This window comes from Rhipicephalus sanguineus, chromosome 3 (genome assembly GCF_013339695.2).
Source record: "Rhipicephalus sanguineus isolate Rsan-2018 chromosome 3, BIME_Rsan_1.4, whole genome shotgun sequence".
Lineage (NCBI taxonomy): Eukaryota > Metazoa > Arthropoda > Arachnida > Ixodida > Ixodidae > Rhipicephalus > Rhipicephalus sanguineus.
The window spans coordinates 32,624,782-32,696,870 of NC_051178.1; the positions used below are offsets into that span (position 1 = coordinate 32,624,782).

The window sequence follows — 72,089 nt, forward strand, 5'->3', positions numbered from 1 at the left end:
TTCCTTTATCTCAAGACGCTGATCTTTCATAACAATGATAGTTTATTCATTTTTGTTTTAATTTTCACTATTTTTGGCCTAATCGAAAAATTGTAAAATGCTGCATGTTTAGCGCTTTTTAGAAAAAGCACATATTTCTTCAGGACTAACATATTCACATCGCGGGCTCTACAGGTTCCTATAATAAATGATAAAAATACTGCCGGGGCGAATGAAGCAGAAACATTGTCACAATATTGTGTCAAAGTTGGAAAAAATGTCATTGTGGCTCATATTGCGGCTTCATTTTCGCAGTGTAGCGGTCAAAGTAAAAATATCACTTATACATCGTTTTGTAGCATGTTTTGTTGGTATTATAGACAGAAAGTTTGAAAAGAGTAGGTTTTGTTTTAAGCGAGAAAAAAGTTTTCTAACCTAATAACCGCAAGGGTTCTAGGAAGTTTGCCTTTGCCTCGCCTTCACTGCATAGTAGGTCAGCGCAATATTCCAGCGGGGGCTTTTTGGCAGCGGATAATGCAAATCATAGAACTGCTTGTCACTTGTTTTAGTAATACTGCTGTATAAAACGTCAAAAACGGCAGTAGGGCTTAAATCGTGGTAAGTTATCTTTTCTCTTGGACCATCAAAGGGCAGGCAATATTCAACCGATTCATAGTTCGAAGGGGTAGAATTATAATGTAGTCGATGGCCTGCAGGACAGTTTTGGGGCGTCGTCTTTGGCTTCCGATTATTAAGATACATGGTCTTACGTAATAATTAACGGCATAATTAAAGTATACTTTGCTAAAGTTGTTTTTATGATGTTTCAGGTATAGGTCGATTCGTGATCGCTTACCAGTGGTTTGCATGATGAAATTATGTATCCTAGGTGTACATGTTCGATATGATTCGATATCGTGCCCATAACTGACACCTCATTCGCCATTTCTGGATGCGATTTAACACTTTCATCCCCCTCTTTCTTAATGGTCCGAACGTGCTCAAAATGTCAAGAGCCCGTCCGGTAATGGTCACGCGCTTTTAATTTTCAGCACTCTAGAGCTGTAATTATAGGTTACAGCTATAATTGCAGAAAGAGGACTCTCCTGGGGAGTTGGAGTGGAAAGATTCTGGTTTCGTTAAATTACATTTCGAGCCTATGCTCAAAACATCTGATGATAAAATTTCCAGTGCGGAATAATAATAATATCGGGGTTTTTTACGAGCCAAAACCGCTATATGATTATGACGCACGCCGTAGTGGAAGGCTCCGGAAATTTTCACCATCAGGTGTTCTTTAATGTGCGCTGACATCGCACAGTGCCCGGGCCACTAGCATTCTGCCTCCATCGAAATGCGACCGCCGCAGCCGGGATCGAACCAGCGACCTTCGGGTCAGCAGCCGAGCGCCCTAACCGCTACACCACTGCGGCGGACAAATTTACAGTGCGTCGCAATCATGCGCTGCACCCAATGAGCTTCCGACATAGTAGAGAGTTTTATTGCTGGGTTCCCGCGAGCGTGGGGGCGCGCGGTTCCTTGCGCTCATTTGTATTCTCCGTGGATGCGGCTGGGAGTACAAAGGAACGCAAGAGCGTGCGTACGCAGGTGGCTTGGGGTCCCCAGCACTAAAACTCTTTACTGTCTTTCGTTTCCATGCCAGCGCTCGTCATAGTCTGGATCCGCCCAACGGAAGACGCATCCCGCGACTACAGAAACGAGTCTCAAGTTTTCGCATTTCCCTTATGTCTAAAATTCAGGGTTGCCGTTGGTGGCTATTTGGCGCCAAATTGGCTACTTTTCGACCCTGTCCGGCGAGAAAATTTTCAGGTTGGCGCCATGGCTACTTTCTGCCGACTTTGAACTTCTATTTTCGCACATTTACTGGCCATTTCTCCGTTTTATTTGCAGATAAAACAGTAAGCAAATTTAAAGAATAACCGCTGTTTGCAAGCTTTTCTGACTCGTTGGCCTATGCGTGCACATGTCTTTCTCCCGCAAGCGGGCTCTCCTTGAAAAGACGGAGGCACACGCGCATGTAAGGATACGCGTTGCTATATAGCACACTCGTGACGCCACATTATAATACACAGCCTGTCACAGCGATATCCGCAACAAAATGAAGTTAGACTGTTCATTTTCGATCAGATTTCGCTGCTTGAACCTGGACTAATATTACTGTAACTGTACCAATTTCGCTCTACCTCTTTAAGAAAAAACAGTTTAACGTTTAATGTCCCTGCTGAGTTGTAGGCCCAATAATATTTTTGCAAGAACTATATCTATTGTAGAGAAAATGCATGCACGCGCGCTGAAAGTGTAATAATTTAATAATTTATTTGAACCTTACCTGAGACTTGGAGACCAAGTAAGAGGGAAAAACATTGTGCTCGTTATACTCCGTTTTTGCTTATTTAAAACCATATTATTTACCGTTGAATACTAAAACCCTATACATATTATCACTTTTGCGTATTATTTGGCTACAAATCTGTCGCTAAAATAAATGGCATGGCTACATTGGCTAGATTTAGCTTGATTTTTGGGTCCTTTTCAAGTTGCAGCCCTGGTAGAATCATTCATGTCGGCTTCATATGTTGTCCCAGGGAGAGCTTTAATTCTACCACTACGAACTCTTTGGCGAAGACCTCGTAAAAAAATGTTATTATGGATTTGTCATCTACAGCCTGTACAATACATTCATAAATGCGCTCGAAGTGCGCTTGAACATGGGCACCCCCGGTACGACGGAATATAAGCTATTCTGTAGTCGGCGTTCGAGTTCAGCTGGGCGCAAAAATACCCAATTTACCCAAAGACATTGATCCGCTTCATAACGGTGGGTGGCAGTTAATGCGGAATCGCCAGTTCCTTATCGACTGCCTCCGACAAAAACGTTCTGGCAGAGCGTGGGACATGTCGGATGGTTTTTGTTTTTTTTATAATGCTCAGCGTGGCTAGTAGCGCGCCATGTTTACTACAGATAATTTTGATGGCGCCCTCAACCCGATGCGCGTGTTTACATAAAATGTGCAGAGTGTACCAGAGAGGTTCAAGTGGCCTTTATGTAACTTGTGCAGTTTACTACTATCTTGGAGTCAGGCAGGTAAGTGCGTGATAAGGTCGTAAATTTAATGTTTAGCAATAAAATAAAAAACACGGTCCCAGTAAAAAAATGATAAGGCATACGCGAGATCCTGCACAGAAGATTCTTATCGCCCACTTACGATCCGTAATGATGCGCGAACATAGACGTATTATCACCAGAGGTGCGAAGTGAGTTTATGCAACACCTTTCCTCCGCGGCCCACTTTATTCACGATGCGGCCACATACACAGCGGAATTTATTTTGCCGGTGGTGGAGGAGATGGGGCAGGAGGAGGGAGTGGTGATGGCTCACGGCGTCTGTAAACCGCCAGTCAGCAACAAGACTGTTAGATCATATCACGCAATTAAGCCGGCCGCACGCCTCGCGACAAGGCGCTCTTATACTTTTATACAGACGATGGGTGATAACTGCGGGTTCAAGGAGGCATATCAGGCATCGGTGCAATAACATGGACTCCCTTCGTTATGTCTACGAAACGGAGAAAAGCTGGGTAGGAGAGGGGAAACGATAAGCGCGTGTGTCCAATCGTATATACCTTGCAACGTCAGGCCTTCACGGGAGGCATTACGACACCGCTTGCTCTATAAAAGCTTACGTGCACTTCCAACGAGCACAGTTGGCAGCGGCAGCGACAAGCCAATATCGCATAAAAGGTAAGCCATGATTCATGTCAACATAGTGCACTTCTTTCTAGCACTCACAATGCTCATTCTTGAGGGGGCTTCGTAAGGTTTCCTACGTTGTCCTTACTTTTCTACGTAAGCTGAACATAGGAACCTTCCGTTGGTGTTATTCAGGAATGTACACTTTCTGTGTGGAAAAAGCTGGTGTCAATCCAAGCTTCATCACTGCATACAACTCAAAAGTTCAGGCCCAGCTCTCTATTTTCTGTAGCGTACGATCTTGGAAACGCTTGGAATTAAATCTAAACATAGCAAATATTTAGCCGAAGAAGGCGGTTACGTAAAGATATAGGAGTGCGCGTGCAGCATTGTATGTATGATACATCCATGAGAAGTGAGGCGAAAGTTGCCTTTCGGTGCATGGTTGCGTCTTGGATGGACAAAACTCCGAATGGCTGAATCGGTTGTCGAGGATACAGAAATGACAGTCAATATCTACAAGTATACTCATATGACAGGTTCGTGACTCATGTACTTTGCATTAACTGCATACCTACGGCTAGGAAATTGATAGCAATTATTGATATGAAAGTGTACAACTCCCCTTAGAACGCATAAATAGTTGTTGAATTCAAATCGCTTGTTCACTCCCAATTGCCATCAAGGCCAAACCGGGCACAAATTGTCCAGGATCGAGTGCAATCTTCATTTAGGATACGGACTATTGCGATACATAATGAGATCGATAATTGCGCTTGCATAACATATTCAAACAAGAAATTTCTCTTAAAGGGACCGACAACCAATTTGTAAGGTACCTAGTAATGCTTGCTGTTGGGCTAGTTGGTGCATGTCTGGAATCAATAGTCAATTTCGCTCCAAAGTCACGACCACACTGAGATACGAAGAAACACGAAGACAGGACGGGCGCTCACTTGCAACTGTTTATTGCTTGAGGAATGCAGGCTAATATAAATCCACTTCTCGCCAACGCATGCGCAACGTGCCCGATCCTTCTTGTACCCAATCACACTGCAGGCCACGTTCTAGAGAGCACACTTCCGACTCGTGCAAATTGACTGAAGTTTCGCTTACACATTTGCTGCCCTGTTTCTGTATGAAAAAACGCCTCCAAAACTTCCCGTGCTACCTTGTTTTTGCTTTTTCCCAAGATTCGAATCTCCGTGAAGCGTCGCGTGCACCCACATGATATCACATGCGCGCTTAAATGCGCACCGTCCGTATTTCTTACAATGAGAGCATGTTGGTATGGTACCTGTTTCCTTTCGTGGAACGGAAAGCTTCAGAGTGCCCAATCGCAGAACGGTAACGCGGAAAACACCGTGAAAGATTTTATTTTTTTCACCTGTGGCGACTATGAAGTTGTACACGCAACATATGCTAGAAACTGTGGGTGCCGAAAGTTCGTGTTTGTGTGCTGCGGTTTCCTTCGTATGTGTGCACTCCGCGCGCATGCGGCGCCGCCTGACATGTTCCACTATAATTGCCGCGAATGCAGCGCTTATTCGCATTGTGCAACTCGTTTTACCTCGTCAGCAACACAGAATATAGTGGGGTTGGATAGTATTAAACATCCTCTAATTTTGAGCAGTAATTATGGTTTGCATGAAAACTTCGGACTACATACAGTAAAGTGAACGATAACCTAACAGAACACGATGCTCTGAGAGTTGGCTCATTGCCTTAAGATAAAAGCACAGCACAAAAAAAAAGACAGGACAAGAAGACCGGATGGCCGCTCCCTACCAACTGATTTATTACGAAAGAACTGAGACAGTCAGCACGTCACAAGCGCTCCTGCGCACACAACAAAAAGCGAATCCATCCAAAGATCTGCTACAGAATTTCAGCAAAGCAGCTGAAATTCACTCCCCCGCAAACACACTGACGTCGCCTTCACTCCACAGGTCACTTTCTTTTCCTATTACCGATTGTCTTTTAAGCGCGACGCAAGCTGTCGAAGCTGTGTGCGCACATCTCAGGAGAGGCTAAAACGAAGGCGACCTGTCAAATCAAGCTTACTAGGCGTTATGTTGATTGTGCGGTGGAGGTTGTACATGAATTGCCATTGACCTGAGGTAAATCATATACAGCAGAACCTCGCTAATACGTTTTTAACGGGACCGTAAAACAAAACAAAAAATACGTAAGAGCCAGAGACGTAAAAGCCAAGAAACGAGAAAAACTGTTTTATTAGGGTACTGGCGAGAAGAGCAAAATTTTAAGCGCGGAGCAATTTAGCGGCTCGGGCTGTCGTATGCAGTCATTGCTTGGCGTACGCTCGCGCTTGGCGCACGCTCGCGCCAAGGAGAAGTCTTCTCCCTCTTGTGCTTCTAGCACCTTGATGATGATATTAGGTGCAGAGCACTTTAGGGGCCCGGGCTGTCGTATGTTGTCGTATGCTCTCGTCTCTTGGCGCACGCAGGCAATACCTTTGTATAAATATAGAAAGAAAGAGGGAACAAGCGAGAAATAGAAAGAAAGAGATAAAATAGAAATAAATAGAAATAAAGAGAGAAAAAGACAGGAAGAACTAGAAAATAAACAAAGAAAGAAAGAGAAAACCGAAGAGGAATAAAGAACGCTGCCCATCTCCACACTTCCTTCAGGCTGGGCACCACTAGTGCGAAGCTGCCTTCATTTTACTTCAAACCTTTCGCTTGAAGAAATCGTGCAGCGCCGCCTGGCGCATTTTATCGCGCCCGAACAGTATGAGGCGTCTCCGAAGCACCTGCAGTGCCATGTGGCTTTCGACGTCGTCACTGCGCGCAAAGCTCCGCAAGAAATCCAGCGCTTTTGTGGCCCCGAAAAGCATTTTCTACAATATCGATAGCGATGAGTTTACCCCGGCACGGCGCCCACACAAACAGCATTATTTCAGGCAGCAAAAGCTAATCTCGAAGTCCGTACTGTTTGTTGAATACATCGAAATCAATTTCTACCACCCAAAGACGTTTAGACGCTATGCTTAGATGAAAAAAATTCGGCAGATCCCACGTACCGTCGGAATCGATGCTATGCGAAGCATGCGTGGGAAAGTGACTGTGGCGTAATTTTTCACATTAAGTAAAACGTAACGGAATGTCGCTAGAGAAATGCGCAAATGGTATACACACACACATATATGTGGAAGAGTCACACATTTGTTATATAACCAGTTGTTTACAGTTGCGCAACGATGCAACCAGCATCATGAGTGTTACCAACGGGAAGCTGATAACGGGAAGCTGATATGTAGTGCTTATATTTTTCAATATTGGATAGCACGGATTCGAACAGGACAAAGAAGGAACACAGATACACAGGACAGGCGCTACGCGCAACTAAGCTTTCTTCAGAAAAATTTGTCTAGACACATACACAGCCCAGTGGCACGCGCAGGCGCCCTGCACGTACGTTACATTCACAGTTACAGTTGTAACACTTGCGTTTCAGTTGTTATGCTTATGACGAACAACGCACGCACGTTTCTCGAACTCGTGTGCATGTGTGGAAGGGGTTTTTGACAGTTCTTGAACAGGGCCATCATCACCGTGAGCAGTGTTCACCAGCAGCTGGACACAACTTGTTATCGAATCCGTCCATGATCGCGGCTACGAGGGGTCTAATACCCTTGTTACACAGGCAGCCTAAACCGCGGTTACGCTAACCGCGGTTACGTTAACCGCGGTTCGCTGATGTTACACGGCACACGAAACCGCGGTTATGCCGCTAACCGCGGTTTTAAGAAACCGAGCTTGGCAACCTCGGTTAGGCAGATAACCGAGAAAATGGCGGCGCCCACCACCGATGAGTGCATGCCGGCGAGCGCGCGTGAAAAACGAACGAACTGGACGACACGGACCACGGAAAGCCTGATAAGGTTGTGGGAAAATCATTTGCGTGATCTGCGGAGCACGTCACGCAATGCAAAGGTGCACGCGGCAATTATACGTTTGAAGAACATTATGCAAGAAATAAGCGGCATATTTGTAAACAGAACGCCGCTCTGTTGATTAGTGCGTCAGTTAGTTTGTTCTACGCCAGATAGCTAGGACACTTCATTGAGTCCACCCGTTGCAAAGGGTACTTGGCCACATTATCTATCTATCTATCTATCTATCTATCTATCTATCTATCTATCTATCTATCTATCTATCTATCTATCTATCTATCTATCTATCTATCTATCTATCTATCTATCTATCTATCTATCTATCTATCTATCTATCTATCTATCTATCTATCTATCTATCTATCTATCTAGGATGCTTTCGCGCTGTGTAACATCGGCGAACCGTGGTTGGCGCTAACCGCGGTTCAACGCGGTCAACCGTGGTTGGTCGTAACCGCGCTTGCTTTGCCTGTGTAACATGGGTATAAGTATAGTGAAGTGCAATGTATAGTACAGCTGGTGAAAATCGCGGATGCCTCTTACGAAGAAATGATCAATGATGCCTCCTCTCCTGGCCCTGTCAACGAGGTCTTGTGATGCCCTGTTTACATCCAAGCCGTCTTTCATGCAGTGTAAGAAGCAGGTGTTGTTGGGTTTTGATAAATCATTGTTCAAGTCACCGACAATGATGAGGGACATGGTCCGCTCGTCAGAGTTTTGTAGGAAGCAATGACCCCGATTTTTGCGCAATCCACGTGGTCCACATTGGGGACCACGTGAACGAGTGGATGTTAGTCGAGCGTCTTCCAGGGCTGTTCTCTCTTCAGCTCCCTCAATTTCATTGCGTCCGCCGCGGTGGTGTAGCGGTTACGGTGCTCGATTGATGAGCCGAAGGTCGCGGGTTCGATCCCGGCAGTGGCGGTTGCATTTCGATGGAGGCGAAATGATGAAGACCCGTGTGCTATGCGGTGTCAGTGCACGTTGAAGAACACTGCTTAAATACTGGCTAAAGGTGGCTATCAATTTCTTCGCGTGTCAATGTGTATGTTCGCGGTTACTGTGTTGATTGAGACTCCGTATCACCTGTGGCACATACCCGCATAGCATAACATGAAGTCTGGTATTGGGGTATGTGCCACACGTGACTGAGAGAAAGGGTTTCATGACGTACGCGACAGGTGTTTTGCGTTGTTGATGTCATGACCAGTGAATCGCGTTGTTCATACATTGATCCTCCCAATTTTGGTATATTACAACCTATGGAGACGACCGGAAGAAAGCCCGGACGTAGGCGGCTAGATAGATAGATAGATAGATAGATACGTAGATAGAAACGGCCAAATTGCCTGAGGTTCGCTAAGAATTGATTCGCATTTAAAATAAATATCTCGGAGGTCGCGTTTCTGTTGGCGGGACTTAAAAAATGCACCGTAGATGTCGCCCTCGCCAATCTTGGCGGCCAATTCGATCGTCGAGCCACCAAGCGGACCAAACCAAGTCACATGGAAAGTAAACATGGCCGCCTGGGCAGTCTTGGAGGGCCGGTTCGCAATGAACAATGCGGGAATGGTCCCACAGTTGTGACGTAACAGCAGAGTTCCGAGTGCATTCGATTCTATGGGAGCTCTACCGGGGCCAGCCGAATGCGACGTAACAGCCGGGAAAACGCAGTACCCGGGAACGTGAGAGAGGGGATTTATATCGGCCCAGCGGGCAGCTGTGTCATCCAACGAGCCTGTGAACGTGAGTTGACGCTCACTAACTATCAGGGCGCGCATATTCCTGCGCACTGTGCGGTGTGTAACCAAGGTAAATGTAACTGGTAGCGAAGATTCCATAAAAGCCCATGCGTTCAGAAAATCGCGGCTCATCATGCAGCTGCTCATGGGGCTTAGCGCCATCTGTGTGAGGAGGAAACACTTCCGGCGGAATAAAAAACAAAAGGGATGTGACGCAACATTATGTATTTTTAGACTGGGGTCGTGTTTCTTGTGCACAGCTGAGGATACGGGCCGTGGTATTCCATCGGTGTCACCGCTGTTGCGACTTGGGTAGCGTAGCCGTTGGGACCACGAGTGGGAGTCGTGCCCGGAGCATTAATCAGAACGAGTTGAAGAGAGAAAAAACTTTGTGTACACGTATTTACATCGTTCGATCTCAGTGAACAGGCTTTGCGCTCCTCGGTGCGCCGGATTAAAGTGGAAGGTTGGGGTCCACGCCCTCTTTCTCCTCTCTACGCGGTGGTGAGGATTCCACCAATCCTACAGCCCTGGCAGGAGCATAGTGAAGAGCACGCCTGTGCATCCCAAGGTCAATGGGCAGTTGATTGCAGTTGGTGATGGGCACCTGGGATCAGGCCCTTTTTGGGGAATCAGCCTGCTCCTTGAAGACGCACCTGGGTCAGACAGGTGACATAGCACGGCGTCGGAGAATCGACACCACAGGTGCGCGGAGCGCCATTGTTTCTCCCCTCCATCCCGTTCAGGAATGCTGCCCCGGAATGTCTCAGTCGCTGAAAAGCTCGAGAGAACGACGGCTGGCGTCATGATGACTAAGGGGCGCGATAAAACGGCACACAACGAAAAGAAGTAGACGAGTTCGTTGTGTGCCGTTTTCTCGCGCCCTTCAGTCATCATGAAGAAATACCAACTCGCCCAACTTTTTTACCTGGCTGGCCTCAGCTGACGGGACGGCAGGGCGAAGACTCCACGATTTTCAGTATCCTTCGCTGTTCGAAGGTCGGTGGCAATGTGAAATTTCTGCTGCGCCACAACAGTATTCAGGTGACGTCATTTTGCTGGCACTAGCGCGAAAATTGATATCGAAATTGTTTTCGTAGGCCCCTGATCGCTAAGCACTCGCGCTCAGGCGAGCCGGCGATAGTCCATGACGAGGGCGCTTCAAGTCAACGCCACCTTAGGGTGCCTTGATGCCCGCGCGCTCCGCTGAGGGTGAGGACAGGCGCGTCGTCTGCTACAAAGGCCGCCATGGGCACCGTGCATACGTTAGGAGCCGCCACAGTCGCGCGCTGCCTCCAGCGCCAAAGCGGCCACGGCAGCAGATCTGGCGGGATAAGGGAGCACACAACGCAGGCGGCGGCAAGCCACTGCGCCGTGCTTTGGTGCTTCGCTTGAGGTGTTTCCTTTCCCGTTTGCTTCCAAAAGACGTCAAATTGTTAGCAGCTGTCCGAGAACGCAGCGTTAGCGCGGGTGCTTCTTTTCGCCAGACCTCGTGTATCCTCAGGCGAACGCAGCAACATTAAATGCATGAGCTGGCGTAAGACAACGGAGGTGACGAGCCCGTTGAGCGAAACTGCGCACGTATAACGCGGGCCGCCTCGCTCACTAAACAATCACAGCTTATCACCCTCGGGCTAACGCGGCAGCGAACTCAGCAGCAGCTTGAAACTGGCGATACCAGCAATTGCATTGTCACGGCCACTGAATGAAAAAACGCTTTCCATCGAACGGCCATGGCGCTGCATTCACTGCGCCGACTTAATCAGTGCAGCCGAGTTCGTCGTCGTGGCTCGTGTTTTGCTGCCATGGCACTGAAAAGCGTGTCAGTCATTATTACGTTTGGATTCAGAGAGCTACGTGATATAGTTTCGTCCGAGGAGCTAATCTGAAGAAGGGCAGGGACCTCCTCGAAGCGGGGCACGTTCACGGCGTCGTGGAAGGGGTGTTGCTCGGCAGATCAACAATCACGGGCAAATGCAACCCCAGAAAAAAAAAATCTATTTAGAAAATTCACTTGTGTCGTCGAACGAGTGCGATCCACCGTTCACGCCGATTCCGTTCATATTCTCTAAATGGAAACCGGTAAAAACGCGTGCCCGGAGAATTCCTGTAGGTGTTATTGCACCCAACAACGCAGCCATTATTCCTGGAGTTCGGCATTCCTACGAACAGCGGAACCGGCACAAAACGAACTGCCCGCGAAAATACCTCGCGCCGTCACAGCGGGAGCGTGGAGCGAGCAGGGGTGCAATCGCGGAGCGATGTTGTATGCTATATTATTCTTATCGTCCACCACCTGCGGCTGACTGATCGCGTCGATAACGCGGACGTACCGTCGCTCTGGTCACTAGCCAAGCGCGAGAAGCACGAAAAGTGTAGTCATCGTAAAAGGCATAGTTCCTCGACTTCACCCCATTGCGAGCACGTCAGAGCATCCCGCCAAATCTGCGCTTCTTGCCGCTAGGGACGCCGAGCGGAGTTACGTCTGCACGGAGCCTATTGCGAATCCCGCTGCAGCTCGGCGGCATGCGAAACGCGCTACACAAAGCGCTTGCGGTGCGTGGATACGTTCGGAAATAAGTGCACGCTAGTGAGCTTTCTCTTTTTCTTTTCTTTTTTGAAGCTTGTGTAGCTTTTATTGCTGTTGTTGCCTAAATGTTTATTAAGTAAGCATGCAATTCATGTAAGCTGACGGCTTGTGCATGTGTTATGCGCTAGAGGTAGACGTAGACTCTGTTATGTTGAAACCGAATCCTCTTCCTTACGCTGGAAACGACAAAATATAAAGCCTTATTTAATTTTCTCGTAAGCTCTGCATTCCAAATATACAAATGATTGTTTAAAGTATTTGTATACATGTCAGCAGCAGCAGCAGTATATGTATCTGAACACACACAATTTAGTGTTGCGAAGCTACCTAAGCGCGATTAAGGTGGCTCATTTTGCTAAGTTTGCAAACAATTTACTCGTTTGTTATAAATTGCATCATACATATTGTACACAGAATAAAGGGCCGAGGGGAAGTATGGTGCGAATATCCTGCTAAAAAGAAATGAAAGCTTCTTTATTATTACTATTGCTGACATTTCTTGCTCACAATCTGTAGCCGCTACTGTATCGGCACTCGAGTTGCACCTTGAGTTCTTATCAAAACGATGAATACGTTCTTGAGTAGTATGCCGTAAAACTTTGCATGCGCGCAGTATCAGTGCGTTTTTCCTTCTTTTTGTATCTGCAGTTTCTTTTTCTGTATCTGCAGGTTTTCTCGCATGCCCAATTGCATGCGCATATTATTGTTTCCAATACTGTTTTATACTTTGTGCGGCAGATGCACGGCGTCAGTTATTTGTCTATTTTATTAATAATAATATCTGGGGTTTTACTTGTCAGAACCATGATATGATTATGAGGCACGCTGTAGTGGAGGGCTCCATGAATTTTGATCATCAGGTGTTCTTTAACTTGCACTGACATCGCACAGTACACGGGCCTCTAGCATTTCGCCTCCACCTAAATGCGACAGCCGCGGCCGGGATCGAACCCGTGACTTTCGGGTCAGCAGCCGAGCTCCGTCACCACTATATACCACCGTTGCGGACGTATTTTTAAGACGAAAGCCTTAAATGCCTCATCAAACGCGAAATTTGACCGTCGGCGTCCCGCGTGTACGGCGTCAGCGTACCACGACATCGGGGACGAGGGATACAAAAAATCATCGTCACGTGATGATGTCACCATATGACGTCATCATGACTTCACAAATTTTGGCGTGACGACATATGATGCCGTTATCACATGACATCGGAGCTTGGTCAAAAGTGGGCAGATCACGGAGGCAGTGCAAAACCAGGTGAGGTGCCTCCGATCTTGGAGGCAATGCAAAACCGCGCTGGGTGCGCAAGAAACTGAAGAAGAAGAAGAAGGCTTTCGCCTTCGAGTCGTCTTAAGCGAACGCATAAGAGGCCCTTTGTGAGTTTTTATTTCATTAACAGGTTTTCCATGACGTACTCATTGTACAACTTGACTTTGTTTCTCGTATTTTTTTTACTGACATAGCGTGTCTACTGTACACAATGCTTCCCCGTCTTCTTGTTGTTTTCATGCGCCTTCTTTCTATAGACGCTTCGCGAGAACTGTTTGTATGCGCATTCCTGTATGAGCCTTCAGGTCTTACATTATTAATAAATAAATAAATAAATAAATAAATAATGCTTGCTCAAAGAAATAAAATACTGAATGTGTGTGTTTTGTGTGTGCGTTAATATCCAGTGTACAGGCCATTTATTTGTGCGCATTAATGCTGCGCTGACAGAAGCAATTACACAGATAAAACGCAAATTACACAGTAAAACACAACTGTCACTAGTCGCTTCACGGTGATCGTAAATGATTAAAAAAACAGGAACTGCGTAATTATTTAAGACAGGACGAAAATGTAACCTTGAAACACAGAAACAGGGAAGGATAAAAACATGTAACTGCACACATACATACATGGGCATCACACCAGTACAGAAGGCGTACTTGACACGGAAAGGAATATAAAGAACAAGAACCCGCCGTGGTTTTAGTTATGGTGCTTGACTGGTGACCCGAAGGTTGCGGGATCGAATCCTGGCCGCAGCGGCCCCATTTCGATGGAGGTGAAATGACAGAGGCCCGCGTACTTAGATTTAGGTGTACGTTAAAGAACAACAGATGGTCAAAATTTCGGGAGCCTTCCACTATATACGGCGCCTCTCATAATCATATCGGGGTTCTGGGGACGTAAATTCTCACAAATAATTATTAGGAAAAAAGAAGCATCCGATCTGCAGACAAACACGCATAATATATTCCATCATACATTTCAAATCACAAAAATAGCGAAAGCAAAAATCAAAGGCAGATACAGGACCAACCAAGTGCAGTAAAGAATGTTTGCGAAGAAAAATACAGGATTCATGCACACGTGAACCAATGCATTTTAAGCATGTAGCTGATATCAGTGTGTCCATTTATTACGCAAGGTTAACACCGGCAGAAGTTATCCTTGCATGTGCATTCGAAATACCGGCCGGAAACTTACGCTGCAAGTGCATAATGTGTTCTGCGGATGCCGCTTGTCACGTTTGATTTTTACTGTCCAAATAAACCTCGTATCTTCTAAAACGATACAGCTCCCAACGTTCCTAGAATGATTGGTGCACTGCGGCACGCAACACCCGACCATGGTGACGGTAGCGAGCGCATAAAACTGGTAGGAAACGGCCACCGACCTAACAACAGCACGCGCGCCACATACAAGTGACCGGGCGGGGGATTCAAAATGGCGGCCACGCTGCCGCCAAGGCCGAGGAGGCGGCAACTGCCCTTTCAAAAGCTGACATCACTCTAAGCGGGGGCGTGCGCATCGAGGCACTCTACGCCAGCTAAACTAATATCGCCTCATGACTAGACAGTGGTGTTTAAGTGTATATACTGCCGTTTAATTCGCCCTGGGGTTACCAAGAAACTTGCGACTTTTATTCGGCATTCATGGCATCTTCCTCAGATGAATTAAAGCAAGCAGCATCGTACCTTTCATATTTGCAGCGTGGCTTATTTGCTTCGCACAGTTCTTCAGTTGTAACAAGAAGTGATGCCCAGTCACGCCAGAATTATGACAGTTTTGTTTTATACAATCGTCACAACAACACAGTTTTATTACACTGCAGACAATGAGCACCAAGTGTTGTAAAAAGCACAAAGAGTGCGCGGACACTACGTGCACTATGTTTTGCCTTATGATCCGATAAATTACCGTTACGTGTAACGTGTACAGGCATGCGAATTGTAGCGCGATAGATAGCATGGCGATCTGCTCACCGATAGCAGGAAAAATAGTAGGCACTGCGTGTTAACGAAGGAAACCGGGCCGCAGGAATACTGGTTCACGAAAATCCAGCGAGCACAGTATTCCGAACCGTTGCCTCTGTTCCTTATCTAGAAGACATGGGTCGCCAGGCGTACGTGCGTTGCTACTGCATCGTTGCACAGAACATCGTTTTCACGGGTACCGAGGCAAGCGCTCGGCGTCGAATGTTATCCGCATCGTCCCTTTGCCCGTTGGACACCGTCCTGAACACGTTCACCAACGATAAAATGCACCTCACGATTGCTCGCACAGCAAAAATTAAATTCTCACCACAATCGCATGCAAGTGCGGAACATCAAAACACATGAGGAGGCGTTTCGTCGCAGACGAACTTTACCAGCACGCCTTTCCATACTCTGCAAGAGCTGCACTGAACAATAACGACGTGCACCTCTTGTCAGAGGGCGCTAAGAAAACGGTTTATCGAAATAATTAGATGCTGTCATAAAATGATTAAAATCTTTTCACATTGATCCTACATAACATTGTTTGGGAAGTAAATGTTTCATTTGTACAACATTAAGATAGCTTCGCCCTCGAATAAAGCTTGGTTTTTCGCTATTAGTGTTCGTTCCCTCCACACCTAGTCGCTCTTCATTCGCCGCACCCATAACTCCCCTTGCTGATGTCCCTGGCAATAGGTTCTGAACCGCTTTTCGCCTGAAGCTTCGTGACCTATTTGGATCCACCTTAGTGTGGCTGTGTGCCCTCATTTTCTGGATTGAAGATGCTGGGGCGCAGCAGAGAAACACTTGCATGCGAGCTTTTGGAGGCGTTTTACCGCGAAAATGAAGGGCGCAGATTGCGTCAGTCAGACGTCAGTCTGTTTGCGGGCGAGTGAATTTCAGCTGTTTTGCTGCAATCTGTAGCAGATCTTTGGACGGATTCGCTTTTTCATGTGTGCGCAGGCACGCGTGTGATGTACTGACTCTATATTTCGCACAATTTTTTGGAAAAAATGAGGTGGCAGTGAGAGCCCGCCACGTCTTCTTGCCTCTCTTATCCTGTTTTTTTTTTCTCTTTTTTGCGCCCTGCCTTTATTTCAAAAAAGTGAACTACTTCATAATCCAGCTTCAAGGCTCTTCGGTTAGGCTGCGCGACATCCTGGTTTTTGTGACTTTTAGGCATGATATAAAAATGTTAATCCTACTCAGACTACGAAAAGGATGCTTGAATATGTCACCATAATTCGCGGTTTGCGCCAATAACTAATCACACATTCAGACCAATTGTCTGTCCCTTTAAAACTTAATTATGGTATCGGTGTTATAAAAATCAAGCAGCCAAAAAAATGTACATACCTCGGTGTGAAGGAGGAAAATTAACTCTTATTCTGAGCCAGCGCAGCGTGCGCCCAAGGTGTGCGGCCTCCGTATTCCAGGCAATCGGGGATATCCCCAATTCAAAAGGCCACATTGATAGTATTTTCGGAGCTGCCCAACGTAAACTTCGCCTTTTCAAAAGAAAGCTATCAGTTGGGGCCCCAAGCGTGAGATTCAAAGCGCACAGGAGGATGATACGCCCAGCCTTGGAATAAGCGAGTGTTATTTGAGATCCTCGCTAACAACCAAATCAGTAAACTGTAGCGCTTCAAGAAATTGGCAGTAAGACTGGTTTGCTCCTCTTATCAACGAGCGCAATCCGCAACGGCCCTGCAAACAGGGGCAAGCATACAAACTCTAAATATTAGGAGGAAAACTATCCGCTTAAAGTTTATTCATTAAGTTTCAAGCGGTAAACTTAATTTGGACTCTTCCTCATAGCTGCTCCCACCTGGAATAAGTTCTCGTCGCACCAATCATTGCCTTTTTTTCCCTATAACTCACGATTTCGCGTGTGCGAATTACACACTTCTCGCTCGCACAAGAGTTCAGTGTAATAGCCTTGGAACGGAAGTTTGCAGTGGCATTGACAGCATAGCTTCCTTTTGAACAAAATTTCAAGTTGTGTTGTTCATATTTTAAAATTATACTTGCTTGTAATTTTATTTCTGCTCTCGTGATATTTTCCATTACACGGTGACAGACGTCACTTCTTTCTACAAGAAAACCCCACCCTGTAACAGCCCCTACGGGCTTATAGCGTTATCAATAAATAAATAACTTGCGATCTAGACTGCAACTCCTGTCAGTCTTATTAATGCCTACGCTCTTTACTAGAGTGTATTGAAAAACAATAAAAATAAGAAAGTAAAGACAGTTCGATAAAAATCCGGAAAGCCGGTTTATAAGCCAGTCTACTGTCAAACTGGCATATTCAAAGTGATATTGTAATTAGTAGCCCCTACAGCTGTTATACTTCTAAGTGTTTTAGATGGTACGCAGGCGATAACTATTCGCACTTAATATTCCCTACTGAAAATCAAATAAATATTATCTTTAAAAAGGCGCTTCTATTAACATTTAAAGCGTAAGAGACAAATTACCTGACTACTTTCGATCGACTCATGGGACCGGCGCTAGAACTCATCCAAACCCGATGAGTGTTTTGGATCCTGCTTAAAGTGCCATAATCCATTCTAAAGATACGCGATCGATTCGGATCGGACAAGGCCTTCATCAAAAGTAACCTTGTAACAACAGTAGAACACACATGACACGTAAACATATACGTGAGCACTCAGTAACGTTTCTACATATTCTCTCTTTTACTAGGACAAGATGGTGAAGTTCCCGCTGGCTTTTTTCCTCGTCGTCGCCATTGCATGCGGTAAGGTTGTCAGACTATTATGAAGCATTTTCGCATACTGGCACACCAACATTGTGATCGGCTTTGTTTATACTGCGGCTCATAAGGAATTCAACTTAGAACTCGAACATAAATAGGCCTTAATATCTGCTTCTCACTGCTAGAACAGCACACGATAAGCCTGGACTGAATAGCGCATTTCTATGGCTACATGAAAATCACGCTCCAACAACAACTGTGGCCAACGAAGAATTCTTGCGACGGGGGTGTCGCTGGAGCCAGCGTTTCGAGAAGCGGGCTTGCCTCCTAAAAGAGGCAGCTGCCCACAGCGCGTGAACGTGTATGCTTCGTGCACTCTCCTGAAGCCGCAAAGGTGGAGCACTTCGAAAGCTAGCCTTACCCCTATCGGGAAAATGAGGGCGAGCGAAGATTTGGTTCTGTCTACAGAATTACGCAATGCTCTCTCCTAACTTTTTCCTGCCTCCATGCCGGCAAGGTGTACCTTCACTCACGTATTTAGCAGCGCAACACTTGTGTGGCTGCAGGCAAAAGCGACGGTCGTGCGTGAAACAAGGAAATGCACTAATGGCAGGCAACAATCAAAGGTAGGAACGTCAAATGACAAATGACCTGGATAAAAGAGCGGATTTCCATATCAGAAACACCTCACCGCCGACAAGCCCACGATCGAGATAGCAGCACTTAGCGGAAAACGGCGCACACAATACGCATGAGACCGGCGCACTTTCGAGGGACTATTTGCGTACACCCACGTGTCTGTGTACTTGCCGGTGCCGGGTATTTTGCTAATTATGCAACCGCCGCAATCTGCAACTCGTAGACGGTTGGCTTCAAACGAGGGGGCGGCAGCATAAAAGACAGGGGCGGCACGTAAGCTGCCGTGCCGAATGAAAGCGGAAACACATCAATAAAAGAACCAAAATAAGGAAGAGTATTTTTTTGTTGTTGTTGCCGCTACAAGGCATGAATGTCACAAGTGATCAGCAGCTAAAAATAATAATTTCACGGAGATCAGGACGGTTAGAAATTTCTAGACAAAAGCCTTAAGTCTCACTGGTTTTCTTTGTGTACTTACCATATCGAACTGATTCAAGAACTCACTTTGAGACGTTTAAAACTATTGCCTGCGGTGTAATAAAGTTCTCAATACAATGCGACTCTCTATATTTTCTCTCTCGGGGACCCGAACTTTGACAGAAGTAGGTAAAGTTTGAGATATTGAAATGCTGTGCCACTGTTTCGGCAGTTTCATCGCCGTGTCCGCGCGATGCCCATTCAATCTAATATTACCAGGCTCTCCTCTTTCACCAATATTCTCCTTCTGACCAAGTGAAAACTCGGGCGGGTAGATAACGCTTGAACTTATTCAGGTAAAAATAGATTGCGTATGATAGACGTTCACTTCCCGTGCATTTGATTGTAACGTCATTCTGAAGGTGTTTGCCAGTCTTACATCTCGGTCTTGAACCAGCTGTTATATTGGCAGTAGAGTGAGAGTTTGCTTTTGCATGCACTAACATGTCTTTAAAATTTCTGTCCCAGTGAGAAACGGCCCTTGGTACGTCGGGAAGAGCTTTTAAAGTTGCTCGTTGCTTGCTAACATTGGAACATATTTGCGGAGGGTATTATTTCTTTGGGAGTGCATTTGTGTATTTCGTATAAGCGCTAGCGGCTGGTTGGGCTGGGCTACGGGGGCTCTTCTAGCTAGTGCTGATTTCATATCTAATTTGCACGCTTAGTTGTAGCCTTGTCTATGTCTAGGTATTCTCAAACGCAGCCATGCGCCCTGCCCCATAAGAAATTTAGCGAACGAGTACGCGCTAAGCAAAAATGTCACTGTGTTTAAAAGCTGTTTGCCCATTAAGGAATTCTTGTTTTTTTTAAGGTGAAAACCTTAGATGCCTCATCAAACGCGAAAAGTGGCCGTCGGCGTCGGCAGCGTCAACAAGAGTGATGAAAAAAATCACGTGATGGCATCGCCGTGTGACGTCATCGTCACGTCACATGTCGAAGAAATGTGTTACGTCATCGTGACGTCATGTCATGTCACCTTATTACGTCATCAAATGAGCTCGTCGCTTTGCCATAGGTGGGCTGATCCAGGAGGCGCGTGAGGTGCAGAAAGCGTGCAATGCCTCCCATCCCGGAGGCAGTGCAAAACCACGCCAGGTGCAGGAACCTTTCGGTGGCGGGGAAATCAATGCAATCGATCGAGAATAAAGACGAAGAGGAAGATGGATTTCGCCTTCGAGTCGTCTTAGGCGAATGCATGACTCGAAGGTGCGGGGCATTCCGCTAAGTCCCTGTGAGCGTTTGCTACGGCAGGTGCAGGCGAGGCGTATAAGAAGCATCTGTAGAGACGACGGTGACGGCTTTCACTACTTAAGCAACCTAGAGAAAACATTGGTTGACAGAAATTACCCGCACGACCCACTAAACAAGGCCTACATCAAATCGATCAAGTAAATTAGAAAATCAGCACTAGCTGGAAGAAACCCTAAAGCGCAGCCCAATCAACCGCTAGCATTTATAACGAAGTACTAAAATGCTCTCCCAAACATCAATAAGTATAATGCAATGTTGCAAGCAGCGAGCGACTTTGAAAGCTTTTCCCGACGTACTAAGGGCAGTTTGTCACTGTAATAGAAACTTTAAAGACACATTGTGCATGCAAAAATAAACTCTCACTCTGCAGCCAATAAAGCAGCCGGTTCTCGTCCCAGGTGTAAGACTTGCAAACACATTGAAAATGACATTATAGTTAAAACAGTGGAAGTGATTACGCGCATCATATCAAATTTAGTTTTACCAGCCTAGGTATGTACATGCTCGGTAGTTCACTTTGTCACGAACCGCTCACTGGCTAAACAGGGCAGCCTTATAATGTTAGAATAAGTGCGCATCGGGCCGGCATGACGATGAAATTACCGAAAGCAGTGCACAAAATTTTAATGCGGCAGGTCACGACTTCGCTGAGCTCGAGCTTAATACACTTCAGTCAACACGGCTGGTTCCCGAGCGAAAGAAAACAATGGACTCATATCTTATTCACAAGTTTAGTACACTCCAGCCAGTAGGTATAAACGTTTCAAACGGAGCTCTTGAATCTATCCGACGTAGCAGCTACAAAATAAAAGCTAATAAGTCTTACGCCTTTGATCTAAAAAATCTTGATTATTCTGATGGCTAAAATTATAATTTTTAGACGCTCCTCACTTGTCACATTCATGAGTAGAGGCCAGATTTCTAGGCACTAAAAAGCACGTTTTAGGCGACAAAAATAAACACGGAAAACAACGTTTTAGGCCTCCAATATTGTAAATGTAGGCACAATAAATTTTTACATAAATGCAAATAACTTCAAAGGAAGACGTGCGTGACCTCTATTTCCGACAGGAAAACAAGAGAGAGAAGAAATAGTAGAGAAGGAAAGGCAGGGAGGTTAACCAGTATAGGACAACCGGTTTGCTACCCTACACATGGGGACAGGGCGGGGTAGATTTAAAGATGGAGAGGAAAGAGAGAGAGAGAGAAAGATAGAAAGATAGCACATGACACAGCACACATAGAATCAGTCGGTCACTCTTGCGTGACAGTTGGTCACTTTTGCGTGGTACGCGACATTTCTGCCACAGTCGCTTGGCCAAGTTCGTCGCTCTCAAAAACCTCAGCAGTGCCTTCGTCGCCTTCAGTTGTGATGTCTTCTGTTGACAACATGCAAGTATTGTTTGAACAGACATTTGTCTACTGTCAAGGCGCGCTAGAACGGACGCCAATGACTGTCTCTGAGCATTATATACCGGACAGTCGCACAGGACGTGGTGTAGCGTCTCCTCGCAACGACAGGCATCGCAGAGAGCGTTGTCGGCCATTCCAATTCGAAAGGAATAGGATTTCGTAAATGCCACCCCAAGCCACAAGCGATAAAGCAGTGTGGCCTCTCTTCGGCGGAGTCCAGTTGGCATACAGATATGCATCAAAGAGGACAGGTGGCGTTGACGATTAGTCCGGTTGGTTTGGCTGCTTGGTGGGCACCATAGAGCGAGCGTGATCTCCTGTGCAAGGCCTCGAAGACTGCTGGCAGCGTCAGACCTTGAAAGTGGGATGGTATCTTCCTGTGTGCTTTCATGAGCTGCCCGAGCGGCATTATCGGCCTGTTCGTTCCCTATGACGCTGCAGTGACTTGGCAGCCATTGAAACGTCACGTGGTGCCCTTTCTCATATGAAGTGTGGAGAAGACCTCGAATTTCAATTACGAGTTGTTCGTATGGCCCGCGACGCAGAGAATATAACACAGATTGTAGGGCTGCCTTTGAGTCGCTGAAGATAGACCAATGCTGAGGTGGTTCCCGATTAACCAAACAAAGTGCAGCGCGCAGAGCAGCTAGTTCCGCAGCTGTCGACGTCGTGCAGCCTACCTGTGCGGTACTTTGATTTTCCAGTGACTCTGTAGGCAGACAGAAATTGGCACCCTCTTCCTTTTCCTCAATAACCACTTCATCATCATCCTCGAATGATTGAAACGTCACTCGCACGATTCGTAACAGCGCTTTGCTGACAAAAGATAGAGGCCCTATTTTAATGTATCGCCAACTTCAGATAGCTCAGTTATACAAGGGCACATCGCGAGCCCGCGCGGCCTCCCGCGTACAGTGTTATGGGACTCATGCACTACAAGAAACACTGACCAACGCTATATGCTAGTAAAACAGGGTGAGCTTCCACTGAATATATCAGACGATAATATTTAACTAACCTACGTGGCTACAGAAAGCCTCGCGAAGCTGATAGTATGTGTACGCTGTGGGCTAGCATTGAAAGCGCGAGTTGCCACGTATTTTCACGAAAACTTCGCGTCTCGCAAGAACGAATCAGATTCCTCGTGTCACGGAGGGCCCGGTTTGTTCACTGATGCAGGGAACATGCAAAGTCGTAGTGTTCCTTTCTTGCCAACGCGTTACCACTGAGGCTAGCACAGCCGAACAAGGGAGCAACTGCGTAGTGCTGCCATTTTGTCGTCTACTAACCCTCCTCGAGAGGACGCTCCTGAATTCCGCTTGGCGGCGCGACAGTGTATAGGCATTGCGAATATATACCGGTTACTCTGTGTATGGTTGTCCGTAGCGAAAGCGGTACATATGTTTAGTGTTGCTGTGTTGTGTACGATTGTGCGCGCGTACATCCACTCTGTGTAGGTCACGTAAGCTTCAAACATTCTCAGTTTACATGTTCACTGTAAGATTGTAGGAAACTCACGGCGGTTCCCTTTTTAACACGAAAGTGTTTTATGCCGGGGTCCACCAAGACTTCAGTGACGTATTTCCGTCACGGAAACGACGTCGAAAATTGTACACAATCAGATGGCAAAGAAAAAAACTTCCATGAACGGGCATCGAACCGACGACCGCTCGGTCCACAACAACAGATGCCGGGCGCACTATCCACTGCGCCACGGTCACAGACTCTAGAGGCTGTACAAACGTGCTTTTTTATATCTACCACTATCCCGGTCGGCGGGGTGGTGTTGCCTTCTGGGAGCGGCAAAGTAAAGTAATTCATCGTTACTGTGGCTTCCACGATTAGTACCTGCAACGCGTTACATGTTCGTCCCATTCGGCGCGTTTTCAATAGAAGTGCAATTTTGTCAACGCCTTAACATACGGCGAGGTGGCGACCTTAACACAAGCGTCGTAAAAGCGTCGGCCTCGCTCACAGCATCATGCTAATGCTCTGCGACGCGGGCCTGCCTCACCTGGCTGTAACACCGCGTTCCCCGCTCACGTGCTCGCCCCGAGAAAAATCGCTGGCGGGCTACCGGGGCGGCACGACGCGCTTTGCGTTTCGCTCTAGTCCGGCGCTTGGTGTTCAATCACATTTTAACATGCCGCGGGATGGCGACCAAGTTCTGCGTCCAATATGCGACACTCTTCTGGCTATTACAACTCGTTCTCTGATTACGCTTTCACCGCCAACTACTACGGCTACCACAAGGGTTTGTTTAATCGTTGAACACGGACGTTAGTTGTCGGCATGGAGATGTACCACCAAGCATCAAAGTGGGGGCATCGACGTTAAACGGTGCTATAGCTGCCAGACATCAATATACACTGTGCAAACTCTCTTGTATCAATATACAGTAAACATTTAGTTACTTCTATAAGGGCACGTTTTACTTTCGTGTTATTCCGATTCCTATGACGGAGGGATCAACCATGTTTTTTTAGCGTTAGTCCTAGCTGCAAGATTGATTCTGCTCTTGGAGGGAGTTTGCGCACTCTAGCTCATCCAGCATTGGAAAACTCTGCGATGGAGTAGCGCAACTCCTGCTGAGAGTGTATGTTCTCTATTTCAGAACAGTCGCTTTACTCTTGCGAGTGAACATGTTTATACCCCGGTCAGACTGGCAAATTGAGTGTCACTTTGAGCGAGTGCACTGACGGCCCGCAACGTCCCTTTGGCGGCACGCTGCTACATGAGAAAGGGAGGTGTACTTTGTAAATGATGGTAATGGCGATGTGTACTTAAGTAGCACAACAGATATTTGTTGTTGCAGGCAATGTTTCATACGTAATAATTTGTTGCAGCTGTAGGCAGCCATTAAAATAAACTTCACGTACAAACTCGGCGGCTGCGGCCATTGTACGGCGTGTGCTGGGCATGCCCCTGGCGGTCGTGGCTGTAAACTGCCTGAGAGCGAGAATAGCAGAGCAGTTGTTTGTGGTATAATACGTTTTAATGCGTAAGAATATTCCCAATAACGAAAACGATAGATGAAACAATGCTATGAACTGCGCTACGAATAATACCATATTTATTTTCCAGTCACTGCTACCAAGGCTACACACTCCGTCGCAGCGAAGTGAGTTTGGTGAACGCACTCGCCGGCAAGCGCGCTTCGCAGCGAGTGTCACTAAGCGTTCCTGCACTCTTAGAAGAAAGGGCATCGGGGCACTCCCTTTGTGAGAGTTTTGGCTTGTCCCGCTGGGCACTCCCTTTTCCGGGGTGAAACAACTCCCTCTAGACAGGGAGTGATTCAACGCCTCCTCATGGAGTACAGCACTCCGTCTGCGATAGAGTGAAAGCACTCCTCCGAGGGAGTAAAGCTATCACGTTGAAACAGCTTTGAAATAAAATTAATCGAGCACAGAAAATGGCACATTCATACGCGCACACATTCACGCAACCAAAACACGTAGAGCGCTCGCAACCGAAACGCATACATTAGAGGATTTTAGTCTGTCCGGCACCGGAATACCGGGTGTGAACTGCGCATACGCACGCCCGGTAAACATGGCCGCGCCGCTGAAAGCGATTGCCGTCCACCTCGAATCTATCAAGTGGTCGTCGCGCGCTCTGTCGCTCGTTATCTCCGAACTGATGCTTTTATTTGCTTTAGGTTCACGTCCTGAAGCTTCGACAGCAAGGTATTCGTGTCGATTCGGCACCGTTTTCGAGAGCCATACTCAAATAATCAACGATGCAGGCTTAGCGAGCGACAATCCCGGAATCTCGAAGGTCATACATTATGTATCGGTTAGTTGTTTTTATCCTCCATAGATGGCGCAACTTGACGTGGCGGCAGCTACGGCACACAAAGCGGCTGCGAAAAAGAAAAATTTGGCACTCGAACAACGTTTCACGGAATAATTTCTGCAATGCTTATCTCTAGGGGTAATCAGAAAATGGACATCAATGTAAACACGCACATATGACAACACATACAAATCGCACACGACACAGGAATCGAACTCATGACCACAAGCACCGAAAGCAGACACTCTAACTACTACGCCACAGAGCCACCGCGTGCTTGGTTGACTTTTCACGGCCTTATATAATTACCAAGTGGTTTGCAACGAGAGGGCGGAGCTTGCTACTTCTTTTTTTGCATCATCGGCGTGTGTTTGCGCGTGGATTAGGTTAGTAAATAGTTAGCGCGGCGCCATGAACTCACGAAGGCCACCGTTAGCACCTTCAGCTCCGACTTCTGTTCGTCGTTTGTCGAGCCGCAAGAGAAATGATAAACGTGTGTTTTTTGTGTGTTCACCATACATCGTGGATGTCTCGCTCGCCCAAAAATTTGCCCATACCGGCGTGAAAAGTACCTTTAGATAGCGAAACTCACGTATGTGTATTCTACGAGCGTGTGCTGTGGGAGCAGTTTTAGTTATTTTTGCCGCAAGCTGCAAGTGTCGGCAGTGCGTTCTCAGCTGTTCGAAGACCATCATATGTCGCATATTTTTGTTACATACGTCGATGTCAGAGTTCCAAGGGTATTTTAGCGTACACCTATACAAGCATGTGCATTTATTGCGCGTGTAGGTGCTGTTGCGATCTGCACGCAGGGTCAGCGGCACCTCTGAGCAGTTAGACGAATATTTGCGTGATGAGCACTTACGCGCGTTGAAGCACGACATACAGTGCTTCTGAATTAGTCATAGTCAGTATTTATTTGCTTTTATACTCGGAGACTAGCTACCTTTTACTAAGCAACCCTTACTCTTCTGTATCACGCCGTCGTTCAAATGTATGTCGAAGGCGTCCACCAAGGTTAAGCACGATGTCCATTAATTCGCGAGTGACATGCCTCCCTTAAAATAGAAAAGATAATACTGTTGCGCCTCTGTATTGCGAACGTCCGCGTGTAGTTGGCACTACTCCTGAAGAGATTGTGCAGTACCTATTAAAAAAAAAGGCATTATTGTATGCCTCAGTGAAACAGCTGTTCTTCAGAAAATAAGGTGTCATTTTAATTAGAATATTTTTGTCACGGTAGGACACAACTTGACTTTTTCGTCATTCAGGATTACACATAGCACGAACATGAGTGCAGCAGATAAATAAAAACTGAAAAAAGTGGGTGCCATGTGCACCCCTACTACCTCGTGTACCTGTAGTTGATTCCAAATCTACAAATTATGCGACCATTGATAAATGATCAACCCATCAATGTTCGATCACAGTTGATCTGTTTCCGTTTACTGCCTGTCGCTTATTTGCACGATGTTTTGTAAGAATCATTAAACCCATCTGGTAACGCAAGCATTATCTATAGCATGCAGTGGTTCTAAAGCGGGGGGGGGGGGGGGGTCAGCGAAGCCATTTCTGGGGGTCCGCGAAACGCATCTTCGAACAAAAAAGAAAATACGCCTTTTTTGAAGAAACAATATGTCCAATGACAGCGGCCCCCACTATTTTTTGTTTTGCTTCACCGCATAACGGTTATGCATTGCGGCAGAGCTGACTTATGCTTTCCATGAGATGGCTGTAAAGCTTTTACTGCAATTTTCTACCACATGTGCTTTTCCAGGCTTGCATATTTGAAGAGAAAGCGTAGCGAGAAACAGCTGAAATGTGGCGGCAGATCGCACAACTTAGTGACAAGCTGTTGAGATTGAATTGGCGTGGCACTTTAGTTTGACCATTCTTTGCCACGGAGAAACGCAAGGCACCTGTTTCACGCTGCATGTTGTGCTAATTTATAAGCCCTCACCCCCCCCCTCCTTACTTCTCACTGCAAGGGGTCCCTCATCACTTCCACCAGTCCACAAGGGGTCTCCAAAACATCCATGGCTGAGAACCAGGACCTATATATCAGAGCCTGAACAATTTCTTTTACATGTACAAGGACTTTTTTGTTTGAATGCATTACAAATTCTTAAAACTTCAAATGATACAATAAATGCTGGTTGTAGCACTTTATTAGAATCAAAACAATAACATTCACAATGTCAATGTAAATTATACATTTTCATCTACCACAGAACCTATGCTCATTATTGAAGAGATGAAACAACATACACAATGCAACCTGAGCACTAATTCACAGCAGTAAAATATTATGAAAGTATAGTTCGAAAATTCATCACAAAGCAAGACACATACACTTCGAAATGCCAGTATGCAAGTACAATCCAAAGAGATGGCATGCACAGCAGTGGCGTAGCCAGGGGGGCACACCACCGGGCATCCCCCCCCCCCCTCGAAATGTTTTTTTGCTATGGCATACAGAGCCCAAAATGACAACTGAACACATCTGCCTGCCCGGCTCCCACTTCAAATCAAGGAGACGACCCCCCCCCCCCCCCCCCGAAAAAAATTTCTGCCTATGCCTCTGATGCACAGAGAACTAGGTGTCTGCTTACACATGAAGGCAACTCGATAAGTAATGAAGGCTTGCAACAATTAGGCATGGTGGTGTACCATTTTTCTTATATATAGCATTAGTTTGCCCTCAGGCATGAAAACATGTTACGCATGATTGTGCAGTTCAATGTTTTGTATAAAGACCTGTGGTGTCGACCATAGATCCATCTGCCAAGGTTTGTAAACACAGTCGCCTTTATTCACATATTTTTAAGAAATAATGTAAATTTATAAAGTTAAGCTTGGGAACATGGCATTATTTCGCAACCCTATTCACCCGCATTATTATGCATAAATAGTAGACCAATGGTTACAATATTTACATGCCCGCTAGTGTCATGAAATGCGACCGGAAAATTGGTTCCTCGTCACCTTCAACAGCTCAATTTATGGCTCATGCAGAAGTGCCACATTGAAAATGAATCCGCGAATACCGTGACAGGAAAGTTACCTCGGAGTTAGGCAATAACATGCTTTGAATTAAAAATTGCCCATCAATACTGGTGGTGGCTTGGCACATTAGAGCCAAGGACTGGACATGCCATGAGGTTGAATAAAAATTGACCAGGGAATAAATAACGGCTGTAAAACAGTAAAGAACCATGCTTAGTAAGTTAAATGAGTTTACATTCAGCATCTTTTCAAGCCATGTAAAATTTTCAAATGCATACTGTTATTGGAAAGTTTGGACTCAGCACCGTGCATAACACAGTGCAGCAGTCCAAGTGCTGACAATCCTAAATACTGAGAGATGTACAAGATCATCAGTATAGTATACTGTAAGGCACAGGAGTGTTCACAGAAGAGACCGTCTTGTAGACAAACAGGTGGGCCAGGACTGTTGCTGCTTTGCCAAAAGTGTTCAGTCTTCCTGAAAAAGATATCAAGCAAAGAAGTCTTAAGCTTTCTGCATCCATACAAAATACCCACTTGTCTTCTCTTACTGCAGACTTTTCCAAAAAAAACAGAAAAATACAAAATTAAGAAGCTGCCAAGTATTTTCTTGTGAGATATGCAGAGTGTGCAGCACACTTTCATTCTTGTAATATCTAGAAAGACGCAGCATTATAATACAGAAAGACGAGGCTCAATTGCTTGTCCATGTTTTGCTGCCATGTTTTTATACACCTAGCAAAAGAACAAGGTACAATAGCTAGTGTGCAGTGTTGCTTGTTGTTTTGTGGAGGCAACTCCTATTACAAAAATAATTCATTTATCCTCAAAACTTAGTGCAAGTTCTCCCAAATAAATTATTTAAAATCCTAGGCTAGACGGGACAAATATAGATATATAGTACTTATGAGGCATGCCACAGTGGACAGCCTCAATTTTTTAATTTACATTTAAACATAAAGCTCTGTTTATGCCAAAGCAACATCTAGATGTTGTCTTTCTCACAGCACTTCGGACTAAACCAGCTGTGCACATAGCACCTGCCTGTAAGCACTGCACCATCCTGCTTCTGCCAACTATAAAATGCGTGCATACTGAAAATTTTATATGCTGCTTACTGCTTGCTGTTACCTTAAATCTCCCCTAGCCAACACAAACTAGACAAGCAATTAATATAACTATCAAGTGGAAATGAATGTAAAAATTTTCCTAACAGTGATAACCTAAATCACAAGGCGTATGCAGCCTATCCTTTGTTAGTCCTGTTGTGACTCACAACAGGACTAACATTTGTGTCGCAAATTGTGAATGGTTTTGAAACTACCAAACACAAAAATAAAGTTAAACACCATAATAACAATGCGCTAGTGAGCTTCAATGTATATCGATGTATATGCCACTTCATTGTTAAGGTAATGCATCACAATACTGACTGTTTGAAGCAAAACGGGAATGTGAACTAGTTGGCGGGTAATAGGCGAGGTTCAAGTTTAGGCAATAAAGCTTTCAGTTGTGAGTAAGCGCTCTTGATGTGCACTTTCTTGTCCTTGTCTTCTTAGCACTGCCGTTATATAAGTACTGATCACTTCGCCAGGAACACTATGAATCCCTCACAATACAGTCAATATCATGCTACAGGTGTCTATTATCGAGGCACTCCACTGTAAATTAAATATAGTGTTATAGGCATGACAGAGTGCAGGTGCAGATTCTGCATACTGTATCGGATGACTGAGATAAGAGCTACCATGACATTGGACTCAATATAGTGATACTCTCAATGTTTCCAATGTATCAATGACTTGCTTCATTAAACACAGGTATGCATTGCACAATTCAGAAATGGATTCTATTTGATCACTCTCTCCTAACGAGATTACTGCTACCAACCCAGGTTCTGTGAAGCATCCAGATGAGCTTCAAGAGTTCTTATCAAGCTGCTGGTGTCCACAGCTGCATAGCGTTGCATGTGCCATCTTGAGCACCATCTGCAAAGAAAAACAAAATGTACAGATTTTTTGCAGTGACTATTTCATGCTGCACTAAACAGCTGTAAAGCACACCAATACCTGATTCAGATAACCGGCATAAATTCAGTTAGACGTCCATGCATGTAACAATCTTTTAACTCTAAATTTATTATCCTAATGCACTCGAACACCAAGAACTAATTCAGTACATAATACAAAACTGGCAGTGTAGATTAAGCGTTTTTTTTTAATCTCAGGAAAAACGATTCCAGAGCTTTTTTATTGCTGCTCCCGTTTGATGTTAGCATTGAAAGTGCTGCTGTGCTTCTTACGCAAAAGTGAGCTTAGAGACAGACTTTACGAGGCATCATACTCTTCTTTCCTGCTTTGTTCTTTTTCTGTAAAGTTTCTTTTGTATTATCCTTTATTCCTCGTACCCTCTTCCTTTGCATAGCATGGCCAGCCAGTTTGAGAAGTGGCTAACCTGCCTGTCTTCCCATCTATTTCTTTCTTTCCTTCCTTCATTTTAAGTCTTGCAGCATTTACAAATATACACATCAAGTTCAGTAGTGTAGTGTTGCCAACTGCACAAACATTCATAACCTACAGCCAACCTACAGCCAACCACAAATTTCACTGCCTGTGCGAGACTAGAAAGCAAATACTTGTGGTTTCAAGTTCACCCCACACCTACCATTTCGTCAAAAACACAGCATTTGAGTTTCTGATAAATTAAGTTGTTTGCCGTGTATCATGCTAATGAAAGAGCTCAAAACAAAGCATGATACAGCAGCAAGGAGTAGGTGCACAACAGCACATCCTTTGAGAATTTGCGATAGAGTCATCTGGTGACCTGCGGGCCATTGTCTACTGCTTCTGGTGCTGCACTAAACACAATATTCACATTCATCAAGAAGCATGAAGGTAGGAAGCTTACATATGACTTAAAGAAGTAAACCATAAGAAATGACGAAAGGTGTTCTGTTCTTGCTGAACATTAGTTTTTTTTTAACTGTGATAATGTTTAATGGCTGCTTAGCCTTGCTTCAAAGCTTCATAATAGTCTTATGAGAGTCACATTTTTTTAATTATTGTCCCTCTGCCATCAGTATTGCATTGAGCTGACTTGCACTGATGTGACTGAATAAGCCTGGCACAACTCGCACATCTTCAACTCGATGAGAATATCCACATGAAATTCAGGAAAGTTCAAGATGTCACTAATTATGTCACAAAATTGTCACGGATTAAGTGACAATATCGTAAAATGCACGTGCTTCACCATAAACGCTGTCACTTAGCAGACAACTTTCACATAATATGGCCATAATCATATCTCTGCAGCATAATTTATTCGTTCTAGTCCAACCTAATGACGTTATTACCCTATATATGGTATGCTGTTTCTTTTTTTGTCTTAGAGACGAACAAAGTGCGCAATGCAAGATTGTTATCGAAAAGTATTCCCACTTACTAATATTAGGGAGATTTGGAATAGCGTACGCCAGGCCCGTAGCCACAGGGGAAGGGGGGGAGCGAAATTCTGATGGAGGGGGGTGTTTTACCGAAAATGAATTATGAAAATAGGTGTTTTTCTAAAAAAGTGAAGGGCGCGACGAAGGGCTCCTGAAGTTTCGCCCATCTGTTTTCTTTAACGTGCACTGACATCGCAGAGTACACAGGCGTTTAGCGTTTCGCCTCCACCGAAATGCTACCGCCGCGGCCGAGATCGAAGCCGCGACTTTCGGGTCGGCAGCGAGCACCGCAACCATCGTACAACCGAGGCTGACAACTACAATAACTATATCAACTGAAAACAAAAGTTAGCCTTAATACACACATGACGGAGTGATAACCGCGGCCTCTCGCTTGTTTATATTTTCTGAAAGCACGCTGCCGCATTCATGCTTTATGTCAAGCAAAGAAATTGTATAGCACAAATTGTCTTCATTGAGGCGTACCCGCTCTTCGATAGACTGGCCGTGCGAAGCGTGTGCCTTCACAAAAGCTTTTTAAACGCGCATCAGGCATCACACGTATGTGCGCCTAATGCTTTTCCATTCTGCTTTTTATTGTACTTTCCACGCGACACACTGTGCAGCACTACACACGTGAGCGACACGAAACTGAGAACACAGAAGCACCACTTACCGTTCGCATTTCCGACTGTGCCTAACCAGGTGCTGGCCGAACACGAATACACGAAGGTGCAAGCACGCTTGAGTCTTCAGACCATCATGAAACCAACACGAACACGCTCACAGTACGCGATGTTGCACTGCCGTCGCTAAATGCCGTTCACGTCCAGCGTTGAGATCAGAGTCGCGCACACACAGGACACGGGCACGCACAGCCGGCACAGCTGAGCAATTCGGAAACTTCGATCACCGGGCTGACCGGGCAACGGGAGAAAATGGCGAAGGCAGCGACGGGCGACGGCGAGACTTCGACTTGAGCACGCACGCTTCTCCTCTCCTGGTGCGCGCGCGCGTGTGTGTGTGTGTGTGTGTGTGTGTGTGTGTGTCTGTTTTTTTTATTTTGTCTTTCCTCGCTCGCGCCTGCGTGCCTGCGTCGTAAGGTTGCGTTATCGTGTTGCTCTCGGCGGCTCATGTAACAGCCCTCCCGTTTAGCGGCTGCTTGAAGGAAGTCGCGTTTATATATATCTTTTTTTTTTTTGGACGCGATAGCGTCAAAGAGCTCGTCTCGCAGAAATTCCGGTGTCGGCGGCGTCGGCGTCATTGGTTCTGAGCGAAAAAGCCGCGTTGGTTGGTCGTGAGCGAAAAGTCGAGGTAGATGCAAAGAGAGAGAGGGCGTTTGCACTTTGGCTTTCCTTGCGGCACTGTGTATACGTCTCCATCGAGAAGCGCAGGCAAGCTAGCGATTGAGAAGGCGATAGTGTGTGTGTGTGTGTGTGTGTGTGTGTGTGTGTGTGTGTGTGTGTGTGTGCGCGCGCGCGCGACCATGCGTGTGTACGAATACCGCTGTCGCGTTTTAAAGGCGAAACTAAAGGTCCCCCCCCCCTTTTTTTCTTCTTTTTTTTTCTCGTGCTTTCTGTCCACAGCATTTTATTGCGTACGCTGCGGCGTGCCGCCTCTAGACAGTTAATAACTAGGACCTGACTCAGAGTGTGCGTACGTGTGAGTATAATCGCGTACATTTATGATCGCAGATTCTTTGTGCATGTCAGCGGTTTTCGTTGCGATAAGTTGACGAGGAATCTATCGCCGTCACTTCATCGATTGAGCTACTGCCAAAGATATTAGACTGCACGAAATTTTCTTTACAGCTCGTTATATTTGGAGAGTTGCAAGACTAAAACAAGCTCTGAAACAAGCTTTTATATGGCAAGAGAGTAAAACAACCTTTTACTCTCTCGTGGGATGCGGGAGTGAAACAGGCACTTTACTCTCTTTCGCCAGGAGGAGTGAAAGGCCTTTTCACTCCTCCTGGCCAAAAGAGAGTAAAGCGCCTCCCTGAGAGAGAGTATAATGAGATCTGTGGGAGTAACACAGCTCTATAACTCTCACTGCAGGAGTTTCAGTTTTTAGAGTGTGTGTAACAGCGTACGAATGACACTAGCGGCGGAGTGCACTCCCTCACAGTGCACTTAAGTTGCTACGCGTGGCAAGGGTATTACTCTCGGTCAGCCATAGTAGGAGGACTCTGCCGAGAGATTGTGCCTCCTTTGTGTAGCAGAGAGTTCCCAGCATTCCTGAAAAGGGAGTGAAATATGGGACAAGCGTTTACTCCCGTGAAGGGAGTTGCTAACACTCTTGCCGCTGTGAGTGATCTCAGCAGCAGCCCGTTAATGCTTTGCATGCAAAGCGATTGGATTATAGTTTAATACCTCCGAATCGTTATCACTCACGAGCTCGCTGTTTTGCAGCTGTCCTGTGCCGTGCGGATGATGACTCACTGGGTATACAGCGCCTCACCAAGCCATTCACCGAACTTCTAAAACCGGCGGAGGGCATTCTTCCGTCAGGAGCTGGAGAACAATTGCTAAGCCAACTGAACGGAAAGAAAGAAGAAAGCTCGTCACCATCGAAAGAAGACTCTCCAAGTGAATCCGAATAGGAAAGAAGCATCAGGTTGACACGCCTCGCAATAAAATTCGCAGTGGCTCTTGGTTGAACTTTTTGTACCCGATTTTTTCATCATGAGATCTCTCATTTAACATATTTCCGATCAATTATTTTGGACATCTTCAAGCCAAACAAAGTCTGCTTCTTATCAAGCTATCTATATGAAAGACCATCGTTTGGCTAAGAGTAAATAACTACAATATTGTTAAAACGGGCGGTGGCCTTACAGACAGCCAATAGTAATTACGGCTTAAGATAATTTAGCCAACCTGGCGAACATTCAAGTACCATATGGCGACACTAGTCAACATTTGCAGTAAATGAACATTAACGGTCTTCAGCAATGATTTCGTGACATTTAGCCAGCAATAGGCGTTATTAAGCCAATGCAAGCCGAGTATATTCAATGTTAACCAAAGAGAATAAATACAGCAGTCACTTCTCACTGCCTAAAAGTCGCGAAGCTAAAAGATTTACAGGGGAGCGGTTAAGCTTTCCCTTATGCCAGGTGGCGACACCAGCAAACTATCATCATCATGAACCGGCCCGCGCTCTCTTCGTCCTCTTCTTCACCTGCTTCGCTCCCAGAACACGTGCACTTTGTCCGGCGTGGTGTGCAATAACCCTGATGCGATATAAAGAAAGATATAGACAGAAAGAGGAAAACAGAGAGAAAGAAAGGGAAGAAAGAGAGAAAAAGAAGGCCAGACAAGGAGAACAGAGACATAAAGAAAGAGAGAGAGAGAAATAGAGAGAAAGAGAGGCAAAAAAAGATAGAAAAGGATAGAAAGACAGAGCAAGAAAAAGAAAAAAGTCACAGTTTCGCCGCAAGGGCGATACAATGAATGCGATAGCAAGAAACTAATGCTATACGAAGTGAGGCTCGCCAATGGATACTCTCAGTTTGACCAGCGCTTCTGTTGCAAAGGCGGCCGAAGCAGCGAAGGAAACTAACGTGCTTCAAGTGTCGAGCAGTGACACTTGGTAGTTCGCGCTCATCTTCTGTTTGTTCGTTTAGCGGCGTCCCTTGAGCTCGAGTGACTTTCATATGCTCCATAACATGAGCGCGGACATCACGGTGAAAGCTCAAAACACCCCTCTTCCCCTCACCACGAGAAAACCGCGCGAGCAGACAGTGGAACGGCAAGGTTCTTCCTGCGTAATATAAGAAGAAGCGAGCGAGCTCGCCGACTTTTAAATACGCCCGTCGCGCTCCTAGCGCCATCTCGCTGGTAATGAAGAAACGCTTATAAGCGCCTGCCGTCTCTGAGTCCGTTCAGCGGTAAAGGGTGTGTATATAATGCTCGCCGTTAGCTGCGTGGAGGATCCGCGTTTCGTGGCGTATTGGTTAGCGCCACTCGCTGCGGAACAAGAGGTCCCTCGTTCGATTCCGCGATTCGGAAGCATTTTTCTGAATTATTTTTCTTTGGGGCGTTTACATATATATACATACTTATACATATATGGTGCGTGACGGCGGTGACGGCGACGGCAAAATTCAGCCGAGACTGTCCATATAATTGCTATCGCAATAAAAGAGAGAACGAGAGAGAAAAAACAGACGCAAGAAAAAAGATAGAAAAAAAGCGACAGCAAGCACAGCCATGTGTAGTATAATATAGCAAGGGGCGGGAAAGGGAAGTGAGGGTGAGGAGGAGGGAAACGCCACCAGCTCCGCTGCTTCCTCAGTCTTCGGGGCACTTCTGCGTAGTGCCTCGTCTTTCTTTTTTTTTCGATTGAGCACCATGCGTCTCTTTGCCACGACATGGGTCGTCTTGTCTGGCTTGCAGCATGCGCTTGCTTTTTCGGGCTAGACCTTGAGGCGCTATTGGAGCAGCGTGGGTATTTTTCCCGCATTCTAGGTCTCGTGACATTTCAGTGGAACAGTTGTGTGCAGTTGGGCTTGTCGAATTTCTGTGGCACATACCTGCGTTAGAGACAACGTGCCTATGGAGATACGTTTTGCCTCGCCATATGCAGCTTCGCTGTAATAGTGTTTGGGATCTACAAACCTCTACAAGGTTACCATGCATGTGTTGTGCAAATTCAGTACTGAAGCATTCTAGTTTCTCCTGTCCATTTCCCCTTACAATACAGCATCACATCTATTTCTTTAGTACCACGTTTTTCAATACTGTTCCTCGTTCTGCAATAGCTTGTCACATCGATAACGCTCCACAATGACAAATGTGGCGGTTTGGGCGTGTTCGTATGACACGATCAATAAATTCTCAGCGCACAAAGAGACGAGGACAAAGAACACGTATGACGTAAGTTAGCGCCTGTGTGTCATACGTGTTCTTTGTCCTGGTCAGTATGTGCGCTTAGAATTTATTTGTCCACAGTGACACTTTCGATGGCTCTTCCACAGAAGATATGGCCTCGTACAGTGATTTTACTGTCGCATCAGGGCGCCGGCTGAAGAGCAACTTCAGGGGGACATCGCCTACTGATCGATGGGCACCGAAAAAGGCGAGTAGCTTGAGGTCTTATACAATCTCGTATGAGTCGACATCGATGACAAACAACTTGAACTCTCTGAACAGGCGAAGCCTGTCGGACTATTTTGAATTTCTTGCCGCTCGCCAAGCTGCAGAAATACGCATTAACGCTCGAAGGAACATCCTGTTTGCGGAAACCACTACGAAGGCTATACTGGACACACTGAATGCGATTGTACAGTTGGGCAACATTCCGGTTCGTGGAATCTCCGAGTATGAAAGGGAAACGACAGCAGGAGTTATCTACGATGTGGACGAAGGGATAATATACTCCAGCCTTCAAAAATGGCTGTCATCAGTCGCGTCTCTCAGGACTATATTTAATAAAGTTCCACCATCCATCCATTTGCCCCCGTTCTTGGTTTTCATTTCTTTGGATGGTTCCAGTGTGTGAAAGTAGTGTTTCAGTCGGCGACGCTGCCTATGAATGTAAAGGTTGGGTATGTGAGCCATTCCGAGCGTCCTTACGCACCGAGGCCTCAACAGTACCATAAATGCCTGAAATTCGGGCACGTCAGTGCAGTTTCCAAGGGTGCAGTAGCCTCCAAGCATTGCGGTGGGCTTCATGATGGTGATAACTGCAACGCGGCTGCGAAATGTCCAAAATGCTCGGTCGCACACGACGCAACGTGAAGTGAAAGTCCCAAAATGGGGAATAAAATACTTATTCTGAAGAGGATGGTTCTAGACGATTCCACTCTTAGAGAAGCTACAAGGGCTGTGCGGCGCCGTAGATGTCGTTCACGACTCCGACGCACACGAAGGAGCAATGCTCATCGCGCAGAATAATCATCACGCAAAGCCGAGCCTTCACCACCTTCTTCCCTCCTTTTGCCGTCGAGAAAGGGCGATACGCATGCTTCAGCACATTTACAGTTTGCGCAAGTGCAAGGCAACCAGTCATTGACCCTGCATACGTCGAAGGTCCAGTGGCCTTCGCTACCATAAAGAACCGCGTGTTGGGCCCCTTGTTATAGTACTGCTCCACGTAATGAAGAAACCCAAACGGCGGGTAATGCAGGCGTCATGTCCGTGCTTAAAAATTTGATGGGTTGTATGTTCAAGATCCTAGGCGGCCTAAACACCCCCGCTCCAAATGCTGCAGTACAGCTATTTGATATTCTAAAGTCACATCTAGTGGTTCTTCAATAAGCGAATATGGCATTTATATACACAGAACGCATGCGCTAGTCGCTTGTTACACAATGGAATACTCGAAGTCTATGTGGCCGTCTGTCGGATTTCATACAACGGGTTTTTATGTACCAATTATCAGCTATTGTTATCTGCGAGCCAAACATGGGTTTAACTTTTCGTATCTCTGGTACAGCCAGATTTCGTCTCGAGGCGATCAAAGTACAAGCAAAGTACTAGTTTGTATACACCGCGATCTGACGTGCTTAAGACAGGACATCGGGTCCCATAATGGCGACAATTACGTGAGCCTGACTATAGCACATAAAAGGCAGACGTTCTCAGTAATCGGCGAATACATCTACCCAAGCGGGAAGACCGACTGCTCCCACCTGAGGACCGTGCTGCAAGCCGCACAGAGCCCACGCATTGTGATTGGTGACTTCAATGCACATCATCCCTTCTGTCGTAGCACTGCAATGAATTGTCGTGGCAGATATTTGGCCAAGTAAGTGTGCTCAACGACGCGTCACCTGCATTTATTCGTGATACTTCTTACAGCAGCTGTCTTGGCTTTGCGCTTGCATCCAGGAGCCTTCTTTCTGCTGCATGTTGGCCGACGGGTTTGGATACTCGAGGCAGTAATCATCTTTCAACCTACGTTCAGTTTAAATGGTTTCACCGCTTTGCTTCGCGGTACATCCATCAGAGAGACTGGACATTGTTCAAGACAGCTGTCAAAAGCGGCGGTCAGCACACGGCTGTACCATCCGAAGTAGAGGGAATCATTGCTTCTTCCCTGCATTAACAGGTTCACCTACCGATGCAGAGATCAGCAACCCACTCCTAATACGAGGTCTTTCGTGCTATCCGTCGCCGCCCATAACGACGATACAGAAGAACGAAATTGCCGTCAGACCTTTCCGCCTGTCGCCGAGCTCAACAACACGTCATTGGATATCTCGACAAGATTGAGAGGCTGCGGTGGAGGACATTCTGCGGGACCATTCCGAGCCGTTGCTCTACATCAAAGTCGGAGAGAAAGCCAGTGGCTACTGCAGCCTTATTGCCACGTGCGTATCGTTCAGCGGTTTATCGCGCGATAAGGGCTGTCGTTTTTCCTTGCGTTTTTCATACTCGCTCAGGGTAGCTGTCCTAAATGATGACGTGCACGTCTTATCGAATTCCGCAATAGACGGTAGGTGGGCGGTGAATGGTCTCATGCCACTGCCTTAAAAACGAGCTGCGGGGAGTGAACAGGATTCATTCTTTCTTTTTTCTTGTAGACGGTCGCTCGCCACAACAGGCACGCTTGCGGCGAAGCCGTTGAGCGATCTTTGTTTTTCGTTGAGGGGGGCACAAGTTCGCTCCGAATAAAGTAGTACGTTTTCTTGTTCCTGTGTCGTCCGTCGACTTCACGTACTTGCCGTACGTGACATATCTGGTGGAGGTGCTGGGTATGTTCCAGTCTGCGTCCTCAAGCCTTGATCAGAATTCAAGCAGCGACGAAGAAACGCCGAGAAGAAGTCGCCGAAACAAGGGACTGCCTCCAGAGTACGGACTGCTGCCGGAGAAGACCCACGAAAAGCCGGGCACCGTAACAGCTGCAATGAATCAGCCGTCAGCACCAGCTACCTTTCTTCTGCAGCAGCCACGAGAACCTCCGACTTTCCATGGTGCGCCGTGCGACGACCCGGAGGACTGGCTTGAGAAGTTCGAGCGTGTGGCAACGCAGAACCAGTGGAATGAAGAATCCAAGCTGCGTCACGTATATTTCGCTCTACAGAGGTCTGCGCGCACTTGGTATGAAAACCAAGAGTCCTCATTCACGTCGTGGGACGTATTCAAGAGCAGCCTCCTGCGCACGTTCACTAGCATCGGAGAGAGCTGAAGTGCTACTTAAGTCGAGGGTCCAGCACCAAAACGAAAGTGTGACAATATTTGTCGAAGAGATGAAGCGTCTCTTTAACAGGGCGGATCCCGCAATGCCAGAGGAGAAAAAGCTCAGATATCTGCTCCGAGGCGTAAAAGAGGACATTTTTTCTGGGCTGATGCGAAACCCGCCGAACAACGTTGAGGACTTTGTTACAGAGGCTGCAAACATCGAAAAGACGCTCGATATGCGTAGAAGACAGTACGGACGCCCCGCACAAGTTTCTTCAATTTCTGCCTCAGAATGCGATGCATTAAATGCGGGTAGTCTTCGAGACACCATCCGGGCGGTTGTGCAAGAGGAGCTTAGGAAGTTGTTCCCGGCATCGCAGCCACAGGTCGCAGCGCTAAGCGATGTGATTAGGCAACAAGGCCAGGAAGTCATTCTTGAAGCTGCTCCGGCTTTGCCTAAACCTGAGCTTCCTTGCAACATGACTGCGCCACAGCTATCCTACGCGTCGGTACTGCGTAACCAGGCGCAATCATCTCGGCCGCACTTCTCAGTGCCACTGCTTCCCCAGCCGCCCACCCACCCTGTTAGTTACCAACGGCCTCCCCCGAGAAAGCATGAAGTCTGGAGGACATCCGACAACCGTCCACTCTGTTTCCATTGTGGCGAAGCCGGCCACGTGTACCGCCGCTGCTTCTACCGTGACCTAGGCCTTCGAGGGTTTCCCATCGACGCCGCACGGCCCCGGCAAGGTCAGAGGCCTCGTGAAGTTGAAGAATACCTCTCTCGAGGTGAAGACAGGCCGTACTCGGCACTATAAGGGCTTCTGGACTGACACTAAAGAGAGAAAAATGCCGATTCGCTTACCAAGAGCTCGCGTTCCTCGGCCATATTATCAGTGGCGCAGGCGTTCTCCCAGACCCGGACAAGACTGCTGCTATTCGCCACTTCCCGCAGCCCCGCGACAAGAAAGGCGTGCGAAGTTTCTTGGGGCTTTGTGCCTACTACAGGCGCTTTGTTAAAGGCTTCTCTGAACTCGCCGAGCCGCTCACACGCCTTACAAAAGATGATGTCCCGTTCGAATGGCAAGAATCGCAGCAAAAAGCATTTCATGAGCTTCAACGTCGCCTACAAGAACCACCTGTTCTTGCGCACTTCGATGATAACGCCGAAACCGCGATTCACACTGATGCCAGCAGTACTGGCCTGGGCGCTGTCCTTGTGCAAAAAGAGAACGGCCAAGAACGGGTGATCGCTTATGCCAGCCGTTCCTTATCGAAAGCAGAAGTAAACTATTCTACAACCGAGAGGGAATGCCTGGCAATAGTGTGGGCCACATCCAAATTTCGACCGTACATCTACGGCAGACCTTTCAGCATCGTCACGGATCACCACTCGCTTTGTTGGTTAACGAACATCAAAGACCCGGCAGGCCGTCTCGCTAGATGGAGCTTACGCCTGCAAGAGTTTGACATGACCGTCGTACACAAGAATGGTAGAAAACATTCCGATGCGGACTCTCTGTCACGTGCCCCCATAAATCAGCCTTCGTCTAGCGATGACGACTGGAATTTTCTCTGAGCAGTAACAAGTTCAAGCTTCGCAACAGAACAGCATAATGATCAAGAATTACACGGCATCATCGAGTATCTTGAAGGACGAAGAGGAGACGTCCCGCGAATTTTCAAACGCAATGCCTCAACTTTCTGCTTGCACAGCGGTCTTCTGGTGAAGAAGGACTTCAAATCTACCAGCACAGCGTACCTACTCGTCGTGCCATCCTCCTTGAGGTCGGAAATTCTAGGGGCCTGTCATGACAAGCCTGTATCCGGGCACCTTGGCGTAACATGGACCCTGTTACGGATTCGTGAAAAATACTACTGGCCTCGCCTGGCAGCAGACATTTCTCGCTACGTACGAACGTGTCGGCAATGTCAGCGTCGAAAAACACCCCCCACCAAACTAGCTGGGTTCCTACATCCAATAGCACCTGCTACAAGGCCATTTCAACAGATCGGAATGAACTTCCTTGGATCATTCCCGACGTCATCGACAGGAAATAAGTGGATCTTAGTAGCAACAGATTATATGACGCGCTACGCAGAAACACAAGCACTTGTAAGAGCCACCGCCCAAGAAGCTGCCAGATTTTTCATTAATAACATCGTTCTGCGTCATGGTGCTCCAGAGGTGATCATTACTGACAGAGGAACCGCCTTCTGCAGTGACCTTATGCAAGCGATATTGCAGTATAGCCAGACCAGTCACCGCAGAACGACCGCATACCATCCACAGTCTAACGGCCTCACAGAGCGGCTCAACAAGACAATGGCAGACATGCTGTCAATGTACGTAGACGTTGAGCACAAGACATGGGACCAAGTGCTGCCCTATGTAACGTTTTCCTACAACACGGCGTTGCAAGAGACCACACGAATGAGCCCGTTTAGTCTTGTATATGGGCGAACACCTACAACAACACTTGATGCCATGTTGCCGCACGTAAACGACAGTGACGTGAATCCTGACGTAGCTCAATATTTGTATCGTGCCGAAGAGGCTCGCCAACTCGCCCGCGTACGGCTAAAGAGGCAGCAAGAACTAGATGTCCAACACTACAACCTTCGACGACGGCAACAAGAGTACACTCCTGGTGACCTTGTGTGGCTGTGGACGCCTATTCGCCGGCGTGGACTAAGCGAAAAGCTCTTATTACGCTACTTTGGCCCATACAAGGTCCTACGTCGTCTCAGTGAGGTGAACTATGAGATCGTTCCCGAAGGAGCGTTGCAGTGGCAGCGGCGTCGTGCGCGACCTGAGGTAGTTCACGTCGTGAGACTGAAACCTTTCTACGAGCGGTAGACAACCGATTTAATTTTGTGCCGTATTTATGTGCTGAACTTGAAGTGCGCGTACGCAAACACTAAGCTGTATTCATGTTTTGACTGCATTTTTTGCACTGTCCTTTATTTCTCTCTGTGTGCTTTCTTATTTGTTCGCATCGAGGCGATGCTGTCTTTTCAGGGGGGGGCAGTGCCACGTGCGTATCGTTCAGCGGTTTATCGCGCGATAAGGGCTGTCGCTTTTCCTTGCGTTTTTCATACTCGCTCAGGGTAGCTGTCCTAAATGATGACGTGCACGTCTTATCGAATTCCGCGATAGACGGTAGGTGGGCGGTGAATGGTCTCATGCCACAACCTTAAAAACGAGCTGCGGGGAGTGAACAGGATTCATTCTTTCTTTTTTCTTGTAGACGGTCGCTCGCCACAACAGGCACGCTTGCGGCGAAGCCGTTGAGTGATCTTTGTTTTTCGTTGAGGGGGGCACAAGTTCGCTCCGAATAAAGTAGTACGTTTTCTTGTTCCTGTGTCGTCCGTCGACTTCACGTACTTGCCGTACGTGACATTATCGCGGTGGCCGCTGATGCTGTTATTGAGTTTCTTGCCACCATTCCACCCGAATCGTCGGAAGAGAGCCTCGATGTACATGTTACAAAGCATGAGCTTGACGCTACAATTTCAGTTTTCCGACACTCATCGGCACCAGGACCTGACGGAATCCCGTACGCTGCACTCCGACATGCTCTGCACTCCTATGCTCTTGTGTCGCGTCCCAATGGACAACGAATATCCTGACGACGTCCGAAGAAGAGCCGAACGTCCACGTCCCAGAACGGTGGTTCACGGGGCGTGCAGCGAACGTCGCGTTTTGGATGTCCAAAAAAGGCCTTCCGACAGACGTCCGAAGAATATAGCACGTGGACGTTTTCAATAATCCAGGTGTGGATATCATGGGGACGTCGACAGGAGATTGTAGGATTGGGCGTGTTGGTACAACATGATTATGAGTGCAAAACAGCGCAGCCGACAGGAGGGGACAGAAGAGGACACATAAATTACAGGAGATAACAGGAGATGGCCGCACGGACATTTCAAAGCTGTTAGGATGCAAGCCGCAACACGCTAGTTCATCTGGCAATGCTTGAAACTGATTTTGCAACATATGGAAACCGCCGCTAATTTTTCTCTTTCGGAAAATATGTGGTGGAGGAAATAAACCGATATATATATATATATATATATATATATATATATATATATATATATATATATTAATGTAGCATTCACTCCTCAAATGTGCTTGCATACTCTTTGTTAGCATTGTCAGCAGCTACAGCATAGCGAGCGTCTATTTTGCGAAAGTTCGTAACGCCTACTTCGAGACATTTTTGAGACATTTTTTCTGAAAGTACGAGTGCACAACGATTATCTCAATGGTTCTTCGAATGTTTTCTAGAGAACGGCCAATATACAAAAACGGCATGTCAAAAGAGCGGTTGCCGTCAGTTTTACTCAAACAAATGACGCCAGACAATCAAACCCCCAAAATAATTGGTTTCACAACGATGCCTCTAGCAGCACGCTCGCACAGCAGCGACTGACAACAGGAGCAAAACCGGCAAAACGCAGGCACGCACGCAGCGCACCTGGCGCACCATGCAATCAGCTTCGGTGGCAAAAATGTTCAAACGTGTCCTTCGCCATCGTGCACCGGCAATCGCGGAGGCGCCGTTGGCGTCGTCGCGTCGTTTTGCGCTGGCAGCAGCTCGGCGGTCATCGTTTCGCATTTTGTGTAGCATTGCCAGCTTTCCTATACGGTTCACTGGCTGTTATCTGGCATTAATTAACTCTGCTCACGCTATTTGGCGTATATTTTCCATCAGTGTTTAACAAGCTCTACGGTGTGTTTTCGCCGACAGTTCGTTAAAACAATGGCCGGACCTGCTCGCCACCTTCGTTGCAGCTAGCAAGCAGCTATTCGGACAACGTACGTCTTTCGGTAAGCAAAATTAGAGAGTTTGAGAATTGGGGACCCAAGACGCTGGGCCCCGAAGCTGCGTTGGGTGGGCTGCTGTTGCGTTGGGTATAATCATAGACAGAGACCTTCGTTGGAGCCCGCATGTGTCAGGAAAAAATCTGAGCTCTCATCACTAGTGCTAAAACAGCTATTTCTGATTCTTTTACATGAGAAGTACGCTGATCATGTGCATGTTTATACCGATGGGTCAACTACCCTCCAGTGTTCGTCCGCAGCAGCGGTCGTCCCAGCGAAAGCTATCAGCGTCAGTTTCAAGACAGACCACCCAACGACATCGACAGTAGCAGAACTTGCCGCTCTTCGCGCTGCACTTTGTGTAGTCAACCGCGAACAGCCTCAACGATGGTCAATCTTCTGCGACTTGAAGGCAGCTCTGCAATCTTTGCTATCAGCCCTGCGACACAGACCATACGAGCAGTTGGTCTTCGAGGTTAGATATCTCCTCCATACATCGTTAGAGAAAGGACACCACGTGACATTTCAGTGGCTGCCAAGTCACTGCGGCCTGATAGGCAATGAACACGCCGACAATGCTGCTCGATGAGCTCTTCAAGGTGACCCGCTCGAGACAATACCCCTATCAAGAACCCATGCTGCTAGCCAACTTCCAGTGGCTGCACAAGAAATGACTTCCTCCAGTTGTAATACAGCAAGCAGACTGCACAACCACCACCGCCATTGCCCGACCAATTTGCGTCTTCAGACACCTACGGGACTACGCCGAAATGATGCCACTCTGCTTTGCCGTTTATGGCTACGAGTGGCTTTCACAAAGTAATTCTGCTTTCGAATCCAAATGGCTGACAACCCGTTTTGTGACAACTGTGGTAGCGAGGAGACACTACAGCACATCTTCTGCGACTATCCTCGCTACAATGTGCAGAAAAAATCCCTCGCAGTCGCTCTTGCTCGCATAGATCCCAGACCGACGACGGAAGAAACCATTCTGGAATGTCGTCCTGAGAGGTCATCGCGGGTGAAGGCGACGAAGGCAGTGCTCAACTTCTTGAAGGCATCCGACCTGCACCGGCGGCTATAAACTAACGACGTTAGCATGCCTGTGAGATGTGTGCGACTTTTTGTGCGTGCGTGTTCTCCTTCTCTCTCTCTCTCTATCTTTATATCTCTCCCATGTCTTCCCCCAGTGTAGGGTAGCATACCGGTCCTTCTAGACTGGTTAACATCCCTGCCTTTCCTTTCTCTCCTCCTCCTTCCTGCTGTTGCGTTCGGAGGAGCAGCAGAGTTTGAGAACTGGGTCAAACGCAAGCTGCGCTGGGTCAAACGCACAGGGCGCCACACGTGGTGAAATTAAAATCATGCGAGATGCGAGCCATGCGAAGTCGTGGCCCGCACGGCGTCTGCGTAGTCTCGCGGCGACTCGAGACGCCTTGGGGACCCACGCTAGTTTTCGATTTTTGGGTCTACAGCCAACGCGAGCGCAAGGGCCCAAGAGTGGCTTGGGCCATGCGCATGCGCTCTGGCGGCTCGCAAGCTCCTTGGGGCCCCAATTCTCAAACTCTCTATTTAGTGCGCCAGACTATTCGTCAATCCGCTGGAACTCTTTAGCTGTCTCGTGATTAAGACGTTAAATATGGCAGTTTTTTGCTGGTGGTTGAATATTGGTCGAACGCCAAACTAGATATGCAGGACGCGCCGGTGCGAATCGTACGCCAGACTCACCCGCCCTATTCCGGGTCGGTCATCTTCTTCTTCCGCGGGTTACAGCTCGTGTGTTGGTGTGTGTGTGCGTGCGAACGAGCGCTTAATTGCCTACAACCATGCCGGCCTGTCGTTGACAAATAGTGCACGATTCTAAAATAGGTGCCTCGCTTTGTGAGTACAGTTATGACTGTCGTTCATAAATACATGACAGCATTTGTGCACATCTGTAATTGTAAATCTGTCTTTAGAATGACTTGATGCTCTATTATTTGTTGTAAATTATACCTAGCTTGTTTCTTCTTGTATGCAGCTTTTCTTCACCGCTGTTTGTACAAGCCATGAGCACCGAGACCACGCCAGCTTGTGTGGAAGCCAGCGCAGTTTCTTTAACGGGACCTGGAGTGCATTCATGCTGAACTTGAATTTATGCTGCTGCCGCGGCAATCAGCTTCACCTTGTGCGGTCACCTTCTGCCTTATTTTATGCCACATTCGGTTGCGCTTTATTCATTATAAAGCCGCTTTTACAAGGTCATTGGATAGTTTATTGCTTCTGATAAGCATGATTATTTGTGCGCCATACACTAAAAGTCATTTATAGAGTACGTGCTCATCCTCTGCATGTTCCGATTTATTATTTCTTCAGTAGTAAACCAATGTGAATTCTACATGGAAATTGGATATAAGTGGTGTGTAGAAGAAAAGTAAGGACACAAAGAAGCGCTTGTTTGTGTCCTTACTTTTCTTGTCTGCGTCTCTATTTTTGAGCTCTATTTACAATGGGCCCATTGGTGCTCCGCTGGATATAGTGAGGCTTTTGGTCATTATCACGTCCAGAGCTGGACTTTCTGTGGATTTTTGCGCACCTTCAGGATATCATATGATATCCTGAAGGTCCAGAGGTGGATTTTCTGTGGATATTTGATATCCTGAAGGTGCCCAAAACCCACAGAAATCCAGCTCTGGACGTGATAATGAGGAAAAGCCTCACCATATCCAACATATGATGTACACTGGACGTTGGGTCATTCCACGGACGTTTTCTGGACGTCGGGTAAGATTTTTACTGAATTTGCATGCGTCCAAGCTCGTCCCAATATCCGATTTTGACGTCCGGTGGAATTAACTCGGTTGTTTAATTCCTTTGCGCCATATAGTCCTGCGGACATGCCGTTGGACGTCCCACAGGATTTCTCTTGCATCCGCCGGATGTACGTGATGTCCAGAAAAGTGGTCCGATAGACGTCCCAAAGTTATTGGTTGCCCAGTGGGACTATAACACCTCGTGGGAGTCGAGAATGTCCCAGCTAATTGGAAGTGCAGTCGTATTATTGCGTTGATTAAACCGGGGAAGTGTCCTCATGCATTTCCTCCTAGAGGCCAATGAACTTAGCCAGCTGCGTCAGCAAAGTAATGGAAAGGGTGGTACTGCCTAGATTAGAATGGCTTCTGGAGACTAATAATTGTTTTTCTGCATTTATAAACGGCTTTAGAAGAGTCCGATCTGCCAATGACGGTGCGGTCGATTACATCTCCGATGCTGAAGAGGGAAGAAGCCAACACAGATTAGTGGTGGCCGTATTCCTTGAAATTACATGGGCATGTCATATCGTGCTGCATTATGTGATCCTTCACACACTGAAGATTTAGGCATCGGTGGATGACTGTACGCCTGGATTATTAGTTAGCTTAGTGGCCGAACCATTTACGTGAGCACAAGCAACGGATACACCAATCGATATAATATTCGCCGTGGTGTTCCCGAAAAGGGAGTTCTCAGCGTGATGATGTTCATTGTTACGATAATTGGACCAGCAACAAAACTTCCCAGCACGGTAAAGGTCAGCGCTTATGCGGATAACCTATGCATATGGGCATCCGGAGCTGCTCGTTCGCAATTTCGTGCTCGACTACAACGTACAGTGCCGATCACAGCCAAGTATCTACGGCGTCAGGGTCTCAGTCTTTCAATTTAAAAATGCACAGTGTTTGCATTCACATGCAAACATATGTAAAGATAGCCGATAATTATTGATGGAACAGCGATACCTGCTGTAATGTACCAGAAGTTCCGTGGGGCAATCGTGGACAAGGATCTATCGTGGTCGAGACAGGTCGCAGCACTGAAATCATAATTGAAAAGCTTTGTTCTCGCTCTTCGGACTGTGGCCCGTCAGAATCTCCACTTCCATTGTACAATGCTCAATTCGAAGGATATACGCGATCCGACAGCATCGGCGCATCAGCCTTCAAGTTGCCGCAAGTCGACGATCGTGACCACCCTCTACTTGACCAGCCATTCATCGACAACTGCGGGACCGTGAAGTCATTCACCAGAAAAAGTATAAAGCCAGTGCCCGAGGATCGTCTCTTCAGTAGGCTAGGATGCAGCAGCAACAGCACGATGCTTAATCGTTGCTTGTTTTTCATGCAGGTATGTTACCTTTCCACTGCTGAATGCATTCGATCCGATGATCGCTTTCCGCTGCTGCTTCCTTGCCCACGTAGACTTGCATTTTTACGCTTCCACGTGTTATATTGCAAACGTCGTCTCGTTCTGAACGGTGATGTGGAACTAAATCCGGGGCCTCTGAATGAGTCGGTGAATACTAGTAAAGGCGATACTTCTGGTAATAGACCTGTAACCCGAAATGCATTTGGTTCCAATGCTCTCGACGAGGATACTCATGCACCCTCTACTTCCGTGCCTATTGACACTGGCGCCTTATCTATCTCTGAAATGTTATCTAAACGTCTGGAGGGGCAAACTAAGCTAGCTCATGATATTGCCGACATCAAGTCATTTCAACAGACGGTCGCCTGCCGTTTTGATGATTTAGAATAACGTGTTATTTAAACGGGCTCCCAAATCTAATAAGCACAATTCTGTAAGTGACTTACGTACTGAAATCAATTGCTTAACTTCTAAGATTAACGAACCGGTCTTAAAGAAGAATGACGTAGAAAGGGCAAAATAATCTGATAATACACGCTATTTCAGAAGATCCGAATGAAAACGCTAGCACGCTGTTGTACAGCGTTACTTCTGTATTCACTAATAGCCCGAAATTACCTGCCCTCCAATCGAGCGCGTCCACAGGCTTGGTAAATCACGTACTGGCTGCACACGACACATTATTCTGAAGCTTTCGAACTTGGGGAAAAATCTATTGTTCTAAAAAATCCATCTAAACTCAAGGGTTCAAACATGTTTATTACAGAAGACTTCTCTTCACGGATTAGACATATCCGGAAAAGAATTTGGGAGGCATCACTTCCTTTTCGCAACGATAGCTCTATGGTGAAGCTAAAATACGATCACGCGTTCGTTGACAAGGTTTGTTACAAGTGAGACGACGCCTCAAACACACTAGTGAAATTCTCAGATCAACCCCGTGGCCCTCGTTCTTCTCTCCCCACGTCCTCAAATCCCTCTTCATCCACTCCTTCACCTCATTACAACCGTCAGGAACACCTTGTTGTTCTAAACGTCCATGCTCGTTGCATAGTTAAGAAACTTCCAGACATACTGTCCCTTGTTGCAACTCATTCCTCTCATGTTGTTGGCATCACTGAGTCTTGGCTGCACAGTAACGTTTACTATTCTGAGTTTACTCCGCCCGGTTTTATTGCCTTGCGTATTGACAGGGCACATGTCATTGGTGGTGGCGTCGCTCTGCTTATCCGCTCAGATATCCGCTTCTCGGTGTTTCCATCACCTCCAGAGACTGAATCCTTGTGGTGTAAGATTTATCTAAATAATCAATGTATTGTACATAGTGTTATATATCGCCCACCTGGATCCTCCCTTGATGTTCTTCATGCTCTTTCCAATTTGATGTGCGATCTTAGTATACCTAGCTTCATCAAGGTTTATCTCTATGGGTGATTTTAATACTCCTGACATCGATTGGGGCCTTCCCTGACTGTAACGGGTCGCGATGCTGCTGTTATGAATTAATAAATATTTTTTTTCTCTTTTGGGCTAACTCAAGTCGTTTCATGTGCGACTAGGTTTAGTTATATTCTGGACTTAGTTTTCCTAAGCACAGATTTAGCTGATAACAACTTTTCTTGCGAGGTAATTGACGGATTATCAGACCATAACGGTGTCTCGTTATCACTTTGTTGTCCCACGTCCAAATCGCCCCATATATTTACTAGCTTCCCTGATTTCACTCGCGCGGATCACAATTTCATTACTGATATTCTAGCTGGTCATTTTGATACGTTTTGTGCACTTTCTGACAGGCAGGATATAAATTACCTCGGTAATCACGTTGAGGATCTTGTTAAGTCGTGCGTCCGCATATTTGTGCCACTTAAGACAAAGAAAAGCAATACTAATCTCCCTTGGATAACTCGTGACATCATACATTTATCCTGCCGTGTCCATCGACTTAGGCGCTCCAGAAAAATTAACGATCCCTTTAACCTAGACAGATTTCAGAGGGCGAAAAGTAAACTTAACTCCAGGATGGAAGCGGTGAAAGATTTCTTTTTTCGCGTTCAGTTGCCAAGCATGTTAAGCACGAACCCACGGAAATAGTGGTATTCGATTTTGCGTCACGATGCCTCACCTTCTTCTTTCAGAATTGATAATGATGTTATCAGTGACTCGCCAGCAATATCGAATGCTTTTCCAGTCTGTGTTCGTTTCTGACAACAACTCCATTCCTTCTCTGACATGGGCATAGCTCGTTCTGAACCAATCAGTGATATTGAAACAAGGAGTGAAGGTATTGTGAACCTTATCTTAAAGTGAAATGTAAAAAATGCACTGGCCCTGCCGGGATACACAATGCATTCTTAGTTCGCTACTCCCTGTGGTCATGCAGATATCTGACGGTCATATTCAATAAGTCGTTATCTTCTGGCACTGTTCCATCCTCATGGAAGATAGCAAAGGTACTCCCTCTTTACAAATCTGGCAACAAGCAGTCTCTATTGAATTATAGACCGATATCATTGACTTCTCAATCATGCAAGATGTTAGAACATATCATTCATAAACACATTATGCTCTTCTTGGAATCGCACCAACTACTATCTAACAGGCAGCATGGGTTTAGGCGTGGTTTCAGTACTACAACACAATTACTCGAATTCACGATGATATTTTTTTTTGAACCTTGATCTTGGCAACCAGGTTGACGCTCCATTTATTTACTTCTCAAAGGCCTTCGATACAGTACTGTATTCTAAACTCCTTGCTAAACTCGATGTCATATTAAACAATCCCCAATTGGTTAGCTGGATATCTAGCTCTTTATTGCCATAGCAATTATATGGAGAGTCTCGGCTGGTTTTTTCCGTCGCCGTCGCCGCCGTCATGCTGCGTATATGTATAAATGTGTATATAAATATAAAAGTCCCAAAGAAAAATATTCCGAAAAAACCTTCCGAAGCGCGGAATCGAACCAGCGACTTCTCTATCCTCAGCGCGTGGCTCTAACCACTATGCCACAAAGCGCAGATCGTCCAGGTGGCTAACGGCGAGCGTTATATACACACCCTTAGCGCAGTACTCACGGACGGCAGGCGCTTATAAGCGTTTCTTCATTACCAGCGAGATAGCGATAGGAGCGCGACGGGCTCACTTAAAGGCGTCGGCCAGCTCACCCCGCTCCTGCGAACGCCGTTTCTCTTCGCCCTACATGGCTTGGTCGCATTCGTGCGCTCATCCGAGGAAAGAAGGGAGAGGGCGGGGGGGGGGTGGAAGGAGCGGGGGGTTGTCTGTGATGTGCTGTCCCCGCGATGTCCGCGCTGAAGTCAGAGAGCGTACGAAGGTCCCTTCGCTCGCTGCAGCGGCCGCGTTTGCGAAAGGAGCGCGCTGTTCAAACAGAAATTAGTAACAACTGTGACAGTTAGTTCGCGCTCGTCCTGTGTGTACCTGTTCGTTCGTTTCGTGCGTCCTGCTTTATGTTTGACCAGTGCGCTTCAAGTGTCGAGCTGTGACGCATGACGCGCTCGTCCTATGTGTGTTCTTTTCGTGCGTCCTTTGCGCTTGAGCGACGTTCTGGAAATTTTGTCATCCCGGTCTCAGTTTCTTACAGGTCAACCAAGTCTACTGCCATTGATGTAACATCTGGAGTGCTCCAAGTGTGGAGTGTTCTTGGGCCTCTAATTTTCCTAATTTACATAAATGATTTTCCTGTTTGCAACTCGTCTTCCATCCGTTTTTATGCCGATGATTGCGTTTTATACGAGGTCATTAAAACACACGCTGACCATTACCTGTTGCAGGAGCATTTGCTGGTTTTTGCAATTGGTGCAGGGCCTGGAAAACGAACATTAGCTTTAAAAAACCGTACATATGTTTTTTTTGTAATAAATCTCCTTCTGGTTTTCATTACTCTTTCGATAAGCGTGCAGTAAATAGGGTTTTTGATTGTAAGTATCTAGGGGTCATCTTTACTCATAATATTGCCACGCCCACTTCTTGTTTTATCTTGCTGTATTCGGGTTTGACCAGCAAGGACGGTTATCAACGCTCGACGCTGTCCGCGCCGCAGTTTTCGAGAAGCTTCGCGATTGTAGTAGATCGTTTTGTTAAGATTGCGCGCAGGACGCGAATAGTCTAGATTATTCCAGAGCTTGCGCGACCACCAGTGATAAGACTGGAAAGTTCGATCGCGTCCCAGTCGTGAGCAGTTCTTCGTCGACCGACGCTCTGTTCGCCGCTATCGGGGTACAGTGTGTATTGCTGTAGACTGACTTTTCGTTTCCCGGCCACAAGTTCGGCCAAATAAAAGGTTTCATCTTGAATACGCCGACTGCTACGTTCGTCGACGTCACGACCCCGTGACAATATGACATGGTCCAAGCACATTGACTATGTATGTAACAAAGCATTAAAAAAACTAGGCTATCTACGTCGTACTCTCTAAATCTCCGAAGGAAACTAAGCTTCTTTTATTTAAATCACTCATTCGCCCAATAGTAGACTACGCATCTGTCGTTTGGAACCCGTACAAGCAGTGCGAGATTAATAGGATAGAAGCAATTCAGAAAACAACGGTAAGATTCATATGTCATCGCTATGATCGTGACTTTTCGCCCTCTTCTACTGTTTCTTGACTGAACTTAAATTCTTGCATAGTATCGTGACGTCTTCAGTTAAACTATCAAATGACAAGGACTACATAAACTTTGCACCTCAGTCAACGACAAGAAGCTATCACAACTTTACTTAACGCCTTACTATGCTCGAACTAACATGTTCAAGTTCAGTTTTTTCTCCCGTTTTATTGAAAACTGGAATTCGTTACCTGGTTCTATTCCTTCACGCCCATCGCCCAATTTTCTAGCCGACATCTATGACGTGCGACTGTAATACTCCCTCGCTATTTGCCGCTGGTGTTAGCTCTTGAGTTGCATTTTTTCTTTATTCTATTTTCATTCATGTTCATCACATTTTTGTGCACTTTTGACCTTGTAAATTCACACATCTGTATTATTTTACCTGTGTACATAATTTTCATTCCTGTTGGGTAAAATTCCGCGTATCTTGTACACCCAATCCTGCCATAGCGCACTTAGCGCTGCAGTATGTGTAAATAAATAAATAAAATACCACCTGTCGGTGCTCTCACACATGAGACCTGGATGTGTCAACATACTCTAAGCATTTTTTTAATTTCGAAAGCCTGTCCTTAGGCATAGTAATTAGTGGTGTCAAAAATACATATGCAAATTTTCTTCGTGTATAAAGTCTGATAATGATCGGTGGTAGGGTCTACGGATCCAGCGGTCGAGGCCGTGTGGTCGGCCAGGCCTGAGGCCGGTTGCACGCATTCAAACTCACGTATTGCAAACATGCTTTGTCCTGCCAGGCTGCACATCAACGAACGGAACTGCATGCTGTGTATGTGTATCTGGCAGGCTCCAGTAGATGGCCTCGCCATTTCGGGAGCGGTACGCATTTCGGTAGATGAGGGCACCGTAGTATAAGCGGGGACTCGGAAGCGAAGCTACGCGCTGTCTCTCAGTCACTGTCACGATGTAACTACTTACCCGTAATGAACCTTGTTATGTAGAATATACAACATCTGGTGCGGAGTACGGCATTTCAAGCAAGCCGGAGGCGAGCGGAAGCGAACACATAGTACTGTGATGCACGCAAGCAAGTAAACTTATGCCCAGCGGAGTGCCGCATGTTCTTCCCGCTCAAATATGGACGTTTGGCCAAGTGGAGGAGTACGACAACAAAGAGCCCTGGTCGTCATACACGGAACGGCTTGATGCGTTCCTAAATGCTAACGGCATCGAGGACGACAAAAAAAAAAACTTGGACCAACTCCCCGAAGGGAACCCTGATGGGATGCGAAGCAGCAGCGGTGCGCACGGCGTTGACCTGGTTGAAACGGGCGTCGACGCGAGTGCTGGAAGAACGGTTTGAAGCGAAACTCGGTGTAGCGTTTACTCGAGTAAACGTTTGTTTGAAACGCAAAGACACGGGAGGCGGGTTGGATTTCGTGTAAATTTCATTAAAGCGTTTGGCAAGACTTCGTAGCTGTTGTTTCTTCAGAGTCGAGAGTCGAGAGACGGGCGCTGGACCGGAGCAGGAACGCGTTTCGCCTTGACTACCACGGGTGAAGTGAGAGAGAAGTAACACGTTCAGAGGTGTTGCGAGCGGGCGGAGCAGCCGGCAGCTACGGGCGCTACGGCGAGCATGCTGCGGATGAGAGAGAAAGTGACGTCACCGCGCACCTGCGAGGGAAGCGTGCGAGGGGAGCGTGACGTCAACGCAAAGCTGTCGCGTGACCTGCTTGGCAACGCTCCAACACCTACGGCGAGGGGAACGCGTTGCGGCGCATTCGTACGGACGCACGTAACGTACGGCGTTACACACGTGAGTCAAAAAGCTGCTTCACATCTAAAAGAAGTGAACATTCCTGTCCACAGTCGGCACAAGCACGTACGCAACACTTCGTAATCTGTTGGCGCCCTCAAACCAAATGATGAAAGAATTCGAAGAACTCATGTCAACGCTCAACAGCCACTTCAGCCACGCGCCTGCGGAGACAGCCGAAAGCTTTCGCTTTCACACCAGAGTACAGCTCGAGAATGAAAGCGTTGTGTTGATCGCCAAGATCTGGCAATTAGCAGAACATTGCAACTTCCGTAGAGCGCTGAACCGCACGCTGAGAGAGAGACTTGTGTGTGGGATTCATGAAAGAGCCGTGCAGCAGAGGTTGCTAGTTGAGGAAAACCTCACTCTGAACAAGCGAGCCGCGCAAGGGCCATTCGGACATGCCCGCTTCTCCAACTCACGAAGGCTCGGCAAACAATGTCAAGTCCAAGAAAAGGCATGTGCAAGCACCCAAGGGACAGAAAACGCAAGAATCCAATCTGGGAGGCAAAACCAAGGCTGGACATCCGGAGAAGTCCAAGCCGTGTATACGCTGTAGAACTCGCGATAACGAACCTCCGGAATGCGAACACATCAACAAGAGGTGCCACAAGTGCGACACAGTAGGCCGTTTGGCGAGCGACTGTTCGACTACAGTCATGACAAGGGGAAGCAATACTTCTTTGCAGACTAGTTCGTTCATACTTGTAAACTCAAGTTTACTAGGGGAAGCAGCGGTGGGGTTTTCAAGCGAACACGGTGCAGTCTACTGACATGCTGCTCGAGTACTACCTGCATTGTCTGCGGACGCAGACACCCTTTATGCCAACTACAATGACAATCATAGTCGAGGGCATGCCACTAGAATTGGAGTTGCACTCAGGTTCTCCAGTTTCCATAATCTCGAAGGACACCTACCTGCAGCACCAAGGTGCTTTGCCAGCGCTTGCAAAGACAGACATCAAGCTCAACTGCATACGTGGAACCATTCCGGCTTAGGGAACATTGCCTGTTGATGTACGGGCCGTTGCCTGAACGACCGTCTGCGCGAACACGCCAACAACCTCAAGGCAAGAAGCGGCAGCAATTTGGCCATTCACTGTGCTAAGTGTGGCTGCCAACCTCGTTTTAAGGAGACCCGTGTGCTGCGCACATACAAGGACCAGACAGCACGTGAAGTCTACGAGGCTTTCGCAATGAAATGTAAAGATGATGCATGTGTAAGCGAGCCGTCTATTAATCTAACAGACAAGGAGTGTTGCTATCTCCGTAACTAATCACCTATGACTAAACGACATTGTGCCGCTGGACGCATGCGCCGCTAGAAGCTCTCTTATGTTTCCCTTCCCCATTTTTTCTGTATCTGTGTATATGTTGCGCGGTTTAACAATAAACCATCAGTTGGCAGTCAGCGCTAGTCCTGTGTTCTTTCTTGTCCGCGTCTTCTTCGCGCTGTTTTTTTAACCATGGATTCTTACCAACTGGCTCGCATTCACTCGCTTTTAAAAAACTGCAAGTCAGCAGGCGCTGCTTGTGGTAGCCTGCAAGAGTCCCAGCCTATGCGGTACAAATTGGTTCACCACCCTCGAACTTCTGCCTCGCTAAGTAAATGCAACGCAGATGGAGTGCGCCACGGAGAAGAAGGTACTCGCGATGCTCGTGAAATTCGAAGATAACTTCAAGCCGGGGTGTGGGACACTGACAGGAGCACCAATGCACGTCTGCTCAGAAGCATATCTTGGAATTGCTAGATGAAACGCATCAGGGAATGGTTGTCAGGAAAGGCACTGTCTTGAAGTCGCCATCGTTCCAAGTGCCACAGCTGAACTGCTGTAGGATATTTTCGCAAGGTTTGGGTTGCGAAGGTGCATTGGTACAGACAATCGGCACAGTTTACTGACCAAGCTTTTCATGAATTTGTTCTGGAAAATGGCATTAAGCACCTGCGAACCTTCATCCAGTGCCTAATGGCTTATCTGAGCGTACTGCCCGAAGTGTGAAGGATGGTCTAAAAAAACCAGTGTTGGAGACCTCATGCTCTGGCTTGCAAGATGGCTGGTCATGTAGCGTAGAGAACCCCGCCGAAATGGAACGTCACCATCCAAGATGATGCTGGCACACCCAATGTAGGCAAAGATTGACCCTTCCATTTCCGGAAAGGTGGAATGGAAGATGCCAAAGACAGTCACGAACAGGTGCCAATGAACATGCTGAAAATTAGAGTCACCAAAGCTCAAGAAATGAGACAATGTGGCAGTTCGAAATTTGGTAGAAGCCCTAAGTAGTGGTTGGCAGAAGTTGAAGAAACAAATAGAACTTCCATGGTAACTTTTTGAACTGCTCAAGGGAAAGCTCGCCGCCACAACAACAAAGTGAAAAGGCACTTGGACTCTCCAGCATTAAGTGCGGTGGATAAGCTGGTAAACACCGAGGAAAACTGAGTAGGCACCCCAGGCACATTGCAGGCTGCAGCAACGCCATCTGCGAGAGAGTCAACTCTAACTATTCGCAAGCATCTACTTATCCAGTGACCTTAAGGAAAGAGCCGTGCTGGTCGTAGTAATAAACAGCGCGAAAAAACTTGATTCAAAAGGGAAGAACAACAAGGGACGACCGCTGACTGCCAACAGAAACATTTACTACGCATAACCGTGCTTAAATACCAGCGCTGTATACCACGTGCACATGAGGGTCCGGTTAGAAAAACAAGTTACAAAAAACCACTTACAAAAAACATCAAAGCGATAACTATCTTTGTAAGCTCAGATAATCGAGCTCTTCGTCAAGTAAGACAATCGACACGTCAGCGACGCATACGTACGGGACAGATCACTGATGTGCCAGCCTCTACAATTTCCCGCTGCGTCTTCCCGCTGTGACGGTAAAAAATGGTGGTGCTGCCAAACAAATGAACAGATCCACATTCATGACTGTGTTGCTACAAGTGCGAGATAGCTTGGCCTTTTAGATAATTATTGTGGTCACGCAGGCGCACATGAATGCAGCGCCCCCTCGGCCCAATATGCACACGCGCACATGAACGTGGGATCGAGTACACCACAGACGTACAGCAAGGGATGCATTTAGTGACGTGTCTGATTTGACAGGCGCGTCCCTGTGTTTGCGACCTGCTCGCGATACGCTGGTCAACCTTCGCACAAGGCTTACCCAGCTTATCGAGGGCACAAATTAAAACTTTCACTTGAACAATGTAGCGAGAGGCGACCTTTTTTATGCAGCGGGTCAAGTCATGCACGTATGGGAGAACAGTCATGTTCCTACGCTGCTCTCGCTCGCACCCTTGCTCCGCCCTTCTTCTGGCCTTCTTGCTATCCTCTGCAAGCTTTTCTGCAGCGAAGGACTAAAAAAGCCAGCCATCCTCCGTTTCGAAGCCTGGGAGTTGAGTCTGCCGTACATGATACTGTCAACCACAACATAATATTAAATAAACTAGAATGCTATGGCTTTCGTGGAATGTGTCTTGAGTTCTTTAAAAGCTATCTGGAAAACCGTAAACAAACAGTACAAGTAGCCAGGTACCCAATCAGAGTTTCTTAATACAACTATAAGAGTACCCCAAGGTTCTTTTCTTGGACCAATATTTTTCTCGCTGTTTATTAACGACTTGCCTAGCGTGGTACAAAACTTTTCCATATTTATGTATGGTGATGATACAGCTCTCATATGCGCTCAAGATTCTTTTAACCATACCATAGCATCTGTGAACTCGGAGCTTGTTGATATCCACCAGTGGTTCTCTTGAAATAGACTAACATTAAATACACAGAAAACCAAGTACATTGTGTTTACTTCACCACGCAAAACCCTTGAGGAACACACATGCACACTCACACTAAATAATTCAGCGCTGCAAAGAGTACATTCGATAAAATACCTAGACGTTATCATTGATGAAAATTTTAACTGGAAACCTCACATAGCCGAAGTCTGCTAAAAATTGAGTAAAGCTTGTTTTCTTCTATATAAATGTCGAGACCTTTTTGATTTACCGACTTTACGCGTAATTTACTTTAGCGTATTCCATAGTCACTTAAACTACTGTGTTGTTACCGCACGTACCTAGAACCGGTAATAAAACTTCAAAAAAGAGCAATACGATTTATAACGAATTCAGACTATACGGCACACACGCTACCACTCTTCCGAAACCTGAATATCATGCCGTTCAGCACACTAATAGATTATAAAATAGCTCTCATGGTCCATTCTAGTATAAACACTAACTATCCAGTTTCCTCATCAAATTTTTCATATTCCAGTTATGCAAGCCGTAACAAAGTAAAAGGAAACTGTCTTACTCAGCAAACAAAGAATGTATACGGTAACAGAAAACTTACAGCTAATGGAGTCGCCGTGTGGAATACCCTTCCACTAGAAATAAAACAGAATAAGAATTTCTCTCTTGCACTCAAAAAATATTTATTAAATAAAATATAGACGCCCAAATGTTACAATGTTAGAAATAGCTATATTAAATACATTTTCAAAGAATGAAGGAAAGAAGGTGATTCTTAAGGGCTCGTTTTCTTTGTTAGACACAATATTAATGAGAACTAACAGACAATAACAGACAATAACAGACAATATTGTCTGTTAGTTCTCATTAATTTTCAAAGAATGTTATGTAACATGCTATTACATTACTTATGTGCACGCTCATCTGCAATTATATAATATGTATGTATGCATTAGAATCTAGTTCCTTTCAGTACTTACTCGGTATTGTTATTCTGTCCAGATATATATGTCATGATTAGTTTTCATAGTATCCCAATGTCATTAATACTTTTTTGATGCGCTCATTTATTGTTGTGAAGTTTGATATGCTCTTCTCAAACAATGCCTTACATACCTTTCTTTTTTTTCTCTTTTTTTTCTGCCTGCATCCATGATCATTCGCCAAGCACTGTAAATACATTACGTTATGTTCACTTTTCCATGTGTAAAATATTTGTATTTGTAAACTTTCTTTTGTGCATGCCCTTTTCTAAATTACTTTTTTGAATGAATGCCAACTAGCCTTTGGCTAGGGATTCAGATGCATTTTTTACACTGTTGTATACTGTACACTATTTTTATGTCAATAAATTCAATTCAAATTCAAAATTCAAATCATGTGAGAACAAGACTTACCGAGCGACGAGCGAGAACATGATGTCAGTATAGCACTTTTTACGAGCTTAGTGTGGCCCGAAGTATAATTCAACTGCGATTTGGCAGATCTTGGGGCGTATTTCGAACACAATGTTTGGGAGAGAAACTCGATGCACCCTTAGCTCATGCGCTCAGACGTGGACTTCAGGCCGAGCCCTTGCTTTTCAAAAATCGACAAAATCTCGCCAGCGATTGAGTCCTGGTGGGTGTCGTTCATTATTATTATGTAATCATTGACATACCGGAAAAATGTTACTGCTAAACTTAGCATGCTTTCTACTACAGCTCGATCAACCTTGCTTAGGTAAATGTCGCTCAACATAGGGGCAACGCACGAGCCAATGCATATGCCTGCCCTTGTAAATAGCAGTTACCGTCACAGGAAATGCGCATAGATCCTAAATAAAAAAAACTACAAGTTCGAGGAAGCTTTTTGTTGTTTGGGTAAGTATTTTGGTCTCATATCCATTTCAGTGCAGTTAATGACCTCATCCGGTGAAAGCGGCACGGGCCGTGCGTCCGCACGTCCTATATGTTCTTATGCTAACAAACGCGTTGACCCTCCTCCTGGCGCCATCGTGAATCGTACAGCGCGACACCTATAGTTCGTGGGCTTTGCGAATAGCTATAGCTATTGAGGCAAATGACTACGCGAACACCCTCACTATCAGCAATTGGCATAACTTCTGCGATCGCCTCAATGGCTCGCTAAGTACACCTCGAACGTGGCGTATGCTCTGCGCTCTCTCAAATTCCACGCAAACAAAAACGCACACTGCTAACACCATCCGCACCATTCTTCACAAATAAGGGCTCGACGATACCACTCTGCTGCATATCTTACAGCAACGTTATGTAACCACGGGCGCCCGTCTCGCCTACCGTGATTACCAGGACTGGCGACACGCAGAAATCGCACTTATTCCAAAGCCTGGCAAGCAGTCATCCCTCCAGATTCTTAGGCCTATATCCTCAACTTCATGTGTAGCTAAACTCTTTGAACGTGTAGTCCACTCCAGACTCCAGTAATTTCTAGAGACACTCACTTTTTTCCTGATACACTCTTCGGCTACCGTGCCGGTATTTCTACACAGGATGCTTTACGACAGCTTAAGGCGGACGTGTTAAATAGCCCCACTTCAAACCAGGTCCGAGCAATTCTGGCCTTGGATCTCGATGGCGCTTTTGACAACGTCTCCCACGACCTAATTCTTGGCAGGCTCGCTTCCTCCCAGTGCGGTGCGCCTGTTTACAGTTATGTCAGAACGTTTCTTTCTGACCGCACGGCCACTATTGAGATTGGAGACCTCCGGTCAGGCGTCATTAGTCTCTCATGCAGTCAAAACACCACAGGGCTCAGTCCTTTCGCCAACTTTGTTCAACGTGGCTATAGCTAAACTCCCTCTATTATTACAACAAATCCCCAACGTCAAGCTTGCCATCTATGCAGTTATTACAATTTGGGCAACCAAAGGATCAGACGGAACCATTCGGGGCCCTCTCCGGGAAGCTGCGTCTGTTGTATACGACTATGCTGCTACCGGCAGCATTACGTGCTCAGTGGAAAAGTCGGAGTTGTTTTGGTGCACAAGCGGAGCCGCGAAACCGACGATTCTCGTGACATTTCTCTGTTTCTTGATTACCATCCTATCCCACAGGTACCTAGACTCCGTACTGTAGGCCTCCACATTCAGTCTGATGGCAAGGCCTCGCACACTATACACTTTGTGACTCAGCAGATAACGTAAATTACAAACATGATCCACTGCATCACCCATCGCAGAAAAGGCCTCTCTGAGAAGGATGTCTTCCACCTAGTACAAGCACTCATAATTAGTCGGCTCACCTATCACCTTCCGTATCACAATCTCACACTTGCTCAAACCAAAAAGATAGACATCCTCTTACAGGCGGCGATGAAGGCGGCTCTCTGCTTACCTCCACACGCATCTACGCAGCGCCTCCTTCAACTCGGTGTTCACACCACCGTAAACAAACTGTTCCAGGCCCAGCACAACAGTCAGCTCCAACGGCTAAAGCAGACCCGTCAGGGCTTCGCCATTCTTTCTCGTCTTGGTTACCCCATTCCTTGAAAACCCACACAGGTAACGCAACGTAACCTTGCTACTACTCTCCGTGCTCTAATTAAAGTGGCTCCGTCATTGGTGGTGGCCCCACAGACTTACAAGTCCTTTACAATGATGCGCCACGTTACCCAGAAAAGCCCGCCATATGTTTAGCCGTGATAGACGGCACAGACACCGCACTGAAAGTCCGCTGGACATCCACTGGTATGCCAGTTTTGGACATACGGATGTCCGATGGAGATCCTCAGAAGTCCGCCGGCTCAACTATGGACGTCCATAGGACCCTTAGGCGCAAGAAAATTGGCAATCCGTCGAACGTCCGACGGGTGACGGCACTGTACAGACGGGTCCACTGTTAAAGGGAACACTTGCGCGCATGGCATGCTTGGATTTCGCTCTCTTGCAAAAGCATAGTGGCTTAGATTTCCATAACATTACTGGTGTTGACAGTTCTGAGTTATTTTGGCAGACTGGTGCCGTGCATGAACAATGTTTCCCTGTCCACCAGCTGATAGAGGGCCAGCAATATGAAAGGTGCTCATTCGAGTGTTCCCTTTAACAGTGGACCGTACTGTACATTCGGACATGCAATTAGCGTGCGTCGGACGTCCGTGGGACTATAACTGTTGAAATTAAGGGACGTTCATTGGACATGCATTGTTTTAAGTGCCTGAAAGACTAAATAATAGAACGTTCGTCCTCGCCGCACGCCAGCCTCAACCTATTGCGCGTGACAAGAGCGAACGTTCTATATAGCACGCAAACAAGATCGCGCCCATAATGAACCCCTTAAATGGTACCTGCCAGGTTTAATGCGTCTACAGCATTAACTTGTCTGGCTTTTCTTACAACGTAGTATGCTGCAATTAAGATATCAAGCAAAAAAGGAAGTGACAGATAGTACGGAGTACAGCAATGTACATTTATTTTAACCACTGCATATGACTTTCAAAAACGAACAGGTTTTCTTCACATGAAATTTCACACACAATGACGATCACAGCAATCTTAAAAATAACTTAATTATCGCGATGAACTGATGTCACACTTTTACTTTGAATCTGGGGAGCTACATCAAGCTAAATGTAAACATTTCGACAGAAATCTGTCTGGCTGGGTAGAAGATTTAGAAAGTTGAAACGGCTCCAGCCACAGTTTGAAGAGAGCCCGACGTTTCGGGACTGGTTCGGTCCCTTCCTCGGGGGGTGACTGCGTTGATCATGGAAGCATCACTGAGTCTTGTTCTCTTACCATGGCTCCGGCTTTCCCTCTCTCTGACGTTTCGAAGGCCGTGAACGCATACTGGGGACATTGTTCCTAGCGAGCGGTTCACGTTTGCAGGTGTGTGCTGAATGTGCCAAGACTCGAGCAAGAGCCTCCTGCCCGGATTCATTTCTGTTTCTAGAACAGAAACGCCGTCAAAGTCAATTTTATGGTCCATCAAAATGACTTTGGCTGCGCTTCTGTTCTAGAAACAGAACGGAATCCAGGAAGGAGGCTCTTGCTCGAGTCTTGGCACAATCAGCACACACCTGCAAACGTGAACTGCTCGCTAGGAACAATGTCCCCAGTATGCGTTCACGGCCTCCAAAATGTCAGAGAAAGGGAAAGCCGGAGCCATGGTGAGAGAAGATGCGGCGATGCTTCCATGACCAACGCAGTCACCCCCTGAGGAAGGGACCGAACCGGTCCTGAAACATCAAGCTCTTTTCAAACTGTAGCTGGAGCCATTTCAACTTCCCACATCAACCTAGTACACCTTTTGTAACATCTACATTTACTGTGAGAGAAACAACCCCTGGAATGTTTTTCACAAGCCTCAAGGAATGCTCCAGTGCGGCCGCAAGGCCAAAGTAACAATATTCACCTAGGATCAGAGCTGTCATGGCATACTTATTTTCTCATTGAGTTTTCATTGAGTGAATATGCGTCATCTGGGATATCAAGTACACATAAGCCGCTGTGACGTCTGAGAAGCTTTTGCAAGTGTATGAGCACATTTCTTCTTATGATGTTCTCAAGGGCCCACCTACTCGGGCCTTCCAGATAGTTGCCTTCTTGAGCTACTTCAACTTCTGAAACTGAGCCCCAAGTATTCTGACAGTGGGCATTTGACTAGCAGCTACGTGGCAAACTACTCACACACTGTACGGAATCATCCATGTAAAAAAATGTGCACCTTCAGAAAGGCTTTGAGCTTCAAGCACAGTTTCCCCGTGCATCAAGCACTTTGCGAAAAGTGGCAGAGACAGAGACAGCATTTGCATTGTTTGCATGAGCACTCCTGCACAATGCAGAGGGTCAATTAGCTTAAGTACTCGTCTTGTGGACAATAAGTCTGGTTCAAGCATTCTCCATCCACAGTAAATTGATGTCACAGTTTTTTCATCTTCTATCTCGGAACCTACATCGAACTTGTACACTTTTAACATGAACAAAACTTTGCAATATAAGTGAGAAATCGGTAACATGATTTCAGTTGGGTTAACTTTATCCCAGAAAGCTTGAACATCGTAAATATTGTTCCCTTACAATGTACACTTGCACTAAACTGGTGCAGTTTAACACATAATGCAATATAATATACACAGTGACAATCAGATAGGTCTTAAACATTACAGCTAGCTTGCGTTGCTATCAAAGGAATCTTATCTGCATACCTTTCTTGTGTACAAAAAAAGGAACTTGCACCGAAATGGTACTGTGCAGCCATGACAGTACTACAGCGAAACCGGCGAAGACATTACATGAAAAACATAAAAATGCACTATAATCACAAACATTACGAAAAGAGGGCGACATTCTAAATAGTTTTCACTTACAAGATGGGAACTTGCATTAAACTGATGCAGTTTATCACATAACACGTCATATAGAAAGAGATAACCATATCAGTCTTAAATAATCCAGCTAACTTGCTTTGCTATTAGAGGATAGCTGATATGCCTTTCTAATATTAAAAGTAGGAACTTGCATCGAAATGGTACTCTACAGCCCTGAGAGCACTAAAACAAAACCAGGAAAGACACTACGTCACCAACATTACTAAAAGTTCATGAGCATTAAAAAAAACGTGGAAAGAGGCTGACATCGTGAACATTTTTCACTTGCAAGATGTGTACTATATGCATTAAACTGGTGCAGTTTAACATAACACAGTATCATATACACGGTGACACTCAGATACGTCCTAAATATTACAGCTAGCTAGCATTGCTATCACAGAGAGCTGATACGCCGATCTTATATTGAAAGTAGGAACTTGCATTGAAATGGTACTGAACAGCCATGACAGCACTAAAGCAAAACCAGCAAAGACACAACACGAAAATCATCATTAAAAACAGCTTGTTAAATGTCAAGCACACCTGACACGACTAACATTTCAAAGATAAAGTCCATATAGTAATTTTCCTACCACAGGCTGCACACTTATATACTGCATATGCAGTTCCATATTATTATACAAAGATAAGGGTAATGCCATCATATGATACTATATCAGTGCCAAGTTAAAAATGTTTCGACAAGACGATTACAAATAAACAGGTACCGGGTGAAGAAGCGGTGTGCTCGACCAGACATGCAAAGAGGTTCGTTGAATGCACGAAAAACGTCGTGTACAGGATCTCACTGTCCTGCGGTGCTCATTACGTAGGACAGACGGAAAGGTGTGTCAACGAGAGGCTGCGGGAGCATCGGTACAACTGCGGCCTCCTACAAGCTCCAGGGCATCTGGCGACACACTGCAGCAGGTGCCCGTGTAGTCCTGTGTTTGAAGACACTGAAATTGTGCACAGATCGAATAAGCAGACGAAAAAACAGGGCGTCGAGGCCTTCACTATAAAAATGGCAGCAGAGGGCGCATGTGTAAGCGCACCGTCAATAGCACTCAGCCAAACTGAGCTGATAAACGAGGACAGGGGGCGTCGGTAGCTTGAGCAGTTCTGCGCACGAGTGTGGTCACTGTATATATTTCATATCCATCTACGTATTAATCAGTTGTTAGTTTGTGCTGATGTGTTTTGTACATCCTTCGCTGTCTTCAGTTCTTTTTTGTAAAGTTTGCGCAAGAAACGATCACTTAATAATGTTGGAAACATTAAGTGTACATTATGACTAAGCCGCATGAAAACATCCTATGACACCATATGGTTAGTGTAGCATAGCAAATCAGGCAATAAAGGTTATACTCTGTACGTAAATGCAGAATGCAACGGAGCCTGCGTACTTTCACAAAGTGGGAGATGAAGCTGGTTGGGCAGGCACCCTGACTCTGTTGGAATCTGTAAGGCCAAACAATGATATCAGATTTATGACCCCTGCAAGTACGGCAAAATTCTACAGATTAAATTGCATAATTATGCAATTTGTGCTGCATGCTTGGTGGATGAAAGTGATTACTATGAAAATCAATGATAATATCAGGTTTTTTACATTTTCATCCCAATACTTCCCTTACAGCAACATAGAGGTACGCTTACAACAAGACAAGCACTAAAAACTGACTTTAACTGTGGACGACATTTTTGAATTAATTACCTCCTGTCTGCTGCAGTTCGCCTTGCTCAGTAGTCTTTGGTGTCCTTGAAAGTAGGCGCTCCGGTGCATGGCGAAGCCACGACTTCACAGCCTCTTCAATGTCAGCAGCGGAACCCTTTGGCGCTTTGCTTGCAGCACCTGAAATTTTCCTTCCTAATTAATCAACAAAATGCACACCAAAAAGAAATCAGCAGACCCTTGCAAAATTTAATTGTATAGTACAGTAAAACACAATTTGAATTCTTTGTGTGCATGCATACAAAAGCAAATTACAATTGCAATGCATCTCACTGAGCAGCTTGATTCGGTATCATCACAGTAGTGAGCACCATCTGGCTTTGAAGTTCCCGTTTTCAGGGTTACTCAGCACATTCACCAGATCAATATGGCGGCATAATAAAGGTTTTGCAGGTAGTTGATAAAAAAAGTTCTCAACTAAACAATTCTACATCTTCGCTCTAAAATGGCAAGCTCTAAAATGGCAGAAACGAGGGTGCAGCATGCATCTTTTCTACTGTACTTGTAATAAATTTAATTTCATTTTCTCATGCTTCCACCTCAAGCGAAAATTTTGGTGTCAATTCTAGGGTAATGTTAGTAATCAATTACTGGTTATCATACTGTGAAATCCGACACAAGCTTCAGTAAAAAGCTGTTGTTGAATCACTTCAGACCAAGGTATGGTACTTCACTGGCATTTGATACCTACCAAAAATTTAAAATTTATTGATTTTCCCTTAAAGAGACCAACAAACAAAATTTTCTTTATCGCAACAGAAAGCTTACTGGTCAGAGGGTGTAATCACGGAATGGTAACGTGGAAAATGCCGTGAAACATTTGTAATCAGACTCTTTCTGTCTGCAGTGAATATGAAGTCGTATGCACACGTGACAACACATGCTGTGAACAGTCATCGGGAGAGCAGTTCATGTTCGAGCGCGGTGGTTTACTGCGCATGCGTGCACTCCACACGCATGCGCCGCGGCTCTACATGTTCTGCAGTAAGGTACGAATTTGGGCTGGTTGGTGCATGACTTCAAGTAGAAAACAGCGCTACGAGACGGGACAAAAGAAAGGACACAAACACGGCGCTGACTATCAACCAAATGTGCTTTATTCCACCAGTCCGCATATTTATACTCCACCATGACTAAAGAAAGCATAGCAAAAAAGCAGAAAAAACCCGGTCAGCCTGCGCAAAGGCAAGAAATTCTTAACTCGACAGAAAAGTTATCTCCTTCGGAAGCAGTGAAATCGAGGGGAGGCTAACACATGCCTCGCCGCCTTTACAAATGTGATACGCTTCAGAAACGAGACGCGCACGTTCGTCAAAGTACTTTGATAGGAAAGTCGAATCTTTAAAAGATGGCTGGCAGCCATCTTTTAAAGCATCCCTTAGACAATAGGCTACGCTTCTTGGACTTGGAACTCTCGTTCTCAAACAACCATGTTTGTTGGGGTCATGCGCCTAGGTCGCAGAAGAGCCTTCTTCCTTTTTCGTCCGCGCACTCGAAGATTGTGAAGCGCGGCATTGCCAGGGCCTGCATGAAGGCAGCGCTTGAGAGGTCCTGTGACCACCAGGTCGAGGAGAGTTTTTCCTGTCAATTAGCACGTTTGAAGCTGGCAGGTTTCCCGGAAACTGTATTGACCAGCATCGCAGAAAGCCTCCTTTCTAGCTTTAAGAACAGGGTCTCAACAGCTGTGCATTCACCGACACACCCCCAGCAACCAGTTGCAGTCATTCCGTATGTGCACCAGGTGGCACATAATCTTAAAAAGGTGGTCAGTAGGGCTGGGGTAAGGTTGTTATTCTCTGCCAAAAATAAACTTGGTAGCCTGTGTCAGCAGGTAAACAGAGAAACCAAGACGGAAAGATGTAGTAAGAAGCACCGGCAAAAGTTTGTTGAATGTTGCGATTCTGTTGTGTACACGATTCCTCTTTCCTGCGGGCGTTACTATATTGGTCAGACTGGCCGGTGTGCTAATGACCGCTTGCGAGAGCACGCGAACAAGGTCTCTAAACAAGCAAAAGAAAGTCAACTGTCCATTCATTGCAATGAATGCGGCTGCCAGATATCTTTTAAAGATTCGACTTTCCTATCAAAGTACTATGACGAACGTGCGCGTCTCGTTTCTGAAGCGTATCACATTTGTAAAGGCGGCGAGGCATGTGTTAGCCTCCCCTCGATTTCACTGCTTCCGAAGGAGATAACTTTTCTGTCGAGTTAAGAATTTCTTGCCTTTGCGCAGGCTGACCGGGTTTTTTCTGCTTTTTTGTTATGCTTTCTTTAGTCATGGTGGAGTATAAATATGCGGACTGGTGGAATAAAGCACATTTGGTTGATAGTCAGCGCCGTGTTTGTGTCCTTTCTTTTGTCCCGTCTCGTAGCGCTGTTTTCTACTTGAAGTCTACATGTTCCACAGGCTGCCACGAAGGCAGCGCCGCTTCTCCCCGTGCAACTCCTTTTACCTCATAAGCAGCACAGAATAGAGCAGGGATAGATAATAATATACATACTATAATTTTCAGGGTTAATTATGGCGCGCATGACAACATCAGACTACGTGACTACATACAGCAAAATGATCGACTCCATAATCTAGCTTCAAGACTCTTCCGTAGGCTGTGCGACATGCCGGTTTCTTGTTACTATTTGAAACACGATTTAAAAATAGAAATCCTATTCACAATGCGAAAAGTATGCTGGAATCTGTCACAATATTTCAGTGTTTTCATTTCTACCAGGATCTACTCACACGTTCTGGCCAGTTGTTGGTCCCTGTAACTTTTGCTTATGGCGAAGCGTATGAAAACCATTGTTACGCAGCTATGTTCTTACTTTCAATGCTAAGTCGAACAATTTGTCAAGGAGGTATTTTGCACAGTAACGAAAAAAGTAGTGCAGACTTTGCAGTGTAACACTACGCAGAGGTTATGTGTAGTGCCCATGTTACATTGTTCGCTGTCTTTTGTGTGCTATTTCCAGACTTTCGAACATGTAAAAACTTATCTAACTCTGAATCCTTGTATGATAATTTTAGATACCACACTGCTTTGTTCAAGATCACAAAAATGACCAAGGTATTTTACTGATAATTTTTTAAATCATGGCTAACAATCTTCATGCGGAATGAGCATGTTGGCTTTGGCTGCACGACACTTTTGACTAACATGAACGAATAAAGGAGACTGTGCAGTGCTACATGTTAGCCATGCAACCTCTTCTAACAGCTCTCTCAACACAACTATTTATCATGATACACAGATGGAATAAGTTTTTTTGAAGTACTCTCTCCCGTTACTTTTAAGGACCCTTTACAAAGGTGATTTTGGCCTCCGACAAAAATGTTATTTATTAGCCAGTGCAGTAGAAAAAATGCTAGCACTGCTTAGACAAAATGTGTTTTTTGGCAAGTTTTAAAACAATCGTAAATTAAACTGAACGCTTGCCTGCAGCATTTTAATGCAAATAAGCGAGAAGTGCCAGCAGTGATACTTATTCTTTACAAAACATATGCTTACGTCGTTAAATGGAGACGCTACTCGAGAAGTACAAGTTTTTAAAAAATTACTCATTTTTTGTTTATCTTATTTGTGATGTAAAAACTATTTTGAAAAGCCTATATTTGCAACATAAACAGGCCTCCAATATCTTTAAAATGCTCTTTTCTCGGAAAGCGATTTTTGGCGACCTCTAGAGGCACCGTTTTATGTACTTCTAATGCTCAGACCTGGATAAAGTTTTGTAGAGTTAGCTACACTGGCCTAGCCGAGCCAGTTTCGCGTGGATCCTCAAGAGCCGTGCTGTTTCCCACATTTTCCTTAGCATGTTCAGAGTGCCATTATGTTGTTTAAACTTTGATGTCACATAAGTATTATGAGTTTCATGTAACTTATCATTAGAGTCTGCATTTAAAGACTTCTGAGGTTCCAATTTTTCAAGTTCATTACCATATAATGTACGCTCTTCCTAACAAGTTTATGGCATTCTACACTTGATGTGGAAAAATATGAGCCATTAATAGCTCGTAAACATGATGGTTTAGTGACACAAAAAGTGTGAACAAAAACACCTACATTTTACACATTGCCACAATATAGAACAAGAGCTATACAATTCACTATAAAACTGATAATTGAAGTCAGCATAAAAAATTACAAGAAAAATTTCACCGATGTAAGTTATAAATTTTTTTAGTAGCATCTCCCTTTAAAAAAATAACTATTAACCACACCAAACAACCAAAATTGTCATACCTGCCACTGCTTTGGCAATATTTAGGGCTGAAAAGCTTTGCTTATTCTTTCGACCAAGCCAAGAAAATTGTGCAGCAAGATTGTCACTCAAACAATACCCAAGAATTCTCTTTGCCGCACATTTCGTATCTTTGCCACCAAGTTGCATAAATTCACGAACCTGCAATGAGATCACAAAACACATGTGTCGGACCTTTGTAGAGTGCAAGGTGTACAAATTGAGTAAATTCAGCCTCATAAATAATCGAAACACACTTGGACTGCAAGCAATGTTTCCGACATCTAGTTCGGGACAAAGGTTAAAAACATGTATTGTTTTGAACATGGCAATGTAAAACCATAAAAAAACAATCCATAGCATACCAAAGTAGCAGTGGTTTGCCGTGTCAGCCTTGCATCAAAATCAAGCAGCTCTTGCAGGGAGTTGAACGGTTGTTCGACTAGTGGTGTGCATGTTGGCTCTGCTGTGGATGGTAGCATTTCACAAAGTCTATTGATACTGTCTGCTTGCTGCTGAAGCATAAACCGTATAGTGTTGAGGAGACGCAGCATATGCTGGAGAATGTCTGAA

The 72,089-nt window shown here is 46.0% G+C and overlaps 1 long non-coding RNA gene across 1 annotated transcript; it reads left to right on the plus strand.

Moving 5' to 3' along the window:
• The first annotated feature begins 3,661 nt into the window (after window positions 1-3,661).
• LOC119384871 (uncharacterized) lies at window positions 3,662-34,588 on the plus strand. The gene is made up of 3 exons (XR_005181955.2): window positions 3,662-3,742; window positions 17,897-17,951; window positions 34,347-34,588. It is a non-coding gene; the product is annotated as an uncharacterized LOC119384871 (long non-coding RNA).
• Window positions 34,589-72,089: the final 37,501 nt, after the last annotated feature.